Genomic DNA, 72089 nt, shown 5'->3' on the forward strand with positions numbered 1-72089 from the left:
TTGTGTAAGCAGCAGTTAATAATAAGATCCACATTATGGCTTCCTCACTTGTTTGACCTCGTCTGCCCACATTCCGTTCCTAATCCACTACACTTCTATTCGTATTTCTCGCAGATTTGCACCTATGGGTAAAACTGGAATTAATGCCTTTCCGTTGTAAACCGGCTCCGCATTAACGCATTGGAATATCTATCAAATTCCACCGCCATATGACAATTACAGCCCACACTGGACGTCTGTGAGCAGCTGCACTTTAATTATACCCAAACAGTACTTGACAAGTTTGGTGCATTGATCTCAACAGTTCCTTATGTCCAATCCTTATCTGTCAAGAAAGTGGAGTACCGCGTCAGCCAGATCCTCGCCACCATGTCGTGAATCGGCTATCAATTCAGCTATACGTTCTACTGCTAACCATAGTTATTTGATATAGCACCACAGCTTAACTAATCATTGTGCGCAATATGAAGACTGGGGTCAACAATAACAATGTAATATTTAGCTGCAAAAATTACTGTCACTATTTGTTCAACTACTCTTCCCCATGATCCTTATTAAATCCTCTTATGTAGTGAAAGTCAAGTATGGCGTTTTTTCCTTCCCAGAATCTTTCTTTTGTGACAGATGCCTGGCAAGAAATAATCCAAATTCAGCAATACGTTCCACGCCCATTAAGAAGCTTCCCTTCTGAACGCTTTCACGTTCATCATCATCATCATCATCATCATCATCATCATCATCACGACGGAAAGGCAGAATTCGAGTACAAAGTTTGTTAACAACAGTAGTAACTCCTTGTAACATACGTTTTTATTTTAACGAATCAGTCTCTTTATTTTGTTTTATCCCGTTCATAGCAATGTAGTTCCATATTTTTCAGATTTAAAAAACAAAAAAAAAACAAAAAAGAAAGAACGAAAAGTATCAACACCGTGAAACGTTCCTCGACAATGCTGGGCGGTCCATTTTCCAATTACGTATGGTGAAAATGTAGTGTGTTCATCTTTAGTGTGTTTCCTCCTGGTCTTCTACAATTTCACTTGGAGAGTGCGTTTATTGTCTACCTGAATTCTTTGAGGATTTTATAAAAACGTCGAGAAAATATCTTCAATGCTTACTTTCTTTTCCTTTTGCTGGAGATCAATACTGAGCCCCATTTAATCGTTTCTTCAGTGATTACCAAAATATTGTAAAGCAGCACCCAGTAACCCTGCCACCCTGGGCAGTTGCCTAGTTTGCACCACCCACCTCATCCCCTAAACACGACCGTGACCATGTGCATTCGCAGGTTGACGGTTGCCAGGTGCATTAGAAGAAAGAGAGTGGTAACCTGAAAATGCGACATCATTCTGGAGCAGCAGCTCACGACCGGTGGATATTTTCTTTCAGTGATTAGCCCTCAATTCTTCAACGCACGACATATTCAGCAAGTTTTAAGCTTCACTGTTATCAGCAGGACAGTCATTCGTCTTCTAAGGAAAGCAGAACTGAGAGCAAGAAACACTGTTCTCAAAGAGACATTGTCTACTTGCTACAGAGAAGCCTGCCCAGCCTTTGCTCCTGTTAATAGCGACACAACCCTCCACTTTTGGAGACGAGTGGTTTTCACTGGCGAAAACTTTCCTTTATGGCATCGACGGGAAAAGTACTTCCTTACCAGCCAAAATAGTGCTAATTATGATTCAAAATATGTAGTATAAGACAGAAAAAGACGCATCACGAAGTGGTCATCGGAATAGGACAGAAATCGGCAGATGTGTCGTACAAGTACAGACAAACAAATGAGCACTGTTTCAGAAAACTTGGATAATATAATCCAGAGAAAGAGTTTCACGAACTGAGGAAGTCAGTAATGCGGTTGTCTACGTCTGGCCCTTATGCAAGCAGTTATTCGGCTTGCCACTGATTGACAGACTTTCTAGATGTCATCCTGAAGGACATCGTGTCAAATTCTGTCACACTGGCACGTTAGATCGTCAAAATCCCGAGCTGGTAGGAGGGCCCTGCGTGTGATGCTGTGAACGTTCTCAGCTGACGAGACATCTGACGACCTTGCTGGCCAATGTACGGTTCGGAAGGCGCGAAGACAGGCCGTAGAAACTCTCGCCCTATGAGAGCGGGCATTATCTTGCTGAAATGTAAACCCAGAGTGGCATGCCAGGAAGGGGAACAAAACAGAGCACACAGTGTGGTCGGCGCACCGCTGTGCCGTAAGGGTGTCACGGTTGACAACCGAAGGGGTTCTGCTATGAAGTGAAATGAAATGCCACCCAGACCACCACTTCTGGTAGGTAGGCTGTGTGGCTGGCGGCAGTCAAGTTGGTATCCCATCACTGTCCAGGGCGTCGCCAGACACGTCTTCGCTGTTCATTCGGGCCTGGAATCTCATTGACCGGAGTAGAATTGTCTTCAGTGAGGAGTCCCAATTCGAACTAAGTCCCGTTGGCCAGCGAGTACACATCTTGAGACACCCTGGAGTGTAGTGGTATATCGACCTGTCTTCCACACTCCGTACAGTCTGACACAGTGATAGCCTGGGATGACATTTACTTTCGTAGCAGGAGCCCTTTCGTTGTCACCTGTGACACTCTTACAGCACAATGGCACGTCGACTATACAGGGCTATTACAAATGATTGAAGCGATTTGATAAATTCACAGTAGCTCCATTCATTGACATATGGTCACGACACACTACAGATACGTAGAAAAACTCAAAGTTTTGTTCGGCTGAAACCGCACTTCAAGTTTCTGCCGCCAGAGCGCTCGAGAGCGCATTGAGACAAAATGGCGACAGGAGCCGAGAAAGCGTATGTCGTGCTTGAAATGCACTCACATCAGTCAGTCATAACAGTGCAACGACACTTCAGGACGAAGTTCAACAAAGATCCACCAACTGCTAACTCCATTCGGCGATGGTATGCGCAGTTTAAAGCATCTGGATGCCTCTGTAAGGGGAAATCAACGGGTCGGCCTGCAGTGAGCGAAGAAACGGTTGAACGCGTAGCCCGCGGAAGTCGACGAATAAAGCAAGCAGGGAGCTAAACGTACCACAGCCGACGGTTCGGAAAATCTTACGGACAAGGCTAAAGCAGAAGCCTTACCGTTTACAATTGCTACAAGCCCTGACACCCGATGACAAAATCAAACGCTTTGAATTTTCGGCGCGGATGCAACAGCTCATGGAAGAGGATGCGTTCAGTGCAAAACTTGTTTTCAGTGATGAAGCAACATTTTTTCTTAATGGTGAAGTGAACAGACAATGTGCGAATCTGGGAGGTAGAGAATGCTCACGCATTCGTGCAGCAAATTCGCAATTCACCAAAAGTTAACGTGTTTTGTGCAATCTCACGGTTTAAAGTTTGCGGCCCCTTTTTCTTCTGCGAAAAAAACGTTACAGGAGACGTGTATCTGGACATGCTGGAAAATTGGCTCATGCCACAACTGGAGACCGACAGCGCCGACTTCATCTTTCAACAGGATGGTGCTCCACCGCACTTCCATCATGATGTTCGGCATTTCTTAAACAGGAGATTGGAAAACCGATGGATCGGTCGTGGTGGAGATCATGATCAGCAATTCATGTCATGGCCTCCACGCTCTCCCGACTTAACCCCATGCGATTTCTTTCTGTGGGGTTATGTGAAAGATTCAGTGTTTAAACCTCCTCTACCAAGAAACGTGCCAGAACTGCGAGCTCGCATCAACGATGCTTTCGAACTCATTGATGGGGACATGCTGCGCCGAGTGTGGGAGGAACTTGATTATCGGCTTGATGTCTGCCGAATCACTAAAGGGGCACATATCGAACCTTTGTGAATGCCTAAAAAACTGAGTTTTTGTATGTGTGTGCAAAGTATTGTGAAAATCTCAAATAATAAAGTTATTGTAGAGCTGTGAAATCGCTTCAATCATTTGTAATAACCCTGTATTCTATTCCCCTTTCTTCTGACCTTCAAGGCAAGCTATTCTGTACTTGCATTTCAGCAAAATGACCTGCATGCAGGTAGAGTGTTACTTGTATCGTGTTTTCCAAACCCTACCTGGGTCAGCAATGTCACCACATCTCTCCCCAGTGGAGAAAGTTTGGAGTGTTATGGGCAGCGCCTTCCTAGCAGCTCGGTATTTTGACGATCTAACGCATAATTGGAAAGAATTTGGCTCGATATTCCTCAGGAGGACTATCGTTCCATGCCACGCTGAATAACTTCGCATAACGGCCAGAGGTGTACTAACGCGTTACTGACTTGTTCAGTTTGCGAAACCCTTTCTCTCCAATAAATTACGGAATTTTTCTGAATTTGTAATTATTAGCTTGTCTGTAGACGACGTAACTCTATAGTCATCACGTGAAAAAAATGGCAGGGACCCCCTCTCAGCCAATGGGAGCCCCAATCGACCAATGCGGATCAAGCACCTTTCCCCATTATCATCTGTCATAACTAGCTCAACTGCCCATAGCCCTTTTCATTCGAGGTCTGAGCATAACGTGATAGAGGTGCAGATTTGTTATAAGCAATATCAGATTATCAATAGTAATTCTTTCTCCATAGGTACAGCTGAAGTGGATGAGCCCAGTCAGTTGTACTCTGTAGTGAAAGGGTTTCTAATTAATAACATTCTTCCGCAATTTTTCTTAATTTCCCATATTTTGGTATCTTCCCCAATTTTACGCATTTTTCGCCAATTTTCGAAATTTTTTTCGGGCTTCCCAAAATTATAATTATTGTGTCGAATCACACAAGATCCACCCCACTGTTCCGACGTCGGGTCAATGTCTTCATGCCCTCAGGCGATCACAACGAAGCATAGGTCTTATTTATTTATCATTGCTAAGTCACCACTCCATCACTAGCGTGTGTGTGCGCGCGTGCGCGTTTTTGGGATGTCATGGTGTATGTGTTAGAAACTAATGTATTGGTAGAAATTATGTCATAGCAATTTCTATAAGTGATACAGATGTCTAACCAAATATGTAACATAAGAAATACCACACTCCAATAAAGAAACCCCTTCCAAACCACCACTACATTACTATATTGTGTGACGACATAATAAAATACCGACGCCACCAACGGAAGATACTGTTTCAGACGCTGTACAGCGCTATCAAATACGCACCTAGAGATACAACCGTCCAATAACTGAAAACACCTCAGCGAACATCAGTTCGCTGACGGTAACCCACTCCTTTGACTGCAAACTGTGGATGGATAGCCGCGGAAACTGCTGCTTGGAATATGACCGCGGACATGCGGAGCAACTGCTGAGAACGTTGGGGTGTAGTCATCCCCAGCCTGGTGGCTCACACTGCTGTCGTATCAGTTTTGGTCGAAAAGTCTCCTGCCCGCTGTAATATAAAAGCAAACAGATCCCAACATGTCGGTGTAAATTCAAAGAACGCTACAAATACACACCTGGATGACGAGGATCTCCTCCCCTGTGTTCACTGGATAATGCCAGCAGGGTACCGAACTCCATGTGCGGTCACGGCCACAGAGTCGCGAATGGGAGAGTACTGCATGTCTGCCTAACAGTACACCAGACGGTGTATGCATGTCTGCCTAACAGTACGGTGGAGAAATTTTCGTTATTTAAACAATACGTATCTGTGCACACGCAAGAGACCTAGTGGCTGCCACAAATAGCACTCAGTCACTGGGGGAGAGGACAGTCTGCCACAGCAAACCTGTCGTAATGTACCGACGCCCTTGCAGATAAATGTTGCTAACAAATTTAGCGCCGAGTACTCCCTTTCCCAACCCCTTTTCTCTAGACCAATCAGAAACAGGCTTGCTCTGCTACCGCCTACCATCATTCTTTTAAAACCTCTGTGGGCTACTGCCATTGTTGTGTCCATTTTCCATTTTATATGGCTTTATGACAGATGGATTACATATACAGGTTCTTTTACACAATCTGGTGATGCTACAAAAGGGTGAAATGCATCGTCGATGTTAAATAATTTCGCATTCCAGTTTGTTGTTATGCTGAAATTGCATGGGTGACTCCATTTTCAGCCAGGTGGACCCCCATGTTGAGTGAAGATATTTGATTACGGTGTCTAAACAAAGTAAACCCTGCAATATTGTTTGTATATGCGGCGGAAAACCAGAGTTTGATCATTGCTACTAACATTATTTGACTGATCCATAGAAATACAAAGACACACGCTGGACAGCTAGTACATTGTGGTATTTAAACATTTCTACAAAAATTTATCTGTGCATCAATATAATGAGTTGTATTCTCCAACAGTTTATTGAACGTAACTTCTTCTACAATACAATAGCTGGCTGTACAATAGATGTACATCGATCGAGTCAGATGTGGTTCCTCTCAGTCGACTGGTACTTCGATCGGCGGTGCAGTACAGCGACTTCGGTGATACCTTCTCGGAGACTGCTACAGCGGTTGCCATTATCAGTGGACGAAGACTGGTCTTCCTTCGACTGGCCGGGCCTATATAGTGAGCTGGAGCCAATAGAAACCCTGTGCAGGAATCCGTGGCTGGCTATCTCGCGGTGACCTCTGCAAGGAAAGGTTCCTATTAATCGACTGTAATCTTTGGCGTGTTTACCTGATGTCTTCGGCTGTTGGTTTGTTTCCCTCATAGCGTGGCTGTTATGCGGTGCTGCCTGCCATTTAGAGGAACCCGATGGCAGACAGTACACACCACTCTTCCTGGGGTTGGGGGGGGGGGGGGGGGGAGAGGAGGGCGACATCGTCCTGCTCGGCCATGGCGGCTTCGTGGAGGAGGCGGTGAAAACTCGCCCCAGCAGAGTAGGGCGCGGCGCGGTGGGCCAGACGTGCGGAGCTGCGTTGCGGAAGATACGAGGTGCCGGCCGCGACGGTGCCACGGGCATAGGTTCGTCGACGTCCGCGGGATGCTTCCCGGAAAATGGACTGCGCGGGTGTCGCTGGCTAGGCTGCGACACCGGCGGCGGCGGTGCCAAGGGCACGGGGGCATCGTCAACGATGGTGGATGGCGCAGCCGGTCGGGCCGGTGGAGGAGCCGGTGGAGCCAGCAGCCGCTGTGGAGACGACGGCTGTTGCTGCTGGACGGGGTCTGGCGGCCCTGCACGCCGACCACGGGTGGAAGGGAGCGCATCCGGGCGGCTGGAAAAAGGCGGCGGAGCTGTTTGCTGGAAAGAAGAGGCGGTCGGGAAACCCTGATACCAGCGCCTGAGTTGGTTGCGGTGGCGGCGGACCACTTTGTCAGCGATGCAGACATCAAAGAGCTGATGGCCTTGCGGCCAGACGATCACCCCCTGAATCCATCCAGCTCTCAGGCCGAAACCTCGCGCCCAGATAAGGGATCCAGGAACAAAGGGAGCCTGTGCAGTCGGAACCTGTCGTTTGGGTCCAGGCCGGAGGAGGTGCCAAAGGGTATGAGGTTGCCGGCCGTGCAAAAGTTCCGCTGGACTACGGAGGCCGATGGGCGTCGACCGATAGGAACTGAGGAACAACGTGCGCGACTCGTCCAAAGTGTGGGCGGAGGCATAATTTGTCACTTGGGTCTTAAATGTCCGGACGAGGCGTTCGGCCTCGCCGTTCGATTGCGGGTGAAAGGGCGCAGTGAGGACCTGTTGGATGCCATTGGCAGAACAAAATGTCGCGAATTCCTGGCTCCGGAATTTAGGGCCGTTATCGGTAACAATAGTTAGTGGCAACTCATCCGAGGAAAAACTTTCTGGAGAGCAGCGAGGGTCGCTTCCGAAGTGGGAATTGGATAGAAAAGCCACAGGACGTTCTGTCCCATTCAGAAGCTTGTGGGAGAGGACAGCCCTGAGCCCGTAATCAGACGTGTCCGTGGCCAGGAGCAATGGCAGAGACGGATCATATGGCATCAGGTGGGATTTTTTTTTTTTTTTTTGTGGTTTTAGGGCGCACAACTTCAATGGTCATTAGCGCCCTGACTACTCTAAGAATGCACCGCGAGGCACAAGTTGACCACAACAACTAAAAGGGAAAACACGATAAAACGATAAAAGACAGACTGACAGGCATAGGATTAAAAAACAGCATCATCAAATGTCCTTAGCGAGGTTTGTCAAATTGATAAAACGAAGAACACGAGCAGCTGCTCGTGGGTCATCCGCTAAAATGGCATCGAAAGTATTTGGCAGGTTAAGATCGAGGCGCAGTGTGTTAAGATCTGGACAGGACATTAAAATGTGTCTAACCGTCAGCAAGTGCCCACATGGGCAGAACGGCGCCGGCGCAGCCGTCAGCAGATGGCGATGGCTGAACCGGCAGTGTCCAATTCTTAACCGGGCTAAAACGACCTCCTCCCGCCGAGAAGGGCGTGAGGAGGACGTCCAAGCCACGGGAAGAGGTTTTAAGGCCCGAAGCTTGTTGTCGGTAAGTGCAGCCCAATCGGCATGCCACAGCGATAAGATGCGCCGACAAATGACCCTGCTAAAATCGGACGAAGGGACACAACAAGAAGCTGTCCGAGGCTGGAGGACCGCAGCCTTGGCCGCGGCATCTGCAGCTTCGTTCCCAGGGATACCGACATGGCCAGGAACCCACATAAAGCTAACTGGAGAACCGACGTCCACAAGCTGCTGAAGAGAGCGTTGGATCCGGTGTACGAAAGGGTGAACTGGGTACGGATCACTGAGGCTCTGGATGGCGCTCAGGGAATCTGAGCAGATGACATAAGCAGAATGTCGGTGGCGGCAGATGTAAAGAACAGCCTGGTAGAGGGCAAAGAGCTCAGCTGTGAAGACCGAACAATGGCCATGGAGCCGGTATTTGAAACTTTGTGCCTCGACAATAAAGGAACACCCGACCCCGTCATTGGTCTTAGAGCCATCTGTATAAATGAAAGTCATGTCGATGAACTTCGAACGAAGTTCCAAAAAACGGGAGTGGTAGACCAAACCGGGGGTGACCTCTTTTGGGAGCGAGCTGAGGTCAAGGTGAACGCGGACCTGAGCCTGGAGCCAAGGTGGCGTGCGGCTCTCGCCCACTCGAAAGGTTGCAGGGAGTGAAAAATTAAGGCGTTGAAGGAGGCGACGAAAGCGAACTCCAGGGGGTAGCAGGGCAGTGACATACAACCCGTATTGACGGTCAAGAGAGTCGTCAAAAAAGGAACGATAAGACGGATGGTCGGGAATTGACAGTAGCCGACAGGCATACCGACAAAGCAGTATATCGCGCCGGTAGGTGAGTGGCAATTCGCCAGCGTCAGCATGAAGACTCTCTATGGGACTGGTATAAAATGCTCCGATCGCAAGTCGTAAACCCCGATGTTGTATGGAGTTGAGGCGGCGTAAGATGGATGGCCGTGCAGAGGAGTATACGAAGCTCCCATAATCCAGCTTGGAGCGGACGATCGACCGATATAGACGAAGTAGGACGGTTCGATCCGCTCCCCACGACATACCACTGAGAACACGGAGGACATTTAAAGAACGGGTACAACGGGCGGCCAAATATGACACATGTGGAGACCAGCTAAGTTTCTTGTCAAATGTAAGGCCTAAAAATTTGGTTGTCTCCACGATTGGGAGAGCAACGGGACCGAGTCGTAAGGACGGTGGGAGAAACTCTTTGTAGCGCCAGAAGTTAATACAGACCGTCTTCTAGGCAGAAAAACGGAAGCCATTGGCGACACTCCAGGAGTAAAGACGGTCAAGAGAACGCTGAAGACAGCGCTCCAGGACACGTGTACACTGCGCGCTGCAATAGATGGTAAAATCGTCCACGAACAGGGAGCCTGATACATCAGCTGGGAGGCAATCCATTATTGGATTGATCGCGATGGCGAAGAGAGCGACGCTCAAAACTGAGCCCTGTGGCACCCCATTCTCCTGGCGAAAGGTGTCGGACAGGACAGAACCCACACGTACCCTGAACTGTCGATCCATTAAAAAGGAACGAATAAAAAGAGGGAGGCGACCGCGAAGGCCCCATGTACGCATGGTGCGGAGAATGCCCGCCCTCGAACAGGTGTCGTAAGCCTTCTCCAAATCAAAGAACACAGCCGCGGTCGGGCGCTTCCGCAAGAAGTTATTCATAATGAAGGTCGACAAGGTAACCAGATGGTCAACAGCAGAGCGGCGCCTACGAAATCCACATTGTACATTGGTAAGTAGGCGTCGAGACTCGAGCAGCCAAACCAATCGAGAGTTAACCATTCGCTCCATCACTTTACAGACACAGCTGGTAAGCGAGATAGGTCGATAACTGGAAGGCAAGTGCTTGTCCTTCCCCGGCTTAGGAATCGGGACAACAATAGACTCGCGCCAGCATGCGGGAACATGTCCCTCAATCCAGATGCGATTGTATGTACGAAGAAGAAAACCTTTACCCGCAGGAGAAAGGTTCTTCAGCATCTGAATATGAATAGAATCTGGCCCTGGAGCGGAGGACCGTGATCGGCCAAGTGCGTTTTCGAGTTCCCGCATGGTGAATGGGCCATTATAACTTTCACAATTCGAGGAGCGGAAGTTAGGTGGCCTAGCCTCCTCTGCCTGTTTGCGGGGCAGGAAGGCAGGGTGGTAATGAGCGGAGCTCGAAACCTCTGCGAAAAAGCGGCCGAAGGCATTGGAGACAGCCTCAGGGGCCACAAGGACGTCATTCGCGACCTTCAAGCCAGAAACTGGTGAGTGGACCTTAGTGCCAGATAGCCGGCGCAGGCTACCCCAGACAACAGAAGAAGGAGTAAAACTGTTGAAGGTGCTTGTGAAATCAGCCCAGCTGGCTTTCTTGCTTTCTTTGATAATACGACGACACTGAGCACGTAATCGTTTATAATTGATACAATTCGCCACTGTAGGGTGGCGTTTAGCATCAGGTGGGAGGCTGATTGCAACTGGCGTTTGAGGGTGGAATAGGCCGTCTCACAAGCAGGGGTCCAACTCAAGGAGACATTTTTGCGGCATAAGTGATATAAGGGGGCCGCCACCTGAGCGGCCGATGGAAGGAACTTCCGGTAATACGATATTTTTCCAAGGAAGGATTTCAGCTGATGGATGTCCCGTGGGGGAGGCAGGCGGTGTATGGCGTCCACATAGGAAAATGACGGAGCGATGCCTTTATGTGAAATAACCTGTCCTAAATAGGAAATAGAAGGTTGAAAGAAGGAACACTTCACCTTACTGCATTTTAGCCCAGCCTGGCAGAGGCAAAGAAACAGCTGAAGCAAATTGGTAAAATGGGCTGCAGCAGTAGGGCCCGTAACGACAATGTTGTCGAGGTAATTAATGCAACTGGGAATGTCCTGCAGAAGTTGTTCCAAGAAGCATTGGAAAATGGCCGGGGCGCTAGCCAGGCCGAACGTGAGGCCAGCGGGCATATTCAGAACAGTGAGGGTTTGAGAAGCTTTATCCAAATGAACCTGGAGGTACGCCTCAGCCAGTCAATTTTGGTAAAGTAACGACCACCAGCCAATCGATGGAAGAGATGATCAGACCGAGGGAGTGGAACATCGTCCACCTGGAGCTGGGTGTTGAGGGTCGCCGAAAAGTCCCCAAAGAGACGGAGGCACCTGCCTGGCTTTTGGACGATGACGAGAGGTGTTGCCCAGGGGCTGAACTGAACAGGCTGTAGCACCCTTTCCTTTTGCAGACGGTCCAATTCGTCGTGCAGTGGCTGCTGGAGAGCTACGGGGACCTGCCTAACCTGGAAGTATCGAGGGCAGGCTGACTGCCAGAGGTGGAGCGTTGCTGCAAACCCCTTGGTGCACCCAATGCCGGGGGAGAAGCTATCCTGGAATTCGGTGCAGAGGGAGTCAACTTTGGGAAACGGCAGCTCTGAAGAAACCAGATGTACATGATCATCGATCCTGAACCCGAACATTTGGAAAGCATCCAACCCAAACAGATCGGTAGCATTGGAACTGTTGACTGCCAGAAAAGAAATCGTATGACTGACAGATTTGCAAGAAACCACCGTCGTGAACTGCCCCAACAAGGCGATTTCCTGTCTGTTGTATGTAAGTAGGCGTCGAGGGGCCGGATGAAGGCTTGGCGCTCCTAAAACGGTCTAGGTAGTGTAATTGAGCAGGGATACCGCAGCCCCTGTATCCACCTGCAGTCGAACTGGCTTACCCAATAGGGTGACATCAATATACAGTTTTGGGGACGCCAAAGACACAACTTGGTTGATGTCCACGGACGCCTTGGTGTCAGAGTGCCTGGAGATTGGCGCCGTGGCAGAGCGACAGACAGAGGCAAGGTGCCCGTCCCGACTGCAACGGCGACACGTCGCCCAGCGGTCAGGACAATCCTCCTGTTCATGCTGGGAATAGCATCCTGGACATGATGGAAGGCATAGGGGTTCTCTGCGGCGGCGTTGCTGGCCCCGTGAGAGCTGCTGGTTGTCTTCCTTGAACGACCGTCTTTTTTTGTTTTCCGTACGCCGAGAAGATGCCGGTGCGGTGCGCTGGGGAGTGCGGTGTGAAGGTGCGTATACGGCCGCAATGTCCTCCTGGACGTCGGAAGTCTCTTCTCGGACGACTGCGACGTCGCTCCACGTTTCCAATCTGTGGTCAGCTGCAGTGGGAACTTCAAACTTGAATGCAAGGTCTATGATTTGATCTAGCGAAGGGTCCTCCAACTTTAAAGCGTCGTGGCAGAAAGCCGCGTCTGGGGCAGCTTGGATCAGGTGATCCCAGACCACGTCATCTGCGTAAGATTCCCGGTGTATGCGGGCGTCAAAGTTGCACTTCCGAGAGATACCTTTGAGTTCAGCAGTCCATTGTCGGTACGTCTGATCGGGTTCCTTTCGACTCTGGTAAAATTCCACTCTTGCTGCCATGACGTGATATCTGCGGCGATAATAGGAGGTGAGACACTCACATATGGCTGTGAAGGTAAGACTGTCAGGATCACATGGCTTGAGTTTCGTCAGGAGCTCGTACATACGGGAGACCTTCCAAGAAAGAAAATAGGCTCTCTGATCATTTTCCTGGGATACCTGATGAATCCAGAAATGTTGACGAATCCTCTTTTCATATGTTTCCCTATCTTCAGCGTCTTCATCGAATGCTGGGAACGCTGGCGGTGTCGGTGGTGAAGACTTTGAATTTCAGCAATCAGTTGCTGCTGCAGTATTGCGAAATGTTGAAAAAGTTGATTCAGTACCTGCTGCACTGATAGATTCTGCTGCTGCAGTTGTGATTGTGCTTGTTGTTGTTGTGGTTCCATCTTCTTTGGGTTGTCGAATCCTTACTCATCGCTACTTTTGTATTCTCCAACAGTTTATTGAACGTAACTTCTTCTACAATACAATAACTGGCTGTACAATAGATGTAGACTTCCGTCGATCTAGCCGGAGCTGTGGTTCCTCTCGGTCGACTGGTACTTCGATCGGCAGTACAGTACCGCGGCTTCAGTGATATCTTCTCGGAGACTCTGCTACAACGGTTGCCATTAGCTTTGACCGGTCGGGCCTATATAGAGAGCTGGAGCCAATAGAAACGCGGCGTAGGTATCCGTGGCCGGATATGTCGCGGTGACCTCTGCAAGGAAAGGTTCCTATTAATCAACTGGAATCTTCGGCGTGTTTACCTGATGTCTTCAGCTGTTGGTTTGTTTCCCTCATAGCGTGGCTGTTATGCGGTGCTGCCTGCCATTTAGGGGAACCCAATGGCAGACAGTACGTGAGTGTCCTTCAGTTGTGAGCAGGACCAGTGCAGCTGACGTATTACCCCACTACACGTCAATCATACCGGGTATATCGGGAGAAAATTTAGCGACAAAACATAGTCCTGGAATTACGTTGACGGTGGGCTGTATCTTCCCGTGTTCCCAGACAGAATGTAAAAACATGTAGCTCTCACAATATTACATCGCTATGTCACAGTAAGACTCATGAACAGATGCGGAACTACTCCGAAGTAAACGCGTCCTCACCACACACAAACGAAACTGAGTAAAGACCACAGTGTAGGAAAAAGAAACTATTTACGTACGCGAAGTCATATACTCACAGAGTCACAGTACAATAAATCGCGAGCTTAGAGAGTTGCAGAGATTGAGGACCGTTTGTCGATAACACTATTCTCCAAAGACTGTGTGGATTCAAACAGCGCACAACACACTCACAATGAGCTCTGTAGAAACAGGCTGCACATACCCGATAACACTGCAATCGGCACCATATTTGTGATGAAATGCTGTTCCTCTCTGCAGGTGCTACTGCTGCAGCAGTGAACCATGAGGTTTCACGTTGCCATTGCGAGCCTGTGGTCAGCCGTGGGAATACTGAAGGCGGCAGCCATTCGTCACATCTCCGAATGTGTTGCCGCTACCTCTAAGCTGGTTGAGAGAAAGTATTGGAAGCGGCCTACGCAAAACTGGAAAATTGGGGGGACTCAGCGACCTGTGTGCGCCATTAGGAGTAACGGACAAGAAATTTCTTTCATATCCACCTGTGTGTCAGAAGACTATGGCTCCAAGGCGGCCGATAAGGAGCCATATCTGAACAACACCCACACACTAGCGACGCGCTCCAATCGCAGGAGGATGTTTCGATAAGGCTAACAACGTGGCACCTGCCGAAAGTACAGAGAATTCTTTATCAATAAAAACGCACTGAAATTAATGATGCATTAAAACTACACCCTTTTACAACATCTACACATCCATCTCAACGTATCAGATGTATTCCAGTCTCATGAATCAGAACAATAAAAAGACGTCACGGTCAACAACATCTAATCGAGTATTACTGCCCCAGTAGACAAAGTGCAAGAAGATCTTTGGGCTACATGTGTCTATATGAAAGCTTTAATAGGTTACGGCCTAAGTCTCCTCGACAAACAATTCCAACGTAACCTATCAGGAAGGTATAATTTGGTCTATATAGTAACCAGTAATGCAGCCACGAATTATCGTTGCGTTATCAGAATTATTTTCTAAATTTTTTTGCCATATTCATCCACATCTACAGGATTACTCTGCTATTCATAATAAAGGGCCTGGCAGAGGGTTCAATGAACCTCCTTCAAGCTGTCTCTTTACCGGTCCACTCTCGAACGGCGAGCGGGAAAAACGAGCACAATTTTTTCTGTGCGAGCCCTGATTTCTCTTATTATATCATGATGATCATGTCTCCCCATGTAGGTGGGTGCCAACAGAATCTTTTCGCAATTGGAGGAGAAAACTGTGGTGTCACCGCCAGACACCACACTTGCTAGGTGTTAGCCATTAAATCGGCCGCGGTCCGTTAGTATACGTCGGACCCGCGTGTCGCCACTATCAGTGATTGCAGACCGGGCGCCGCCACACGACAGGTCTAGAGAGACTTCCTAGCACTCGCCCCAGTTGTACAACCGACTTTGCTAGCGATGGTTCACTGACAAAATACGCTCTTATTTGCCGAGACGATAGTTAGCATAGCCTTCAGCCGCGTCATTTGCTACGACCTAGGAAAGCGCCATTACCAGTTACTATTGATACTGAATCATGTACAGTCAAGAGCGCCGCTCCTCATTAATGGATTAAAGTTAAGTATTCCACCAGCAACGTCCGTTTTTCTGAAGTCTAATTTCCTTGGCCTGTTCCAGACCTCACGCCAGCCTGCGTGAGCTAAAACGCGTGCCTTTCGGCTTCCACTAATAATACGGTGTTGGCTCTCCTGCCAACCCACAACAAAAACTTGTGATTAAAATTTCATGAGAAGATCCCGCGCAACGAAAAACGCCTATGTTTTAATGATTGCCACTCCAATGTCTGTGGTACTATCTTCTCTATTTCGCGATAATACAAAATGAGCTGCCCTTCTTTGAACTTTTTCGATGTCATCCGTCGGTTCCACCTGATGCGGATACCACACCGCATAGCAGTACTCCAGGATAGGGCGGAGAAGTAGACCTGCTACACCTTCTAAGTGTTCTGCCAATAAATCGCAGCCTGCCGGAGTGGCCGAGCGGTTCTTGGCGCTAGAGTCTGGAACCGTGCGACCGCTACGGTCGCTGGTTCGAATCCTGCCTCGGGCATGGATGTGTGTGATGTCCTTCGGTTAGTTAGGTTTAATTAGTTCTAAGTACTAGGGGACTGATGACCTCAGAATTTAAGCCCCACAGTGCTCAGAACCATTTGAGCCAATAAATCGCAGTCTTTGATTGCCTCTATTCACATTTTCTATGTGATCGTTCCAATGTATTTTATTTGAAATAGCAATCTCTAAGTATTTAGTTGAAGTTACAGCCTTCAGATTTGTTCGACTTTTGGGGCAATCGAAATTCAGCGGATTTTGAGAGCTCGTTTCTCTGGATGGGGCAGGATAAGGTTACGATTGTGGATGGGGCCGTAATCAGTTACTCTCGGTTGCGCAACAAATACGTGAACTTTATTTAAAGAAATTATAATTTTAAAACAATCTCTTAAAGTCACAATTGACTATGATAGCACAGAAAAAAAATTCAACAATTTTAGCCCCGAAGGCCAGCAACAATAACCTCAAACAACAAACGGCTGAAGGCCTGAAATAAAAGTCTGAAGAACAATTCTAAATAGCACTTTTAAAATAAATAGCTTGCTTTTAAAATAAATAGCTTGCTTTTAAAATAAATAGCTTGCTTTTAAAATAAATAGCTTGCTTTTAAAATAAATAGCTTGCTTTTAAAATAAATAGCTTGCTTTTAAAACAGATTTGCTTAAAAACCTTACTGTAACATGTCTGAAGGCCTTATCACCAAAGAAGTGAAATTATTGCTCGGCTGAAGGTCATATCAATAATAAGAGATTTACAAATATCTTTAAAACAAACATCACAATCTAAGGAATCAAGACAAGCGGTTCTCAGCAAGTGTTCCAAGGGCCTTGGAAGGTAAATCAAACGTAAGGTACGGTGAGACAGGCAGCCAAGAGTTGTATTCACGTAACAGGATGACAACTAAAACTACTGAAACTAGGGGCACAAACGCTCCGACCGAAAGACTAACCAGTCTGCCTAACGTCCAATCACCGGTACAACGATGGAATATTTTTAGGCAAGGGCGAAGAGACAGACAGCACTACGTCTTCAGAAAACACCCAAGGCCGAAGGAAACACCAGGACCGACGTAGTAGATCTCTGCCCCCCCCCCCCCCCCACACACACACACACACACACACACACAAAAATATGCACAGTACAATACAAGAAGTTGTCAAACTACACGCCGTGTCGGACAGCATCAACACGACGAGGAAAGGCACACCACCTCCAGGGCAGGTAACTGGGGCGTTAGCGGCCACAAGGCAGAAAATACCACTGGTTGTACTTCACTAACAAGAATAATACTAAATTCAGTGATGAATAACAAATAGAGAAAGACGGCTGCAATGTTTCACCGCCTCTGAACACTTCACTTGTTGGCGCCAGGGTCAGCGGCCCTGGAAGCAACAACCCGCCTGCAAAAGTCGAGATCTCAGTATAGTCAAGGTTGCATTAGCAGTTAACTCTTCACTCAAACGTCCAGGGTTCGGTGTGCAACGAAGTCGTCGCTCTCGCAGCTACCCCTCATCGATCCGGCAGTGGCAGCACGCCGCCAGCAACCCCGGCTTGCCCCTCGCGCTGCATGGACCTGCTCGCTGCTGCGCCCCCAAACGACCTCATGTCCGTTCACCCTCCCACTCACACCAAATCCAGTACGCAGACAGCATTAAAATAACTGCTCATTCAAAACCACGAGATACACACGGAGCCCGGAAAACAATTACGACAACAATTCACAATACTAAAACGAGTCACTATGAAACAACATGGACGAATTAGAAGTCGGCACGAACACAGAGAAGCCAGAAGCGGTCGGAAGACCAAATGTACGTCGTCCGCTGCGACGACCGACCGAACGACCAACCAACAGTCGTCTCCACTCAAGTCAGGCACAGGAAAGATTCCAGTATAAATCTTCGACTGACAACTTATTTCCATGAGATCACTTCGACGGCCACCCCCCCCCCCCCCCCACGCACACACACACACACACACACACACACACACACACACACACACACACACACGTGAAAGTTGCACTACTCAAATATCACGACCCATTCAACTAAAACTCGCTGAATCCGGTCCTTGACGTGGTCGTGCACTCTCGCGACCACACCCTTCCGCCGGACAGTGGATGTGTGTCGCCAGCGGTCGGGCGAGCACTGGCTGTCCGGACCTCACTGCTGCTCTCTCCCAAATCCTCTTGTTCAACACACGACGGCCCGGAAATACTACAGGCTGCTCCAAAGACGGTACCACAGTAAGCGCTATCGACAAGCGCTGCTGCTGCTGCTGCTGCTGCTGCCACTCACGGACAGACAACGCGAGCAAACGTAGCGGCGCCAGTGAACACAATAAGAAAACGAGGCGCCACTATCGCTATTACAAGATGCCAGGCTATGATCCTGATCAGTTACCGCTTAGCAGCCAGCTATTGTTGCTCGAGCATCACATTAGCGAAGCTGTTACTTCACGTCATCAAGAGAAACAAGAATATTCATATCTTCAGTATCATTGTCGTCCAATTGTTTTGATTGTGATTATTGCGTCTGCTGACTCATCAAGTAAATATAATAGTCGTAGTGATGGGTGTGCAATAAAAATTAAGGTAATTGCGGGTAATGCTGTTCAGATAGTTTCAATTAATGTCCATGATGTATATTTCGGTTTGTATAGCTCTCTGTGGATCGGAGTATGGAAACAGATCCCTTCATCTGGCAGGTAGGTTAGAAAATTTAAAAAAGGAAATGGACAGGTTGAAGATATAGCAGAAATTAGAGAGGTTTGGTGGCAGGAGGATGAGGGCTTCTGGTCCGGCGAATAAAGGGTTATAAATACAAAGTCAAATATGGGTAATGCAGGAATGGTTTAGTAACGAATAAGATGGGTGGTTGTTTGAGGTTTAAGGGACCAAACAGCAAGGTCATCAGTCCCTTGTTTCAAATATGCTCCATTCCGCTAATGCGACATCTCAGGAAAGTCAGAACAATAAAACGGAAAAAGGTAAATACGTAAAAGGGCAGACATGTTGTCATTGGTAAAAACAAAATGAGGGAAGTCGGCAAGAGAACGAACCCAACGCTATGCTGAAGCAGCATAGGCAAGACCACCTGTGACTTAAAACGTGCAACCGCTAGAATGTAGAAATACGTATGGGAAAAGGAGACTAACCAATCCTTAAAAAACAAAGAGGTAAAAACAGAGTAAAAGGGGAAGAAAAGAGGATCTCGGTCAGGGAGGTGAATCGGGAATCTCCCAACATGGCTTACAGTGGGAGACACCCAAACACTCACCGCCCTGCCCCAACACCAGAGAGAGATTAAAAACCTTAAAACTGAGAATAAGAACCACTTTCCCAGAGGAAACCGAGAACCAGAGAGACCATCCGGGAATCGTCAGCCAACATCAAAGGTAAAGTGCAGGGGAGTCTGTACTTAGCACGCAGAGCCAAAAGAAGGGGGCATTCAACCAAAATGTGGGCTACTGACTGGAGGGCTCCACAACCACAAAGTGGGGGTGGCTCATCACGCAAAAGAAAACCATGGATCAGCCTGGTATGGCCAATGCGGAGACGACACAGTATGGTTGAGTCCTTTCGGGAGAGGCGAAAGGAAGAACGCCACGGGCCTGGTGTCACCTTAATCGCACAAAGTTTATTAGACAGGGGAGTAGCCTCCCAAGAATTGGCCCATGACTGTGCGAAGTGGGATTTTACGTGAAGCCGTAAATCCGCTGCAGGAGGGGCTACAGAAAACGGGGGTAAGTAACTGCTCCCCCAGCCAAACGATCAGCGAGCTCATTACCCGGGATACCCACATGGCCAGGGACCCAAAGGAAGTCAATAGAACAAGCAGCATGGTGAATATCAGCAAGATGTTCATGGATGGCAGAGACCAAGGGATGGCGCGAAAAACACCGGTCAATAGCAAGAAGGCCACTCATCGAGTCCATACATAACAAAACGCGGTTGTGTTGGGACTGTTAAACAAAGCTAAGGGCCTGGTAAATTGCCATCAATTCCGCAGTAAACACCCCACATGTGGGTGGCAGCAGATGATTTTCCGTTCCAACAGAGGACTTGAAGGCATACCCAACATGATCAGCAGACTTAGAGCCATCAGTGTAAAGAACAACAGGATCACGAAACTCCCATAAAATTTGGCGGAAAAAGGAACGCAACACCACCAGGGGGATGGAATCCTTCGCACCTCCATGGAGATCCATCCGAATTCGAGGCCGAGGAACTAACCAAGGAGGGGCGGAGGGGAGGGAGCGAGGAAGACAGGAAAAAGAAGGAAGCTGAAAATCACGGCAAAGAGACGCAAGGCGGAGCCCAACCGGTAAACCCGCCCAAGGGCGGGAGTCGGGTGTGCGACGTCCATGGTCTTGGAACAGGATAGAATAGGAAGGATGATTGGAGAGGAACGGATAGTGAGTGCATAAGACACCAAAAGCTGGGACCGCCGAACAGAAAGGTGGGAGGGGGGGATCCCAGCTTCAACCAGGAGACTATCAACAGGGCTAGTAGGGAAGGCACCGGTGGCCAAACGGATACCACGATGGTGGACTGGATCCAGCACGTGCAGTGTGGAAGGAGCAGCTGAACCATAAACTTGACAACCACAGTCCAAGCGAGACAGAAATAGAGCATGATAAAGACGGAGAAGGAGGGAACAGTCCGCACCCCAAGAGGAGTGGGCAAGGGAGCGAAGGACAGTGAGTTTACGGAAACATCCTACCTTCAGGAGTCTCATAAGGGGCAGCCAAGTGAGCTTGTTGTCGAAAAAAAGACCCAGGAAACGAAACTGTGGGACCACAGGCAATCGCTGTGCAGCGACATAGAGCTCTGGATCATGGTGGACCGTAGTACGGCGACAGAAGTGGCCCACCCGCGATTTTAAAGGAGAGAATTGAAACCCGTGTGCGAGGGTCCATGCAGGGGCACGCCGTATAGCCACCTGGAGCTGCCGTTCTGCAGATGCCATCGAGGAGGAACTAACCCAAACGCAGAAATCATCCACATTCAGGGCATGGGCGACCAAGGGACCGACAGAGGCCCCAAGTCCATCGATAGCAATGAGGAAAAGAAGGACACTCAAGACAGAACCCTGTGGGATGCCCGTCTCCTGGGTCTGTGGAGAACTGAAGCAGTACCAACTGGAACTGGCGGATAAAAATCGGTAGTGGGCCCCAAAGACCCCACTGATGAAGGGAAGTAAGATGTGATGGCGTCAAGCCGTGTCATAGGCCTTGCGAAGGTCAAAAAACACTGCAACCAAATGGCGGCGCTGGAAAAAGCCTGCCGAACTACGGATTCCAAGCGAAGTAAATTATGGATTGGAGGCCATCCCTCTCGAAAGCCACACTGGTAATTGTACAAGAGATTCCGAGATTCGAGGACCCAATTGAGCCGACATGCTACCATCCGTTCAAGTAACTTACAAACAACATTGGTCAAACTAATTGGCCGATAGCTGTCAACAGATAGGGGGTTCTTACCAGGCTTAAGAACAGGAACCACAATGCTATCCCCCCACTGAGAAGGAAGTCATCCTGGAGCCAGATATGGTTAAACACCTGAAGAAGATGTTGCCGTTGTGGAGCACTGAGATGTTGAAGCAGTTGGTTATAAATGGAATCTGGGCCAGTGGCCCTATCATTAGAAGAAGATAGAGCAGAAAGAAATTCCCATTCAGCAAAAGGTTCGTTGTAAGATTCTGACTCACAAGGGATGAAACATAAGGTGGAAGCTTCAGCTCGCTGTTTTTGGTGAAGGAAAGCAGCTGGATAGGAGGCTGACGCTGATGCCACAGCAAAATGGGTCGCAAGATGTTCTGCAAGAACTAATGGGTCCGTACAAATGCCATCTGGGAGGTGAAGGCCTGGGAGGGTGGACGGCCGATGGCAACCTTGGAGACAGCGAAGTGTAGCCCATACCCATGACAGAGGAACAGTAGAACCAAGGGAAGAAACGAATCGTTCCCAACATATGCGCTTGCTCTGTTTGATTAAATGACGGGCTTTACCGCGGAGGCGTTTAAAGTTAGTAAGGCTGGATATGGATGGGTGCCTCGTAAGGTGTTGCAAAGCTCGACGGCTATCATGGATGGCAATGGCAATGGCCGTACTCCACCATGGGACTTGCCAGCGACGAAATGGTCCAGAAGAGCGCGGGACAGCAAGGCTAGCAACGCCAAAAATCGCCTCAGACACGTCAGGTAGGACGTCATCAATACGACACGAAAGAGAGGGAGAAAACACGTTCTTTGCAGTGTATAGAGGCCAATCGGCGCGTCGGAAAGACCAACGAGGTAACCTGTCCATCGGGGAGCGGGAAGGGATAATCAACGGGAAATGGTCACTATCCAAAGGTCGTCGTGTGGCGACCAGTGTAATGAAGGGAGGAGAGAGTGAGAAGAAAGACAAAGTTCAATGGCAGAAAATGTACCATGACCGGCACTGAAGTGAGTAGGGGAGCCATCATTAAGAAGGCACAGGTCGTGGTCTGCAATAAATTGGTCTATAAGATGACCTCGTCTAGATGGAAAGGCACTGCCCCACAAGGGATGATGAGCATTAAAATCCCCAAGGAGGAGGAAGGGAGGAGGAAGTTGCTGAAGAAGGGCAGTTAAGGCAGCAGGTGTAAGAGTGCTGTCAGGAGGGAGATAAAGATTGCAAACTGTGACCGCAGAGTCTAAGTGGACCCTAACAGCAACTGCTTCCAATATAGTTTGAAGAGGAATCCACGTGCTAGCAATGTCTGTACAGACCAACGTACAAACGCCACCAGAAGCCCACAGAGGTCCAACCCGATTTCGACAGAAAACACAGAACCCACGGAGGGTCGGTGAGTGAGCATCAGTAAAATGAGATTCCTGGAGAACCACACAAGCTGCAGAGTAGGACGAAAGAAGGGATTTCAATTCCAGAAGGTGACGATAGTATCCATTACAATTCCATTGGAGAACCACAGAACGATGGTTTAAATGGGGGCTGAACACGCTAAATCTAGTCATACCGCCGGGTCCCCACCCGTCACCGACAAGGAGGGGGCGACATCCATGAACGACAGGTCAGAATCCGGTTGTGAAGTCGGGGAAGGGACCTCCGGTGACACCAGAGGCTCTTTGTCCCGGGACTTATGTTTCTTCTTCTTTTCAGGCTGAAATCGAGGAGGGCTGTGTGGCATAAAGGAGCCAGCTGCAGCAAGATCAGGAACAGAAAGAGACCGGGCGACCTGGGGGCCGACAGACCGCGGCTCTCGCGGTCGTCGCGCGGCAGCAGACCTTTGGCTTGGAAGGTGCCGGGAAGGGGCATCCCGGGAGAGGCGCCCTTGACCGGCAGACGCCGAAGGAGTGGGACACTTCTCCGGCTGGGGAGGGGGAGCAGCGCCCATAGGAGGAGGTGTGGGAGCCGCAGGGGAGGGGGGGAGGAGAGGGGTCCGCGATGGGGGTAAGGAAGGGGGAGGAAGGGTTGTAGGTGTAACCAAGGCATAACTAGATGTCATGGACACAAGGTGAAGTCGTGTATATTTCTTACAGACCTCTGTGTAGGTTAAACGATCGAGGGACTTATACTCCTGTATCTTCTTTTCCTTCTTATATACTGGGCAATCTGGTGAACGTGGAGAATGACTACCATGACAATTTACACACACAGGAGGGGGAACACAGGGACTCACCTCATCGAGTGGACGTCCACAGTCACCACAGAGAGGGGCCTGTGAACAGCGGGAAGACATGTGGCCAAAACGCAAGCACTTAAAACACCTCATAGGAGGTGGGATGTACAGCTTCACATCACAGCGATAGACCATAATCTTAACTTTCTCCCCTTCAAAAGCCAGGATAAAGGCACCAGTATCAATACGATTGTCTTTAGGACCCTTCTGAACACGCCAAACAAAGTGAACACCACGCCGTCCGAGATTGTCCCGAAGTTCATCAGTTTGAAGGATGAGGTCCCTGTGAAAAAACACACCTTGTACCATATTTTGAGACTGTTGGGGGGTAATGGACACAGGAATTGTGCCAAGATGGGTACAGGCACGAACGGCCGCAGATTCGGCAGCTGAAGCAGTTTTTTTCGGCAACGAACCCGACCGCATTTTGCTCAGGGAGTCCACTTCGCCAAGCTTGTCTTCAATGTGTTCCACAAAGACTAAAGGTTTGACACTGGTGAAAGTATCTCGATCAGTCCTGGTGCAAACTAGATAACAGGGGAAAGGTTTTGCCCCTAGCCGATGGGACTGACCCTCTTCCCAGGGGGTAGCCATGGAAGGGAAGGCCAAAGGGGCAAGAGAAGCAGCACTTGAGGAATCAGTTCCATGCAGAGAGATGGCCGCAGAATAACAGCCTGAGTTCTGGACCCGTACGCATTTCATTTGCATAGCGTCCGCCCACTCTGATCAGGGGCTCTCCTCACGGGGAGCAACCAGCCACAGCAAGGGCCGTCTGGCACGCCGGCCATTGCTGGGGGTTCCGATGCTCCAGGATGACGAGCAACCACTCCAAGGCATGCATGAGGAGGTCACAGCTCAGGTATCAGAAGTGTGATCCCTGTGTGTTCAGGGGGCTCAACCAAAAGGGTACATAGCGACCCCACCACACGGGCTGGCTACCGTGCTGGCTATGCACCCTAGTATCAGACAACGACGTGAAAGAAAAGGTGGAATGTACTAGGAGGGCGCACGTCGGAGACACTAGGTAAGATGCTCTTCCCAAATGGCTCACACTATGGAGGAGGCATTTTGTAGTGGATGTCAAACCCCAGAGGAGACCAAGGAATGCCAAAAGGAGGAGACGATTATGCAACGAAGCCGAATTGGAAAACCAAAAGAACCAGGAGGATAGCGGGGGCCAACATAAGCAAGGACACCAATAGAGGGAGAGGAGAGGGCGAGGGGAAGGGAGAGAGAGGGGGGGAAGGGGGAGAGAGAGGGGGGGAAGGGGGAGAGAGAGGGGGGGAAGGGAGGGAGAGAGAGGGGGGGAAGGGAGGGAGAGAGAGGGGGGGAAGGGAGGGAGAGAGAGGGGGGGAAGGTAGGGAGAGAGAGGGGGGGAAGGTAGGGAGAGAGGGGGGGAAGGGAGGGGGAGAGGGGGGGGAAGGGAGGGGGAGAGGGGGGGGAAGGGAGGGGGAGAGGGGGGGGAAGGGAGGGGGAGAGGGGTGGGAAGGGAGGGGGAGAGGGGGGGGAAGGGAGAGGGAGAGGGGGGGGGAAGGGAGAGGGAGAGGGGGGGGAAGGGAGAGGGAGAGGGGGGGGAAGGGAGAGGGAGAGGTGGGGGGAAGGGAGAGGGAGAGGTGGGGGGAAGGGAGAGGGAGAGGTGGGGGGAAGGGAGAGGGAGAGGTGGGGGGAAGGGAGAGGGAGAGGTGGGGGGAAGGGAGAGGGAGAGGTGGGGGGAAGGGAGAGGGAGAGGGGGGGGGAAGGGAGAGGGAGAGGGGGGGGAAGGGAGAGGGAGAGGGGGGGGGAAGGGAGAGGGAGAGGGGGGGGAAGGGAGAGGGAGAGGGGGGGGAAGGGAGAGGGAGAGGGGGGGGAAGGGAGAGGGAGAGGGGGGGAAGGGAGAGGGAGAGGGGGGGGAAGGGAGAGGGAGGGGGGGGAAGGGAGAGGGGGAGGGGGGGAGGGGGAGGGAGAGGGGGAGGGGGGGAAGGGAGAGGGAGAGGGGGGGGAGGGAGAGGGGGAGGGGGGAAGGGAGAGGGAGAGGGGGGGAAGGGAGAGGGAGAGGGGGGAAGGGAGAGGGAGAGGGGGGAAGGGAGAGGGAGAGGGGGGAGAAGGGAGAGGGGGGAGAAGGGAGAGGGGGGAGAAGGGAGAGGGGGGAGAAGGGAGAGGGGGGAGAAGGGAGAGGGGGGAGAAGGGAGAGGGGGGAGAAGGGAGAGGGGGGAGAAGGGAGAGGGGGGAGAAGGGAGAGGGGGGAGAAGGGAGAGGGGGGAGAAGGGAGAGGGGGGAGAAGGGAGAGGGGGGAGAAGGGAGAGGGGGGAGAAGGGAGAGGGGGGAGAAGGGAGAGGAGAAGGGAGAGGGGGAGAAGGGTGAGGAGAAGGGAGAGGAGAAGGGAGAGGAGAAGGGAGAGGAGAAGGGAGAGGAGAAGGGAGAGGAGAAGGGAGAGGAGAAGGGAGAGGAGAAGGGAGAGGAGAAGGGAGAGGAGAAGGGAGAGGAGAAGGGAGAGGAGAAGGGAGAGGAGAAGGGAGAGGAGAAGGGAGAGGAGAAGGGAGAGGAGAAGGGAGAGGAGAAGGGAGAGGAGAAGGGAGAGGAGAAGGGAGAGGAGAAGGGAGAGGAGAAGGGAGAGGAGAAGGGAGAGGAGAAGGGAGAGGAGAAGGGAGAGGAGAAGGGAGAGGAGAAGGGAGAGGAGAAGGGAGAGGAGAAGGGAGAGGAGATGCATCCCTGGAGATAAAGAAGGCTGCACTGGCTCGGGGCCCCGTGCTCGCCACGTACGTATCCACAACATCGCCTGCAGCGCCTCTCCTGGACTAGTGACCATTTGAGTTGGATTCTAAATGACTGGACAACTGTGTCGTGGTCGTATGAGTCCCAATTTCAGTTGATAAGAGCCGATGGTAGGATTCGACTTGGGCCCCACAGACCCAAGTTGTCAACAAGGCGTTGTGCAAGCTGGTGTAACGGTGCAGGCTATGTTTACATGGGACGGACTGGGTCCTCAGGACCAATTGAACCTATCAGTGGCTGTAAATGGACATGTTTGGCTACTTGCATATCATCAGCAGCCACTGACGGACTTCGAGGTCCCAAATAACGGTCAAATTTCTATGGATTACAATGCGCCACGTTATTGGGCCACAACTATCTGTGACTCGTTTGAAGAACATTCTGGACAATTCGATCGAATGATTCGATTGCCCAGATCGCCTGACACGAATCCCATTTAGGGGACATACAGACAGATCACTTCGTGCACGAAATCCTGCAATGGCAACACTCCCGCAATTATGGGCGTCTATAGAGGCAGCATGGCTAATTATTTCTGCAGGGGACTTCGAACATCGTGTTCAGTCCATGTCACATCCAATAGCTGCATTACGTCAGGCGGAAGGAGATCCGACAATTTTAGGAGGTATCCCTTGACTTTTGCGACCTCCGAGTAGTGACGAAGCCCACACCTCTCTCTGAATTTTTAGTGAATGAGAATATCCTGGGAGAAAACTGGTAAGCATAGTTTTCCCAGTATGTCACGGTAAGAAACTTATTGGCTGTTGTACCCGTCCGCGTCGGGCGCGAGGAAACCATAGACGACAAACGTAAGCAAAAAATATGAGAAAATGAAATTAATTACAGTACTGGCCATTAAAATTGCTACACCACAAAAATGACGTGCTACAGACGCGAAATTTAACCGACAGATGCTGTGATATGCAAATGATTAGCTTTTCAGAGCATTCACACAAAGCTGGCGCCGGTGGCGACACCTACAACGTGCTGACATGAGGAAAGTTTCCAACCGATTTCTCATACACAAACAACAGTCAACCAGCGTTGCCTGGTGAGACGTTGTTGTGATGCCTCGTCTCAGGATGAGAAATGCGTACCATCACATTTCCGACTTTGATAAAGATCAGACTGTAGCCTGTAGCGATTGCGGTTTATCGTATCGCGACATTGCTGCTCGCGTTGGTCGAGATTCAATGGCTGTTAGCAGAATATGGAATCGGTGGGTTCAGGAGGGTAATATAGAACGCCGTGCTGGATCCCTACGGCCTCGTATCACTAGCAGTCGAGATGACAGGCAGCTTACCCGCATGACTGTAACGGATGGTGCAGCCACGTCTCGATCCCTGAGTCAATAGATGGGGACGTTTGCAAGACAACAACCATCTGCACGAACAGTTCGACGACGTTTGCAGCCGCATGGACTATCAGCTCGGAGACCATGGCTGCCGTTATCCCTGACGCTGCATCATCACAGACAGGAGCGCCTGCGATGGTGTGCTCAACGACGAACCTGGGTGCACGAATGGCAAAAAGTCATTTTTTCGGGTGGATCCAGGTTCTGTTTACAGCATCATGATGGCCGCATCCGTGTTTGGCGACATCGCAGTGAACGCACATTGCAAGCGTGTATTCATCGTCGCCATACTGGCGTATCACCCGGCATGATGGTATGGGGTGCCATTGGTTACACGCCTCGGTCACCTATTGTTCGCATTGATGGCACTTTGAACAGTGGACGTTAGATTTCAGATGTGTTACCACCCGTGGCTCTACCCTTCATTCGATCCCTACGAAACCCTACATTTCAGCATTATAATGCACGACAGCTTGTTGCAGGTCCTGTACGGGCGTTTCTGGGTACAGAAAATGTTCGACTGCTGCCTGGCCAGAACATTCTCCAGATCTCTCACCGATTGAAAACGTCTGGTCAATGGTGGCCGAGCAACAGGCTCCCCACAATACGCCAGTCACTGCTCTTGATGAACTGTGGTATCGTGTTGACGCTACATGGGCAGCTGTACCTGTACACGCCATCCAAGCTCTGTTTGAGTCAATGCCCAGGCGTATCAAGGCCGTTGTTACGGGCAGAGGTGGTTGTTCTGGGTACTGATTTCTCAGGATCTATGCACCCAAATTGCGTGAAAATGTAATCACATGTCAGATCTAGTATAATATATTTGTCCAATGAATACCCGTTTATCATCTGCATTTCTTCTTGGTGTAGCAATTTTAATGGCCAGTAGTGTATTTCTGATAACCGATGCAAATTGAGCATCTGTTTACATCACCGTCGAATAACATCGTGAAGCAGAACACCACCAGTCCACTGAAACGACAACCTGTGTCATTGTCTCACGTTAATGGACCGATCAGCTTAATACTATTCTTATGTAAAGATATACGCAACAAATGAAAAGAAATGATCGGCAATTTGATCTCTGAGTGGTTCGACCTGGAGATATTCAAGTAAGTAACGAAAGACACGTAATATATCCGGTGGTTCTACCCTCGAACAATTCTTCAGTTATGTTTTATTTACTGGCTGTGAATAGTGACAGAAATATTCGTACATAATCCTAGTTGTTATCACAGGACTCAAGAGGTGTGCTTTTTCTAAATAAACGCGATTCATACATTTCCCTTAATATCGTATGTTTAACTAAATACGAAGGACCACAGGAGCAGATGCTTACCCTCTGTAGAATCCGACAGAGAAAACGCCACCATCAGGCGAGGATAGATGAAGTACGTAACGATCGCTTATTTCTTCACCGTCACTATGTATTTTGCATTTGCCGCTTCGCTCACTTACCAAGTGTCTATCCAAACGATTTTAATTACAAAACATTTCTTTGTATAAAAAAAAAACAGAAGACATTTTTCGGTACTATAAATTACAGTATTAATAGACTTCTATAAATACGTTTTTGAAATCACTTTGGGGGCAAGGCATAAACGTCTTTCACAGATGATGAGGATATATTATGTGTTGTAAGCCCAATGAATGAATGAATGAATGAAGTTATATGATGAACAGAACATACTTTATGCAATCAGTTACCAGCTAGTACTTAATTGTTCGTTTAAATATTTTTCAAAATAATTTTACTCTTTTTTTAATGTATTGGTTATGTATGATTTTCTGATGGCAAATTATTTTCAGAAATATTCTCATTTGCTTGAGTTGTATAATAACCAAATAAAGTTTACTTGCGCACTGATCAATAAACTGTCATTATTATAAGGCTTAGTTTTCAGGATTGGATGAGAACTTTTTTTCAATATTTACATTTGACTGAGGCAAAAGTGAATAGTTGTGTTTACGTGGCATTATACTTTGTTTCCATTCCTCCCAACGGGAAAAAACTCAGCGAGGGATAAAATTTCCATCCAGTTTTGTTTAAAATAAAGTTTGCTTCATATTTACAACCGCTACGTAATAGAATTACACACAAAATTGTTTTGCTTTAATTATGTTATCAATATTATTGTACTGATTGTTTTCAAGTCCGAGCTATTTTTGGCTCAACAGTTTACAAACTGCAGTAAAGTTCTTAAACTTTAGTGTGATACAAGTCAGCGTTGAAGCCTTAATTGTAAATTTCATTTGATACGACTCTCTATGTAATTGATACGGAGCTCACATCACACGGTCGGCGGCTCCTATCATCTGTTCTGTTGCGGCTCTGCCGCTACACCAACCGCTTCATAGGAACAAATGCCTGCTGCTGGTACCAAGGTTAGCACGATGTGTCGCGGGCTGCGCTTCTGCTTTTCACCTCAGCATCGTTTATACGAAACAAATTAAGTGCAGCATCACAGAGACAAAACATTTGTTATCCACTATACGGCACTGAAAAGAGTTTTGCTTAGCATATTTGTCTAGTCAGTTGTTTAATGTAGTTTATACGCAGTTACTACTGTTCGTTCATTTCAAAGTAAGAACACGTTTCCTTGTTGGCAACACTGTCAGCGGTCAGAGCGCTGCATGACATCCACTACACAGTACACTACAGAATTACTGTTAGCCTGTTGCACATAGTTCAGCTCTCAGCGAATCATATTATAAAACTGTCTACGACAAACGGTAGTTTAGCGTTCTTGTAGGGCACAGGTTATTTATTCAGTCCTTGAAGTTTTTGTACTTTAAACGCGCACAACCATACGTGACAATTGTGGACTTGTTAAGCACTGTTACTGAATACCACAACGGCAGACAGCAGTTCGCTTTGTTAGTACCACGTTTATCAGACGCGTTTATTTGTGGTTCGGTGCGAGAACACTTATGAAGATACACTTGGTTAAAAGCGTTCGTGCATACTTCATCCGATTACCTCCATAATCCGACGCAGCAGAGGTGAGTACAGATTCACGTACTACTATGGGCTTTCACATGTTGTATTTGCTTATGCTTGCGTAGCCTTTCAGTATGTGCTGAGTTCCACAGTGGGTTTTAAACTGCACTATCTACAGAATCATTGTGTCTCTTTTCTCAGGAGCTTCTGTGTACGTTGACAATCAAATAGTTGCTGTGCAAGTATTTTGTTCTCATGCAAGGTGAAGCTTAATACAACACTTGAATTATTTGTATATTAATATCTCTCTTTTTTTATTTTAGCGGTGGAGCTATGTAACAAGATTTATATGTTCTCATAGTACTCGCTCATGTACTTAGTTACTTGGTTTAGTGGCCTGATGTTTACATGTGAAATATATTTCATAAAAGAAAAACTTTTTTCTTTTCGTACATGGCATCGCTATACGACCTTTACTTCCATAGAAATTACGGTGTCTACGCAATAAGCGAAAATTACCACAGGAAAAAAAATGGGTAAATAAACCGTCCGCCGCGTGCGCGAATCAAACATGGGCATCCAGACACACACACAAAGAGAAATTTTGTGTAACTACGAGATTGACAAGACTCAATAAGCAACTCATTTCCTAGATTTTTGTATTAGTACTATGTGCTTGCTTTATTTATGTAGAAAAATTCACAAGAAAATAATTACTGGCTCCTGCCAAAACTTAGCAACTACGTTTATAAAAATAAGCTAAACATAAGCCATACACAATTACAGATTTGTGCCTTGCTTGCATAGCTAAAGATTTTTATTTCTCTTGCTTGCTGGTATATCCTACCCATACTGGTTGTGCTTACAGTAAAAGTGTGATTTTATGGTGTACATTTTAATATTCATTCCCATACCATGTATCTGTCATAAATTAGTACTTTCCCAAATTATTTTGAATTAACTATTGTACTGTTCAGAACATATTTAAAATTCCTAGCTTTACACGCCACTGTGGTTAAACCATGAAACAAAGCGTACTTCTACTGCTTCAAAGCTTGTGTCCAAATCTTGATCAGTTGTTATACAAATATATTTGCATATATACATTAGTCCATGAGATTAGTACAGCCGATCATCTGTCCGAGACTGTCATGAATTAAACAGAAATATTTATATCTATAATTACAAGAGGTTCACTTAACTTTGAAGGATCATGCTTTAAAATTAGAAAAGTTTTTTTTCATTTTTAGAAGAGAAATTCGCCGGACTGACTACAAAATGCCATCCTAACTATTAATACTATATATGCAATAGAAATTGCACCACCTTTCCTTAGGCCCAGGGAAAGCAATATGTCACATGACAGTACTGTATGTGCAGACGAAGTTGGTAGTCGGCGCATGACTGGTGTGATTGACCTGAAGGCATTTCGCAATTACAGTTGCCACTGCGCGCAGTGTCAACTTAGTTTGCGCCTATGATACATCTCATAAGGGACTACGTGCGCATGATATTCGTACCCCTTGATACCAGGATTATGCGGTAAGACATTTGAATATTTATTCAGCAAATCAGCTAGTTCAGCCTTTTGTTGTTCTGTTAAATGCCCTGATTCGCCTATTTTCGTTTGAATATGGGATAAAATATCCATGGCATCTCCTGTATTCTGACATTCTAGTGCATTATGAACACAGTACTGCCCACTACTAGTGGACAGAGCCTTAGTTTTTATCAGTTTGAGACATTGGCCTTCACTTTTTCGCAATACCTACCATGACATGATGTTTTCCTTAAGAAACTTACAACTTGTTCCGTTCAGATGGTCGATCTTTGCGTCCCCTCTTCGCAGAAATCCCATGCCTACCAGACAGGAAACAGACAAATTCTTGACAGTGAGAAACGTTGAGCCCGCGCCGAATAATGCTGCGCGAACGGCTGGGCACGTTTGGGGAGAGTGGTAGTGGTGGTGGTGGGGGTTATGGGCACGCCCTGTAGAGGAACTCCACAGCGCTGGAGGGGGAGTGCGTTCTAAACTGAAGCGTACGCTCAAAATTTTCGTTTAGTGTTAAGTGGAGCCCTCACTTGTATGGTGACCATTCGAAAAGCTCTGCCACCTCTGCTTTCGTTAATATCAAAAAAGAATTCCGCTGAATTGGTTTTCGCCTGGTTTATTAACCATTTGTAATTTTCAGAGAAGCATCATGAGTGCCGAATTTTAATAATACCTGTACTTTTCACTTGTTGCCCTGTTAAAACCTGCTTCTTTTGCCAGAGCACAGCAGAGTTTACAGTTTCACCTCACAAACATGTTGTGCAGAGAGAATTCCGAAACAGTGGCTCATGAAGTTGAAGTAAGGAACTGAGGAAAAGTAAGATCGGTAGCTTATGAAAAACCACACCCGCGGTATAAATATAAACGTGTACTGTCTAATATTGTTCCGAAACCTATAGCATGTGCTTTCTTCGAGAAAGTCCAGTTCGTGGAATAACACGGTAAATGAAGTTCTGCATAATAAACATAAGGAAAAATAGTCTCTTTGCGTTTTATCATTTGCCAAAATCTCATTTCGATATCTCAAACAGTTGAGGAAATATAAGAGATGATGTTGATATTACACTGTGGCTTCATTGATACGTCAGAGCAGTTTTTTCGAGATCCATGATAGACACCAAGTCCCAAGTCTAAACAAAAATTCAGTATGTTAGCTAAATTTAATACACCGCTATAATATAATGTAGTATGCACCGAAAGTTAACATCATAGCGACTCTTGTTTTTCAATGCAAACTTTTTTGAAATTCGTGCAGCGCCTTACTTCCATGCAAATATTCAACTATGACTATTAAGGAAATTATGTGCACACATTATGTAGATGATACTACTGTTCGGACCTCACGTTCCACAGTCACCTAACTAATTGTCCCTTGGCACCAGTAGCACCGGAGACTACACAGTTTTGGAATGGCATTATCGGTACACTAGATTTACTAGTTACACTTTTGAAAATTTCACGTCACGGACGTTAATACCTGGTCCTCTGTCCAGTACAACTGTCGTGGGTATGCTCTCCACTACAGCATTCACAGCTGCCTGAACTAGTTCTTTAAGTTTCATGCACGATTTAAAATCTCCTCACAGTTCTTCTCGAATATCTGTATCCTCTTTATATCGTAGCATACGAAACTTTTCATCAGGTTTCCTCGTAGGTGTATGTTCGGGGTGGTCACAAATTTTTAAAGTCAGTTAAATACACAAGTGTGAAATTAACAGCATCTACTGTAAAACAGTTATGCTTATCAAGATATTTGTACAACTTCCGCCGCTGTCTATAATAATAATAATTTTCAACTTGTCTGAAAAAATTTATGTATGTGGAATTTTGTTATTTTGTATATTATTTAGTGCAGTTAATGGCAAGAATGAAACAATGTTTAGTCTTTCACTACTCTCCATTTCATATATTTGTGGAAGTGGCAGTTTTCGCGCCTTTTTTAGTTTTTCTGAAAAATGTGCAATTCATGCCTGTGCAATTCATGCATGTACAATTCATGCATGTACAATTCATGCATGTACAATTCATGCATGTACAATTCATGCATGTACAATTCATGCATGTACAATTCATGCATGTACAATTCATGCATGTACAATTCATGCATGTACAATTCATGCATGTACAATTCATGCATGTACAATTCATGCATGTACAATTCATGCATGTACAATTCATGCATGTACAATTCATGCATGTACAATTCATGCATGTACAATTCATGCATGTACAATTCATGCATGTACAATTCATGCATGTACAATTCATGCATGTACAATTCATGCATGTACAATTCATGCATGTACAATTCATGCATGTACAATTCATGCATGTACAATTCATGCATGTACAATTCATGCATGTACAATTCATGCATGTACAATTCATGCATGTACAATTCATGCATGTACAATTCATGCATGTACAATTCATGCATGTACAATTCATGCATGTACAATTCATGCATGTACAATTCATGTATTAGTTAATGAATTGATTTCCAGGCCGATAATCGGGAATTATTACGATGCACGCACACAGCTTATGCATATTATACACTTCTTTGTTGAATGTTCGCTTCTAGTCACGCTTATTTGATTTCCTCACTTTCTCAAACAACGAATGTCGTCTGAGAGGCCCTGCTTCCTTTTCCTGGTGATTCTGTTTTCTGTTAGCGTTTAATACAGGTTCAAGGGGCCCAGGTTGGATTCCCAGCTGGAGCAGAAGATTTTTCTCCATTTGGGGACTGGGTTTTGTGTCACTATCATTTAGCCCAATGTGGGCGTCGAATGCAGTAAGCACTTGCCCTCGGCTGCCGAACTTCCCCAAATGGGGGACTCCCGGCTCACAATGCTGTACGCTCATTACGACAGGTTCAACAAAACTGATGTTGGCACTGCACAAGAAAGCCGATTCCTGCGCAGTAAACAGCCAACTCCAAACACACACTGCCTTTCACAGAAATTATTAAATTCAACTAGTGCCATCTACCAATGAGGTCACTTGACCAGAACACGAATAAGGCGCTGAGAGCCACGAGGGCCAAAAGGACACTGTCCTTGACCCCCAAATTTAAGTGAATATCAGAGAAACCAGTGAGACAGCTTTTCTTGAATGTTCAGATATACATGTAATGTGGGCCTACAGTGCCGATAAACCTGACCCACCGAAAGGTCAACAGATTTCAGAAGCATTGAATAAATGCTCTACACTCACAATTGACGATGATGTGCTTTATGGTTCTGAGTGCCTCAAATGGATTACTGTAGGATAAAATCCAGAACTTAATGTACTGTATCTCATTCAGAATCTCACAAAGTAGGTGTTTTTTGCCAGTATATCTATAAAATACACCAATGTCCGATCTAATGTTACCATATAGCGGGTGAATTGGCGTATCTGTGCAGTGTGCCAACTGCCTAGTGGGATTTATGCCAAGCAAACGACTGCTGCAGTGCGCTGTCACCTGTTGGCATTGATGTAAACTTGTAGATGAGTGCTGTGAACTGTGCACATTGCTTATCAAATCCGTATGTATTCGGCCCGTGAATGTGCGCCCGTTATCGTGATCCAAAGTTTCAGTTTCACTGAGTCAGGGGAACAATGTAGCGTAGCGCGGTAGGTGTCATTTATTTCGGGTTACCCCATCTACATTATGTTTAAAGCGTTCAAAGAAAAATAACCAATAAATCAGCAAGGTGCCAAATGGTACGGTGTTCATGTGCTCTTGTGCTCTTACCCAACAGCTGCCACTGCTCTTCATGCCGTCTATCACTTCCACTCGCCCCCCTTTCTGACGGTCGTAGTGAGTACGATGGGGGCGGTTTTAGTATGACCCACCAGCGTTGCTTGAGGACCATTCCTGGGACACCTCTAAAGTGCTCACGGCATGATTTTGCGGGGGTGGCGTCCAGTTAGGCGCAGGCCTCGTGTTTTGTCCCGATATACTGCGTCCATTATTTCTGTCATTGTTATTCATCGACAGTTTCCTAGAATGTGATTGCAACCTATGAATTGTGTTCCGAGAGCAGTTATACCCTGGAGTAAATCAATGTCCAATATTTTGGTTACTATGTCGGCCGTCTGCATGCGACGGTTAGTGCATATGTTATTATCTATTGTGGCGTTCATTCGCGTGATACGGCACTGCGCCGTTGCCACACACACCCTAACAAACAGTATTTACAATTAGTCCAGTAGAATTAGCATTCCAATCGGAAATAATTGCTACAAAAATTTTATTGTTTTAATTGCTTCGTTTGTGTCCCAGTATGACTATCCTAGGTTTTCCCCCACTGCCGAGTTGTGGAAAAGTGCGGGGGGCCAAAAATGTACCCGAGAAAGTGGTATTTTTCGGTTTCGTGGTTATATCTCGTAAATGACTCACAAATCGAAAACATAGTGCAATTAAAAATTGTAGGGCATGAAACTCTGCATTGAACGAGACCATCCGTATATTTCTTGGACCACCCGTTTCCATACTAGTGTTCTTCAAAATTGGACCAATTTCACATATTCATAAAAATTTTTCGTTTTAACCTCTGTTTTTTGGTATTATCGTAGAAACTAACCCACCTATCAATAGTGTCGTTCACAAAAAAAGATATGGAGAGAGAAATTTGGCATTCGATGAAACCAAAAGTGAATTTATTGAACCACCCATTTGTGTACTGCTCCTCATTAAATTTGGACCATTTCTCATCAATTTCAAATGTAGTTCTTCAGTAATTCTTATGTACAGTCTTTTAAACACAGAACTATAGCAACCAATTGTCTTGTACTTATGTAATATAGTAATAGAATAAAATACTAAAATTTTGTAAAATTTGAAAAATATTAAAGTTTTTCATATGTCGAGGGTTAAGAACTGAGACCTCGTATCTGACAGATGTCAGAGAAAGTTCTGACTCAAAAAAATTGCAAGTGGAAAAATGCATGTTATAACAAAATGATGCAAAAAATACAATGCACAACCTGTGAGTAATAAGCGATTATCTCTAAATAAAAAATCAAAACAATCAAAATTTTTATTAAAGGTTATTTTTTAGCTCCCCTGTGAAATTTGTCTTGTCAGGTACGTGGTATCCGTTCGTAACCCTCAATATAATATAGTGATACCCATTAAACTGATATGAAGGATACAAAAAGAGAGAGACACTCCTTGAAATTAAGTAGTGATTATTATATTTCGTAATTACAGAATTTTACGTGAATGTATGAGATGAGAAGGTAAAAGTAGGTATGTACACAAATTTCACATACGTCAACGTTTGACTGTCTTGTTGAGAGAAGAGACTGTGGAGCTGGTTCTTTAGAGCTGGTTCTTTGGAGGTAGGAATGAGGCCAAGACAAACTCTGAAGCCTGCCATCCCCAGAGGAGCGGATCCATCTGGTGTCCTATCCACATTTGTACTTGTAAGTAGGTCCACAAGCAATGCTGGCGATCTGCTTCCGACGTTGGTGGTAGGGATGCTAGGGTGAATCTGAATTTCATAATCGCTTTGGAAAAAAGGTCGAATCGCAAGTTGTCTTAAGTCTCTCCTGCCATACCTCCGTAAATCGGAGGTCAGCTTCGACAATAGCTTCAGCTTGAGTGTCATGCTCTCAGAAAGGTATGATATCTTCCAGAAGACATTTTTGACCAGTAGATTGACCACCTCCTTCTTGCCCCGACCGAAGGGTGCTGAAGTTGTGTCACATCCACTTATGGGGTAAAGAAATATGAGTGACCTGATCTTTGCCAGTTTGAAATTGTTAGAATCAAATACTTTTGATGAGGTCTTTCCTCTTCCAGGTTTCAAGAAATATATATTTGCTGATGGTGTGGCTAGGGCATTGAGCATGATGAGAAGGTCCGTATCCTCACCAACAACCACAACCTTCTCATGCTCCTGTGAAACCTCAAGCACTGTGGCAACAATTAGGTGGTCTGCGTCTTCAGTAGCTTGCCTTACTGAGAAGCCTTCATCTTCGAGCCTCGAAATAAGCAAGCTAATGAGATGTACTTTATTTCTGGAAAGGAACTGCTCCTGAGTCATAGTCACCATTATTAGCTCGGTAAATATGACCTCAGGAGTAGTGTGTCTTTTGTTTCGGCAGAGGTGCTTAGCATATTTGATTCTCTTGGTGGGCAAGTCTTCTGGGTAGCCATCGACCACCACACTTCTTAAGTATTCAACGTATTTGGTTAGCATTAACTTAAGTGTTTCACCATTCTTCCATACAACGCACTGGAGAAGAAATCCATCGATGACAAGGGTGCCATCTCATATTGGAAGAATTCTTTAATAAAATGAAGAACAAACCGCCTTCAGTCACAAGTTGCGTTTATTTACTGCACTATGCATTTCGAGCACTGGAGGCTCATCTGCAGGTGCTTTTTAGCGATTTACATTAGGTTTTTTAGTTGTTTGCCTGTTGATATTACATTTTTCTGTTACAACATGGTATATTCTAGATGTAAGTTTAACAGCGTTAATAATATGAAAATAACTTACAGTTTAACATTGTATGATGTCTGCTTCTGTTGTGCAGTTGGTATACACAATATACGTCTTTAATTTTGCAGTACATACTGGGATATATACATAGTCACACACTTTCTCGCACATTGTAGTAGCAGAACGTAAACCTGCCACAGATTCTCGTTCATACAGATGTTCTACTTATAAATATAATCGATTTTCTTGTTTCACAGAAGATAACGTGATAGTATTAGTACACAGGTGTTATTAAAATAATTATTTGGCACCATGTTGTAGGTTGTCAGCTGTTCGTACTATTATGGATTTGATTTCTCAGGAAAAAATAAACTTTTGAAGGTGTAAAAAATTGTGGCTGTTAAACTCTGTTTGTTCATTCAACAAGTTTTCGGAACATTTTTCTTTGTGTAGCATTATTTCTAAGTGTTCTAGTAGATTAAATTTTTTACTGTTGGGTTCTGTGTGAAGTACAGTTAGGCTGTTGTGGATGTCGTCAAGTCTGTTTATTAATATACATGTTGTTAGTTATTGTAGATTTTTCAAAATGGTGTAGTCGAAAGGTGTCGGTGTGTTCTTTATACCGTGTGTGGAAGGTTCTTCCAGTTTTTCCTATGTAAAATGCAGGGCAACTGTTACATTGTAATTTATATATTCCACTGTGTTATGTTATTGGCTTGTTTGTGTTCCCTGCGTGAGGTAAGTGGTATCCAAGTTTGCCGTTTATGGAGAAAAATATTTTAATATTTTTTTAATAAGTTAGCTACTTTTTGTGATACTATGCCTAAGTATGGGATGCTTGTGAAGATTTGTTTGTGTTTGTAGCTTTCTATCTGCGCCTAAACTTACTTGCAACCGTGCAGGATGACAGAAAGTGGATGGAATGACCGGTTGAGATGAGTTTGTAACGAAGTATGATCTAATGGTAGATGATTGAATGGTAGATGCATTCTAGAGATAGGAAGATGTTGCGTCAGATCATTTAAAAAATTTTTTCCCTTCTGTTAGGGTGCATCAGTTGTGTGGCATAACCTGTGTTTGACTCGTATTCAACTGTATGTTATGTTTGAGGCTTAGAGCACTATCTACTCGCGATCTTTAACAGCAGATCTGCCATCAGAGGAGTTCCATCTCATGTGTGTGGGTATGACGACGACGACGAAACACGCCCATCTTGTTTCGGCACTTTCCTCTAGATGAACGAAGATATTTGCAAGGTACTCCATTAACCTGCCGCATCTTTGGCATAAAATCGAGTCTTCAGTTTCATAATTACATTGATTCTATGTTAGTGGCAGTTTGTGAGATACTGAATTCCCATGGATACATCTGCTTGACAGATGTTCTGTTTACAGATTTAGTGGCGGCATGTCTTGTAATTTCACATGTCGAACATCGTCGCTATGCGTTGGTCAGTTTCCTTGTGAGAGGTATTCTCCGTTACTAAAGATCATTTTGTATGGGACTGATGCAGGCATAGTATAATTTCTAAACCGTGATCGGATATGAACAGAGGATGCCATACACCTCTGCGAAACTATATTGTGCATGTATCACAGGGAATCGATGTCTTAAGGAAGTAGTTTTTTTCATTTTACAGTTTATCTTGTTACAGTTTTAGGGCGCAAAATTGCTACGGTCATTAGCGCCCACTCTGCGACTTAGGGAAGGGTACAAAAACCAAATGGGAAATCTGCAGCAATGAAAGCTAAACTCAAAAAGAGGGGAAACTAAAAAACCAAAGGGAAACTTAGGAAACCACTGTAGGAGAGGGGGTTGTTTTTCCCAAAAAGAGCTTCAAATGACCGACGTGATCTCATTGACACTGATAAGCTCGAAGGCACGATCAGCTGAGCGCGTGTCATCATCTAAAATGGAAGGCATATCAGGCGACAGCTGTAGATGGGCTTGTAGTGGAGTAAAATAGGGGCACTCAAGAAAAAGGTGTCTCACCATCCACAGTTGAGAGCAGTGGGGATAAAGTGGGGGAGCATCGCCACTTAAAAGATGTCAATGGCGAAAAAGTCAGTCCCCTATCCAGCGTCTAGTTAAAATTACCTCCTCCAGATGACAAGTTCGGGAGAAAGATGTCTGAGCACTGAGAAGAGGTTTCACATCCCGCAATTTATTAGCGGGAAGTGTAGACCAATGAGCGTGCCATAAAAGAGCAACACGACGAAATAAGACACAATGCAGATCGGTGAAGGGCACCACGCGAACAGTGGGCTGAGGAAGGGAGACTGTAGCATTGCCTACTATATCGGCTGCCTCATTTACATGGATACCAACAGTAGGGGGACAAGGTATGTTATATCCGACATGCCATTGTTGCAAATTTATTCAAAATGACGGCGATGACGTCATCCAAGATGGCGGCTCTAGACTTAGCAACAGCGCATGACGTCATCCAAGTTGGCGGAATTTGGTGAGAAGTTTGAATTTTGGCTGGAAGATAGGTCAATTGCGCTACCTCCACTAACCTAACCCTCCAGAAAAAAAATTGGTTGGAAATTCAAATTCCAGCAGGATAATGCATCACACCACGAAAATGGCAGGAAAATAGACCACTTGGGGTACGTCCACTAAACTAACCCCCAACCCCGTAGAAAATGGCGGCAAGCTCAAATTCCAGCACAATAATGGCAGTAAAACTTGACTTGTCTTTATTATTACTTCAACAATATCATGCAGGTGTGTTCGCCACGAGGTCCAACTGGCTAAGTCACATAGCCACCAGCAGAGGGCGTCATTCAAGATGTCGGATTTTGGCGGGAAGTTTGAATTTTGTTGGAAAGAAGGCCAACTGCGTCACGTCCACTCAACTACTGTCATCAAGGACGGCGACTTATTTTGTTTCACCACTCAGATGACCTGATTGGCGGTGCACATTCAGTCTTTGCTGTGTTGTCACCGTCAAAGCATCGTCACATGTTTGATCATCAAGATGAATGTGAAGGATGTAGACATTTGAGGGAGGACTAGCCACATTTCACTACATCATTTATAGAAGAGTATGATAATGCAGATGGCAGTTATAAGAATCGAGGGGCATGAAAGGGAAGCAGTGGTTGGGAAAGGAGTAAGACAGGGTTGTAGCCTATCACTTATGTTATTCAATCTGTATATTGAGCAAGCTGTGAAGGAAACAAAAGAAAATTTCGGAGTAGGTATTAAAATCCATGGACAAGAAAAAAAAACTTTGAGGTTTGCCGATGACATTGTAATTCTGTCAGAGACAGCAAAGGACTTGTAAGGTCAGTTGAACGGAATGGACAGTGTCATGAAAGGAGGGTACAAGATGAACATCAACAAAAGCAAAACGAGGATAACGGAATGTAGTCGAATTAAGTCGGGTGATGCTGAGGGAATTAGATTAGGAAATGAGACATTTAAAGTAGTAAAGGAGTTTTGCTATTTGGGGAGCAAAATAACTGATGATCGTCGAAGTAGAGAGGATATCAAATGTGCTGGGGGTCATAGTATTTTCATGCAGCACTCGACTGTTGATAACTTATTCAATCTAGACATGGCAGTAACTAGTACTAAATAGATGGCGCCCATGAGTTCAAGCTGTATACAGTAACATCATTAACTGGCTTCAGACATGTAGCATTCACATAGAAGATATAGACCATTGTCTTAGCACCTGTATAACGGCAGCGCCGAAGTCTTGTGCTATTCCTCAAATAAGTGTTGTGAATATTGAACTCAAATTTACTGATGGCATACCCAACTATTTCAATGGGTCTATAACATTATGAGATACATTTGCTTAATTTGAGGGATATAAGAAACAACTCTTTTCGAAATACTGTACTTCTGTTGCACCATTTGAAAAAGAATGAACTTATTGTTTTCCATGCTGATCATAATTTTATGTCTCGAGTAAATAAATATATTTATAATATTAACTTTCTCTTTGTCTTTTTTATTTCTCTAGACAAAAATGTCACAATTGTTAATGCACTTTAGTACACCTTAATGTACGTTAATGTATGTGACACACTTCCCTTTAAATACACCATGTGGAATTCATTCTGTCGTGTAGCCGTTTTAGTTCAGTTCGTAAGGTGATTGCACTATAGTGGCTACACACACACACACACACACACACACACACACACACACACACACACACACACACACACACACACTATTTATCATATAAAAGCCTATTGCACGCCAGTACATAGCACAATAGGTATCATGGCAGGCTGGGTGATGCACACTTGCTGCAAGGACTTTATTGTTGGTGACTGGTCCTGTGATGATCAAGACCAGAAGACCAAGTAGTAGTAGTAGTAGTAGTAGTAGTAGTAGAAGAAGAAGAAGAAGAAGAATGGAGCACTCCTTCACAACAGCATACGAGCTATAATTGTAGGTCCTTCCAACTGTGGTTAGACAAATGTCTTGATGGCTGTGTTAACACACACAGACTGAGTCCGCTTCAAGCACCTTTTCGTCTACTCTGAAACACTGCTTAAACCCAAGTACCAGTTACTGCAGAAAATGTTAGATGGGGTAGACGGCTCTTTTTTTGTTTTTTTTTTTTGTGGTTTTAGGGCGCACAACTTCAATGGTCATTAGCGCCCAGACTATGTTAGGAATGCACCGCGAGGCACAAGTTTAAAACAGCAACTAAAATGGAAAACATGATAAAAGACAGATTGACAGGCATAGGATTAAAAACAGCATAATCAAATGTTCTTAGACAGGTTTGTCAAGTTGATAAAATGAAGTACGCGAGCAGCTGCTCCTGGGTCATCCGCTAAAATGGCATCTAGAGTACATGGTAGGCCAAGATCAAGATGCAGTGTATTAAAATCTGGACAGGACGTTAAAATGTGGTGGACCGCCATGGACAGAACGGCGCCGGCGCAGCCGTGAGCAGATGGTGATGGCTGAACCGGCAGTGTCCAATTCGTAACCGGGCCAAAACTACCTCCTCCCGCCGAGAAAGGCGTGAGGAGGACGTCCAAGCCGCGGGAAGAGGTTTCAAGGCCCAAAGCTTGTTGTACGTAAGTGCAGCCCAAACGGCATGCCACAGCGACAAAATGCGCTGACAAATGACCCTGCTACAATCTGATGAAGGGACGCAACAAGAAGCTTTCCGAGGCTGGAGGACCGCACCCTTGGCCGCGGCATCTGCAGCTTCGTTCCCAGGGATACCGACATGGCCAGGAACCCACATAAAGCTAACCGGAGAACCGTCGTCCACCAGCTGCTGAAGAGAGCGTTGGATCTGGTGCACGAAAGGGTGAACTGGATACGGATCACTGAGGCTCTGGATGGCGCTCAGGGGAATCAGAGCAGATGACATAAGCAGAATGTCGGTGGCGGCAGATGTAAATAACAGCCTGGTAGGGGGGCAAAGAGCTCACCTGTGAAGACCGAACAATGGCCATGGAGCCGGTATTTGAAACTTTGTGCCCCAACAATAAAAGAACACCCAGCCCCGTCATTGGTCTTAGAGCCTTCTGTATAAATGACGGTCATATTAATGAACTTCGAACAAAGTTCGACAAAATGGGAGTGGTATACCGAACCGGGGGTAACCTCCTCTGGGAGCGAGCTGAGGTCAAGGTGAACGCGAACCTGAGCCTGGAGCCAAGGTGATGTGCGGCTCTCGCCCACTCTAAAGGTTGCAGGAAGTGAAAAATCAAGGTGTTGAAGGAGGCAACGAAAGCAAACAGCAGGGGGTAGCGGGGCAGAGACATACAACCAGTATTGACGGTCGAGAGAGTCGTCAAAAAAGGAATGATAAGACGGGTGGTCGGGCACTGACAGTAGCCGACAGGCATACCCTCAAAGCAGTATATCGCGCCGGTAGGTGAGTGGCAATTCACCGGCTTCAGCATGAAGACTCTCGATGGGACTAGTGTAAAACGCTCCGATCCCAAGACGTAAACCCCGATGTTGTATGGAGTTGAGGCTGTGTAAGATGGACAGCTGTGCAGAGGAGTATACGAAGCTCCCATAATCCAGCTTGGAGCGGACAATCGACCGAATAGGCGAAGTAGGACTGATCCGCTCCCCACGACATACCATTGAGAACACTGACATTTAGAGAACGGGTACAATGGGCAGCCAAATAAGACATGTGGAGACCAGCTAAGTTTTCTGTCAAATGTAAGACCTAAAATTTTTGTTGTCTCCACGAATGGGAGAGCAACAGGACCGAGTCGTAAAGACGGTGGGAGAAACTAGCGCCAGAAGTTAATACAGACCGTCTTCTCTGCAGAAAAACGGAAGCCATTTGCGACACTCCAGGAGTGAAGATGGTCAAGAGAACGCTGAAGACAGCGCTCCAGGAAACATGTGCGCTGCGCGCTGCAACAGATGGTAAAATCGTCCACGAAAAGGGAGCCTGATACATCAGCTGGGAGGCAATCCATTATTGGATTGATCGCTATGGCGAACAGAGCGACGCTCAAAACTGAGCCCTGTGGCATCCCATTCTCCTAGCGAAAGGTTTCTGACAGGACAGAACCCACACGTACCGTGAACTGTCGATCCATTAAAAAGGAACAAATAAAAAGAGGGAGGCGACCGCAAAGGCCCCATGTATGCATGGTGCGGAGAATACCCGCCCTCCAACAGGTGTAAGCCTTCTCCAAATCAAAGAACACAGCCGCGGTTGGGCGCTTCCGCAAGAAGTTATTCATAGTGAAGGTCGACAAGGTAACCAAATGGTCAACAGCAGACCGGCGCCTACGAACTCCACATTGTACATTGGTAAGTAGGTGTCGAGATTCAAGCAGCCAAACCAAACGAGAGTTAACCATTCGCTCCATCACCTTACAGAGACAGCTGGTAAGCGAGATAGGTCGATAACTGGAAGGCAAGTGCTTGTCCTTCCCCGGCTTAGGAATCGGTACAACAATAGACTCACGCCAGCATGCGGGAACATTTCCCTCAATCCAGATGCGATTATAAGTACGAAGAAGGAAACCCTTACCCGCAGAAGAAAGGTTCTTCAGCATCTGAATATGAATAGAATCAGGCCCTGGAGCGGAGGACCGTGACCGGGCAAGTGCATTTTCGAGTTCCCACATGGTGAATGGGGCATTATAACTTTCACGATTCGAGGAGCGGAAGTTAGGTGGCCTAGCCTCCTCTGCCTGTTTTCGGGGGAGGAAGGCAGGGTGGTAATGAGAGGAGCTCGAAACCTCTGCGAAAAAGCGGCCGAAGGCATTGGAAACATCCTCAGGGGCCGCAAGGACGTCATTCGCGACCGTCAAGCCAGAAACTGGTGAGTGGACCTTAGTGCCAGATAGCCGACGCAGGCTACCCCAGACAACAGAAGGAGTAGAACTGTTGAAGGTGCTTGTGAAAGCAGCTCAGCTGGCTTTCTTGCTTTCTTTAATAATATAACGGCACTGCGCATATAATCGTTTATAATTGATACAATTCGCCACTGTAGGGTGGCGTTTAAAGGTGCATAAAGCACGTCGACGAGCACGTAAAGCATCTCTACATGCTGCAGTCCACCAGGGGACCGGTACGTGACGTGGAGAAGAAGTAGTGTGAGGGATGGAATATTCAGCAGCAGAGAGAATGACTTCCGTGAGGTGTGCGACCTGACTATTGCAGCTTGTGAAGGTCTGATCCTGAAAGGTCGCCCTGGAAGAGAAGAGCCCCCAGTCTGCTTTGGAGATGTTCCAACTAGTTGAGCACGGCGAGGGGGTATGATGCAGGAGATGGATAACACACGGGAAGTGGTCGCTCGAATATGTATCAGAAAGTGCATACCACTCAAACTGGCGCGCAAGTTGGGTGGTACATATAGAGAGGTCTAAATGGGAATATGTGTGAGATGTGTCCGAAAGAAAAGTAGGGGCGCCAGTATTGAGGCAGACAAGATTGAGCTGGTTGAAAAGGTCTGCTAAAAGGGAGCCCCTTGGGCCGGATGCTGGGGAGCCCCAAAGGGGATGGTGGGCATTGAAGTCTCCAGTTAACAAAAATGGTGCAGGTAGCTGAGCAATAATTTGCATCATGTCTGCCCTTGTAACGGCAGATGACGGAGTGTAAACGGTACAAATGGAAAATGTAAAAGTGGGGAGAGTAATTCGAATGGCAACTGCCTGCAGGCCGGTGTGCAATGTGATGGGATCGTAGTAAATGTCATCCCAGACCAGCAACATAACCCCTCCATGAGCCAGAATACCTACCACAGAGGGTAGGTCAAAACGGACAACGGTGTAGTGTGCCAAGGCAATTTGATCGCATGGGCGTAGCTTCGTTTCCTGGAGGGCTACGACGAGCGGATGGTGCAAGCGGAGCTGCAACTTCAAGTCGTCTCGGGTGGAGCGAATGCTGCGAATATTCCAGTGAATAAGTGCCATCGTGAGAAGAAAAGGAAGATGAAGGAAGGGGTCACCTTGGAGGCCGCTGAGGGCCTGGCTTCGAGCGAGCACTGCCGCCGCTATCAGTAGGCGGACAGTCATCGTCAATTGGTTCTATAGGTTCATCGGCCATCTTAACAAGATGGCCGATGGAGGGGGAGCTTCCTCTGCAGGTGAACGGCCAGATATTCGGCTACCAGTGGTGCGGCCAGGCGAAACGGATGACGGCCTGGGGTGGCAAACGCTGGGTGGCGCAGGAGAAGAAATGTGCCATGGCGGAGAAGGAGAACTGTGCTTCCTATGAGCCTTCTTGGAAGGTTGTTTAGTGGAAATACTGGTCGATGGCTGGGAGTTGAAGGTACGTAGGAAGTCTGCACGGGACGGTTCCTTCTTGAAGGCCCGTGCATCTGACTTCTGGGTCTTCGTCTTGGCAGAAGCTGATGAAGGTGCTTGTGTCTGAGGGGTGATGGGAGGAAGAGGAGACATCGACCGAGCGATCTTAGTACTGGCCGAACAGACGACCGTGGTGCTGAAGGTCAGATCGCATGTCTGCGTCGCCACCTTCCTGGTAGTCCATGGAGAGCCGAGGACAGTACTGTATTTGCCGCTGGGAGCAGCGTGGGCTTCCTACTAGCAAATAGCTTGCGAGCAGCCGAGGTGGACACTCTCTCTTTGACCCGAATTTCTTGGATACAGCGTTCTTCCTTGTAGATGGGACAGTCACGGGAGGAGGCTGCATGGTCACCCTGACAGTTCACACAATGAGGAGACGGAGGTGGACGGTCACCCTCATCGTCATCCCTGCCATGAGTGACACATTTAGCCACATTGGAACAAGACTGGCGAGTGTGATTAAAATGCTGACACTGGTAGCAGCGCGTAGGTGTCGGGACATAGGGGCCAACAGAAATAACCTTGTAGCCCGCTTTGATACGTGACAGCAGCTGAACACTATCAAAGGTCAAGGAAAGTGTCTGGGTCGGTACAAGGTCATTGTTGACCTTTTTCATGACCCTATGGACAGCCGTCACGCCCTGCTCAGCGAGGAAAGACTTAGTCTCCTCGTCAGTCAATCCGTCAAGTGATCGAGTATATACCACACCACGAGACGAATTCAAAGTGCGGTGAGCCTCCACCCGAACAGGGAACATGTACAGGAGTGTGGCCCGAAGCAATTTTTTGTGCCGGAAAGGCGCTCTCAGTTTCTAGTAACAAGGCACCATTATGCAACCTGGTACACGACTTGACAGATCAAGCTATGGCATCTACGCCCTTCTGGATAACGAAAGGTTTGACAGAGGAAAAATCCTTGCCATCCTCAGATCGAGAAACTACGAGGAACTGTGGGGCAGGCGGTAGTACTTTTGTTACTGGTGGCTGGTCAAGTTTCCGTTTATGGGCAGAAGGTGCGAGAGAAGAAGAAGTGAAATCCATTGCGGAGGAATCCCCCATGATTGCCAGCATCTCCGATGGCGCCCGCCTTAGGTGAATGTTTACACCTCAGGTCACACCTCCTGAGAAACAGACAGAGGGACCAATCGGCGTGGTCAGAAGGTATCAGCTCAGGCAATCACCCCTCCCTGGGCCTGGCCTTTACCAGGGGGTACGTGCGTGCCTTACTTGTCTACCCAGGGCAGGGAATTACGGGTTACCCCGTCACCGGCTACGTGTGCGAACGCGTGGGTCGGCCTTCAGGCGCGCACAGGGAGGAAGGAAGAAGAGGAAAAAGAAGAGAGAGGGAGAGAGAGGGCAGACTGTCTGAAACGCAGAGGCGGAGACCAGAGAAGCCGAGGAGAGGAAGCCGAGGAGAGGAAGCCGAGGAGAGGAAGCCGAGGAGAGGAAGCCGAGGAGAGGAAGCCGAGGAGAGGAAGCCGAGGAGAGGAAGCCGAGGAGAGGAAGCCGAGGAGAGGAAGCCGAGGAGAGGAAGCCGAGGAGAGGAAGCCGAGGAGAGGAAGCCGAGGAGAGGAAGCCGAGGAGAGGAAGCCGAGGAGAGGAAGCCGAGGAGAGGAAGCCAAGGAGAGGAAGCCAAGGAGAGGAAGCCAAGGAGAGGAAGCCAAGGAGAGGAAGCCAAGGAGAGGAAGCCAAGGAGAGGAAGCCAAGGAGAGGAAGCCAAGGAGAGGAAGCCAAGGAGAGGAAGCCAAGGAGAGGAAGCCAAGGAGAGGAAGCCAAGGAGAGGAAGCCAAGGAGAGGAAGCCAAGGAGAGGAAGCCAAGGAGAGGAAGCCAAGGAGAGGAAGCCAAGGAGAGGAAGCCAAGGAGAGGAAGCCAAGGAGAGGAAGCCAAGGAGAGGAAGCCAAGGAGAGGAAGCCAAGGAGAGGAAGCCAAGGAGAGGAAGCCAAGGAGAGGAAGCCAAGGAGAGGAAGCCAAGGAGAGGAAGCCAAGGAGAGGAAGCCAAGGAGAGGAAGCCAAGGAGAGGAAGCCAAGGAGAGGAAGCCAAGGAGAGGAAGCCAAGGAGAGGAAGCCAAGGAGAGGAAGCCAAGGAGAGGAAGCCAAGGAGAGGAAGCCAAGGAGAGGAAGCCAAGGAGAGGAAGCCAAGGAGAGGAAGCCAAGGAGAGGAAGCCAAGGAGAGGAAGCCAAGGAGAGGAAGCCAAGGAGAGGAAGCCAAGGAGAGGAAGCCAAGGAGAGGAAGCCAAGGAGAGGAAGCCAAGGAGAGGAAGCCAAGGAGAGGAAGCCAAGGAGAGGAAGCCAAGGAGAGGAAGCCAAGGAGAGGAAGCCAAGGAGAGGAAGCCAAGGAGAGGAAGCCAAGGAGAGGAAGCCAAGGAGAGGAAGCCAAGGAGAGGAAGCCAAGGAGAGGAAGCCAAGGAGAGGAAGCCAAGGAGAGGAAGCCAAGGAGAGGAAGCCAAGGAGAGGAAGCCAAGGAGAGGAAGCCAAGGAGAGGAAGCCAAGGAGAGGAAGCCAAGGAGAGGAAGCCAAGGAGAGGAAGCCAAGGAGAGGAAGCCAAGGAGAGGAAGCCAAGGAGAGGAAGCCAAGGAGAGGAAGGCAAGGAGAGGAAGGCAAGGGAAAGAGTAAGTGAGACAGTGAGATGGAGAAGAACAAAGAAGGGAACCAACCAAAGGAAGGAGGAAACGAGAAGAAGCGAAAAACCAAAATGACCGCAAATATAGGTCGTGGAACCGTCCGTCTCCGGACGCAGGCGCTAACTACCCCTTGAAGGGGAGGGACTGCTTTTAGTCGCCTCTTTCGACAGGCAGGCATCAGGAATACCTCGGGCCTATTCTAATCCCCGGACCCACATGTGGGGGGGGGGGGGGTGGGGGGGGGGTAGATGGTGTAATGTAAGAGCATTCAGTGAAAGCGACGACATCCCCCCCTCCCCCCATCTGAAAAGGTAAAGCCTAACACTGTCTTCATAGTTGACTATGTGGCTGTCGAAAAGCAGGATCAAATTCGTAGATATTTCTGCTTTGGTCGTCATATGGGTGTTGACGTATTTTATCTCAGACGTATTCCAGGATCCCAGATCACTTGGTGAGGGATAATGCCAACCTCATTATAGCCTTCAAACAAGACAATCTCAATTTAACATACATTTACCAGGCTCATGTTGGGACTGACATGTCATACAATGAATTTGTAAAGATATGTGCTGATTGTTGGAATCACTCACAATCCGGTTTTCTCGTTGTTGATGAAAGGCGGAAACTGAATGATGGTAGTTATAGCCGGAACTTCCAGCAGTTTCTCCATATATAAATGTACAAAATAGCTGAGTGCGTCAGTAGATACTACACCATGGACAAATTCGCACGCTTGGCGGATGCTCAATCTGAGAGATTAGGTGTGCATATAATGCTCACGTGTATACCGATATGAAATTTAAGAATCTTGAGGCAAGACTCGGTAAGCTTGCAAGGGAATTAATGGACACTCAAACTTCTTGCACTTAACCAAAATTGGCTAGAGAATAGATTTAGCGCAATTGGAGAGAAGATAGAAGCTGAGGTGGTTGTTATTGAAGGAGGAGGTGTAGGGAAGAACAAGAATGACAAAGCATATATAAAACCACGCGATATGAGCAGCTCTGATTAGTATGCTCCGAGATGTCGACAAAGCATAAAGTCATTCAGCCACGCAAAGCAGCTCCAGAGAAATTACGTTAGCTGAGGATGGGGCATATGGGTTGCGAGCAAACATTACGAGAAACTTTTAAACCTGTTACCGAATCTATCAGTAAGATGGCTTAGCGTGATAATGATTCAATCGCAGAATTCACCAACCAGTATTGAGCGGGTAAGACAGAACATTTGGTGTCAGTGGGGAGAGACCGTACATGCTAGGCTCAAACTGTAAGTTTATATGATAGCACGAAACGCATCGGGGATACAGAGTTTAAAAGAACACCTGGCTTAATGAATCTTATCTTCCTAAGGCCCTCAAAAACTTGAAATACTCTACCAATAATCGCAAAGTATATGGTGAAATACTGCAATTGACTGAGCTGTATAAAATTCCTGACAGAAGACTGAGAAACCTGCAAAACTCTAAATACAGAGCCATTATACAACCTTTACTGAATGAGCATCCTAAAAGCATTGGTGAAGGTGTAGACTTTCAGCATAAAGGCGTGAGCAATCAACTCCTGCAGTATATATATTACAATGAGCCGGATGAACTAATAGACTTCGACTGTTGATGGCTTCGGCTGCTGCAGGTAGTACAGCTGATTCGAACGAGGTTCTTTCGATAATCTCTGAGCTTTGAGAGAGAGGTATTATTTAATAAGTATGGAGACGGTAGTTCGAGAATTGCACAAGCCACCACGCGAAACATATCCTCTGAGGCATGTTATGATTAAGCGGCTGGATGACTTGTGGCAGGCCAATCTTGTAGACATAAGTCAATATTCACTTGAGAATAATGGATTCAAATACATTTTAATGGTTATTGATACATACTCTAAATTCGCATGGGCATTACCTGTCAAAACTAAAACCGGTAGAGATGTTGCTGTAGTGTTTGAGCGTTTGCTGCAGACAGGATCAAATCGATGCCCAGACAATCTTGAAACCGATCATGGTGGTGAGTTTTACAATGAATATTTCAAGACTGTGATGGAGCGGTACGGGATACACGACTACTCGACGTTTACCCACCTGAAAGCTAGCTTCGTGGACAGTTTGAACAGAATGGTCAAAGCTCAAATGTGAATACCTTTTAATCTTCGCGGTTCTTACAAGTGGCTAGACATCATCCCACAAATAATTGCGCGGTATAATAGAACCAAACATAGTACAATAAAAATGAGACCGACCGATGTTCGGTATAATTCACTCATGGACAAAGTATATTTCCACATTAAATGCTGGACCCACGCAAAAAGAAGTTCAATGTAGGCGACTTAGTACATATTTCAAAATACAAGACAGCGTTCGAGAAATCGTACTTACCAAACTGGTGAGCGGAGATATTCACAGTATCCAAAGTGCACAGAACGAACCCTAGGACATATCTTAAAGGATGGCAAGGGTGAAGAAATGGCTGGATGCTTTTACACAGAAGAATTGCAGAAGAGTTCTGAAGCAGATGTATTTCTCATCGAACGCGTGATAAGACGTCGCGGGAATAGAGCGCTAGTTAAATGGTTAGTATTTCCATCATCAGAAAACAGTTCGATTGACGCTGACGAGTTAGTGTATAACAGGGAGCGTAGACCTCTGTCTCCTCGGTAGTGTACCATACATGATAGGCAGCACACCATAATATGAGGTGGAGGTGGAATTTTTGAAAAATTGCCTTTTGAATTGCACATTCCGGGGTACAACTTCTGTGGGCCTGAGACAAAGCTTCAGAAACGCCTGGCACGCGGTGGTAGCGGTATTAACCTACTAGACGAAGTCTACCTTGAACACGACCTCGCATTAGCTGCAAATAAAGATCTCCCAGCACGCCACGTTGCCGACCGAATATTAGCCGATAGAGCTAAGCAAATAAAGCGAAGAAAAGATCTCCGAATAGGTCAGCGCGTTGATGCATTCGTAGTTGATAAAACTATGCATGGAAAAATTAAGTTCGACATGCAGATGATGAGTTGCAAACAAAATATGAATGCAGCGCGAACAACTGTTGGGGCGAAGAAGAACGAACCAGGCACTTTGAAAAACTGTATTCTCACTTCGATGTGTGCAGCTAAACGTGTGTTGAAGGGGGGGGTGGGGGGGGGGCGAAGGGGAAAGCGAAGGAGAGGAAGACGACGACTGCAATTAAACCACCTAGAGTCCTACCACTACCAAACACATCAGGTGGAATTATTCCGTTCCTCGTTCCAGACCTTTGCAGCTCTGGCGGCGGTAGGTTCACTTACAGGTGGAGCTGCAGCTGTAGCCAAAACGTCAAAAACACACAGAATGCACAGGCGCATCTAGAGGAAGCCAGAAGACATAATCTGGCCACGGAAGCAGCAGCTATCGGTAAGGATCTCTACTGGAAACCATACAGAAAAGGACTAGGTATCTTCATAAATAAAAAAAAGTTCGTTAGTTATCCTACCTGATCGAACGCTCACGAATAAAGGTATCATTAATATTGTTAAAGAGAAACTTCACATACCTGGATTCCGTTGCGTCTTTATGCGGGATACATTACCGAAGAGTATGTGGCGGACTAATGAGTGCGGAATTGTAAATTTAGATGTTGCTGGGGGTCCAGGGATCCATTGGGAGGCGTATGTCAAGAAAAGTATAAATACAGTACAATATTTCGATTCATTTGGGGATTTACAACCGCCTGAAGATTCACAACGCTACTTCACCAGCAAAAGTTGTGTTTCCTACAATTTACGGCGATGTCAGGACTAACACATACCTGTGCGGGCATCTCCGCATTATGTTCCTCATCACAGCCATGGCAAATTAGCCTTCGCCTGCATCAGCGAACTTCTGGAATGCGCGCTATATTTAGACAGAACGGTGAGAAGTCGAATGCGCGCTTTCTCCTCTCCTTGTCAGAGCCGGTGTGCGAACATCCACACATATGAAAGAGCCATAACTGAACGCACGCCCATCATTTGAGGTTTAGATGCAATGCCATACACACTGACTTTAAAAGAGCGAGTATCAGCATTACGTGCAAATTACTTTCCGCCGATTTAAGTGCAGGGGACTGGAGTATTGCCCTGATTCGTCTGGAGGCGTATAACAGCATTCCAAATATCACGAAGAGCATCTGGAAATTGACGGTTGGAAGGAGATTCTACAAATACAACTTGGTGCCTACGATATTGATGATTTAAACGAAGTCTTAAAACAGTAAGGAAAAGGTATTGACTGCGGGCAAACATTAATATCCTTAAATCAAATACGTGCAGAGAGTGCTACGATCGACTTTAGACCGAGATTCAATAGGTCCACTGCTAGGTTTTGCAAATGATCGTGTTTTGTTGTGGGACGCCAGTAAATTTTATGCATCGGATCAAGCTGTAGATGTACTACCAGTCAGCACAATCCACGTTGAGTGCAATATTGCCACAAACTCATACCTCAACGATAAGTTGATTCATCCCTACAGTCGGTACTGGGTACAAAATAGTTCAAGCCCCCACAAACTATATATCTTCGAGTAACAGTTAAAAACATTGGATTACCTAGAACTGCGTATTGTTGACTAGAGTAATCAGCTTCTTACCTTTCGAGGAGAAGAGATCATTGTACGCTTGCACAATTATTGAAAGTATCACAACACATGGTGCAGAGTTGTGGTAACTAACCCTGAAGCAGAAAGATCGCCTGCTGGCTGTCGAGATGGATTTCTGGAGACGAAGTTGTGGATACTCCAGACTTGACCATATTAGAAATGATACGATCAGAGAGGTTATGAATGTCAAAAGCACAATCCTAGACTACATAGAAAGGAAGCGCCTACTGTGGTATGGTCACTTACAGCGTATTCCAGACAAGATGGCAAAAACGGGTATGGTAATGGACTCCACATCAAAGAAGGCGGCGCGGTAGACCTGCGAGATGTAGGAAAGACGACGTCAACGAAGCAATGGGTGCGAGAGGTCTTAATGAAGGAGACTGGATACACCGTGAACGATGGAGATTGGGATACGAGAGGGGGCGGCAGCCGTAGAAACCTTTTTCATGACTGCAGCGCCCACAGACCGTTCGGCTACTCCCCAGCAACGATTCCAATTTTATATAAAAGTTTCGTACTACTACTACTACCGATCTCATGCTTGGGAAGCTGGAGCGTATGAATGAAATGTGAAACTACTTCCGAACATAAAGCTTTTTGCTTGTAGTAAGCCTGACAAGCATTTGATATTGGTACTTCGTGAATTATATTTTCTCGTGTTATAAAAATGACCATTTGTGCCAAAACTGTCTCGTTTATTTGGTGTTTGTTACAATAGCTACAATATTAGACAGGCCTATTTTGTTTTATCTAGCAGACAGTGACAAAAACACGTAATCAGATTGAGAAATCACACAAGTCTTTGGTACTGTTTGTATTAACGGCTTTTTCAGTATTAGACAAAGAATTTCTTTTTTCATGTAGCAAAACATTTGACGATCTTTAAGTAAGATTCTTTCCCAGAAAGGAAACAAAGTTAGAGAGAAAAAAATGCTACGTTTAAAGACTGAAGAAATGTGTACTGTCTTGCTTGTCTCTTCTACTGGTTTCATGTATCCTATTTTTAATTTTATCTCACAAAAAAAGCGAGTTATTAGCTATAGGCAATAAAGAATGCAAATCTTCTGAAGAGTTCTTGTTCTCCCGGTTACAAAATATCCCATCCAATATTGATTGCGATTTTTTTTTCTGATGCACATAGTCTCAGTTATAGGGGGAAGGATGATAATCTTCACGTGACCGACGTTTACGTTCAGTGATTTTGCTGTTTTCTCTTCGTTTATTGCTCTCACGTCAAGTGAAAACAAAATGGATTTCTGTGGTTGGGAGCTATCAAGTGAATTAAATTAAAATACATTGACATGAGTACGGAAGGCTAAAATATGTTATTAGTTTCAGATTTTATGTTATTTCCACCTTTCTGACAGTCAAGCATCAATAGCCTTACAGAACAATCAAGTTATTTTTGTCGTTTTGCTAAGGAGATTTGGCTTTTATTAATCTTTTCCGCTGAGGCAGTCAATTTATTTGAAACGAACTGTTTAATTCCACACTACTGGCTGGTTTCAACTGTTTGCTGCATTTCAAAAGTGCATGTTTTCACCTTCTAGCACGTATGAAATTATTTTATAATGAAGAACCAAAGATGAAATAATACATTACTGGTACTCCAAGAAAATTTACATTCGAATCTGGACATACGAATGTGCACTTCAAACCGAATTACGCGTTTTAGTGTGGTTCACGAAATTCCGATGCTCTTTGCGTATCCTCTGATTTCTTTCTTTTATGACAATGTAAGATCTTTTAATGTCTTACACCTACGAACATACGAGCTTCCAGAATCCTAGTAGCTGCGCAAGCGCGGTGACGCCTGTTATCTGGCGCCTGTTATCTGGCGCTGGCTACTGAGACTAACCTATTTCTAACAGGTCGCGGGAAAATATTGCGAATGGTTATTTGAAAAGCGTTAGTTTCAAAGTAAATTTTCTTTTATGTAAGATGAACTATGTGCGAGAATTTACGATGAATTCCTTAAATCACAGAGCGTTTGACTCATTTAAAAATCAAGTCTGGTACGAACATTTAGAAAAATTTCGAGCTCAGAAGATCAGTCATGTCCTTGTTAAAAATTTTACTGGCACATTTGTGGGATGTGTCTAAGTGTAACGTGCGCAAAAAAGATCAACATGATACGTGAAAGCTTAGCTTCTCTTGCAGCTTATTAATCTTAGAGACCAAGATTATATGTGAAAACTCTGCTTTTCTTGTAGTAACAATATGTATATTAATTTAAACCATTAACGTTTCCTATCTGTGTGCACGCACTACTTAACGGTGGTATTGCTATCACGTGTCCTATGCTCGAATATTCGATGTCATCGGCTGGCGAGATCACGTGACATGAGCTATGACTGGCTACAAAAGCGCATTGCAAGCTTGATTTCAATGCTTCAGAAAGTGACATGCGGAATTTAAGTTTACACTTCCGTAACACGAAAATATGCAGCATACACGTTTCCAATTTTTTTTTTTTTTACTGAATGTGGTTTTCTAAAGAGCCGAGAAGTACTACACTGATGTATAAAACCATAACCATTCAAGGGATTGATAAATTTTACAGTTTCGAGGAAAAGTACCCTGTCACTTAACAGGGAAAAAGTGTATTTTCACCCGGGAGAAAGTGTAATTTTAACCGAGAAATCCGGGAATTTTTTCTTGTCCTCTTATACACCCTGTATTTACTACTGTCAGCTTAACGTCCGGGAATTCGGTTATTAATAGAACGTTATTCACAAGAGACAAATCTGTGCTTACGTAATGTGCTGTGTCAAATAATGCACTTTTTATACCAGGGCCGGCCAAACGCTGCACAATGTGCAGACGTGCGGAAGTGCTGCACATGTGCGCACATGTGCGACAGTGGCATCTGTTATTAGACATGTGTCCTAAATGAACGGAGGGGGCTCCACTTCCGTGTTTATGTGGTACAAGCAAGAGCGCAACATTCCCAGTCTCGTTTACCCCTGGTAACCGTAACCTTAACCTTAACAGAGAAGTACTGAGAAATGGCAAATACTGTGAAAAATTAAATGACGGGAGATCTATGTTCTCAGTCGTTTAAAAATGACTGGGAACTGCAATTCTTTTTTGTAGCCGTTGGTGAAAACTCAGTGTATGCTGTGCCGCCGAATAATAAGCGGCTAGTGTAAGTTTTCAATTGAAAGACACTACAATACATATCACAAAGACGAGTGTAGTGTACTCAACAGTGAAGAACGGCAAGCAAAATTAAATGTGCTTAAGAAAATGGATGAGACACATCAACTCGGTTATCATTTCTCATGACCAGTGATAAACGTGTTTGGATTTATTCCTTTCATAATTAAAAATTATTGTTTACTAACTGTGCATCATTGCCTCATTCTGTTCCATGTTACATTATTGTCAGGAAAGTTGGTCATTAAAGCGATTCTTCCAATGTATACTTACATTTAGGTTTTTTTTTTTTTTTTTAATGCGTGAAGGGCTACGCTCAGCTGAAGTCGATAAAACATAACATTCATCTAATTGTCGGTTATTATGCAGATTTCAGACGTAACTGATGAAAGATATACCAATAATGGTATTGAAATAACAGGTGATCATCGAGAGGTCTGCTGTTATTCTGTTCAGAGGTCAGTGAGACAAATTATGTGGGTGTAACTGAGGGCACCGAGAATTAGTTATAGGAAACTTTGCATTAGTTTAATGTTATCTTAAATCATGAATAAGGTTCTTGGGAGTCTAAGTACTCTCTTTCTTAAATACTAGATCAAAAGCATTACGCGTATTTACGTGCCGTCAGTCAAGTTGCCTTAATAAAAATCCGCGGTTGTTAACTGTATTACTTGTCTTACTGAGTTAAACTGTTAACATAAAAGTAGACGTCTCAATGAGTAGATTGTGACAGTATTTTAAATGTTTAATACGCTAAACACCTTCCCATGGTTGGCCTGCTAGCTGTGGAAAGAGCACTAGAATGCGCCGGTACAGAGTATCCCAGCAAGTGGATAAAGCGACATCTGTGCGTAGAAACATGCACTACATGAACGCTGACTGCTGCGGCGTGCACGCTGTGACCCGAAAGTTGCACATGTGCAGGAGCACCGCACGCGTGCAGAATTTATGGCCGGCCCTGTTTTATACCAATCAGTCCACGCATATCAACTGTCGTAGACAATTTTTTATTAATAACTTAATAACAGAAGATCTTGTACGGTTTCACACTGCAAGAAGCCTCTTCTTTGACATGCACACTTACAGTAGAAATATTTGACGTAACATCTGAAACGCTGAGTTCTCGATAATTTGCAACTTGATGAATTAATTCTTAGCCTATTTCTTTGGAACTGTCATCAGAAACGCCTCTCACCTCTAAAACGTGTCACCTCTTTAGCACACATTGCAACAAACTTCGTTGTTTTTTTATTACAACCTACATTCCTGAAGGAGATGTCAGTGTGGAGTTTCATACAACTGTATTTCTTTAAATGAGTTGCTCGCGACTGGAAAAACAGAAACGTTGGTCAGCTTACGCGTGACATATGCTGTAGAATTTCTTTAGTTTACAACAAATATTTATTCCTTACTTCTCTTTTTGGACACTCCCGTTTCCTCTACGTTTACGCATTGGTTTCAGTTTTACTTGTTACTGCAAATACTTCCTCACTCTGCATGATTACAAATACACCACGAATGAGAATCCTGTGCTGGATGTAGTTGCGCAGGGATGAAGGTACGTTTAACGTTTTTGGAACTAACATTACGTATGACTTGGCCATGGCCTCTACGCTCGGCCACTGTTGACTGGTTCGGGCAGGCTGTCCAGGCAGTCTGTGCTCGATTACTCCGTCATGCAAAACTAGCCCGCCCGAACATCAACTGCTCTTCTACACAGTTTATTGACCGACCGACAAATTTCGTAACAGTCTACACAACGCACGTCCCGACCGACTTCATTTCAGGGCCGCCCTGCTCCTAGAGCTGGTTATGACGTTCTGTTCTACGCGATACCGCTTAGAAGGGAACCTCCCCATCGCACCCCCCTCAGATCTAGTTATAAGTTGGCACAGTGGATAGGCCTTGAAACACTGAACACAGATCACTCGAGAAACAGGAAGAAGTTGTATGGAACTATGAAAAAAATAAGCAAAATATACAAACTGACTAGTCCATCCGCAAAATAGGCAACATAAATGATAGTGTACGCTCAGGATCGTTGTGTTCCAGTTGTTAGCGTGTGCTGCTGCGGCACAAAAGGTTCTTGGTTCAAGTCTTCCGTTGAAGGAAAATTTTACTTTATTTTCACAAAGTTATGATCTGTCCGTTCGTTCATTGACGTTTCTGTTCACTGCAATAAGTTTAGTGTGCCCCTCCAATGGGAACCGAAAACATTTGATCGCAAGGTCATAGGTCAACCGATTCCTCCACAGGAAAACACGTCTGATATATTCTATACGACACTGGTGACGGCATGTGCGTCACATGACAGGAATATGTTGTCGACCCACCTAACTTTTACACTTGGCGAATGGGTAAAAAGATTCTTCTACCTTGCCCGATTTAGGTTTTCTTGTGGATGTGATAATCACTCCCAAAAAAAGTGATGAAAACATAAGAGTTTGTCACAAACTGCAACAAATGAATGCAACAGTTTCACAGTCGCTAAGTTTTCCCTGTGCTCTGTCAAAACATATGTTTTTAACGTTTTCAAATTTTTCCGTGTGTAGACAGTCAAATCCTGCATATGTCCAAGCAAATCTGAACATGTCCTGGAATTTTGTAGATCGAAGTTGATTTTGTGTGAGTGCCTGAACTGAAAATAAAAAAATTAACATATTCACTCTAGGCAAGTCTTCAACCAAGGCCCTGTCGTTTCGCAGCTGCTCACGCTAACCACGAGACCACGGCGCTCCTGAGCTCACACTATCCGTGATGCTGCCTATGTTACACATGGACTACTCAGTTTGTATATTATGCCTATTTTTTCCTAGTTCCACACAACTTCTTCCTGTTTTCTCCATTGATCTGTGTTCAGTTTTTCAAGGTCTATCCACTGAGCCAACTTATAACTAAATCTGAGGGGGGTGCGATGGGGAGGTTCCCTTGTTAGTATTCCACAGGAAAAGAATTGGGATTTGGCTTGGCTGTTCGAACTAACAAAGCCAGAAAAAGCCGTGATAAAGCTGTAGGTAAAGAAATGGCTATTGCAATGGACCAAATGCACCTACGCTTTGTTACTTACGGAGCAGAGACCCGAAGATTTTCGGAATTATTTAAGAATGGATGAAAAATGCTTTTCGGAGCTCCTGAACGTCGTCAAACGATAGCCACATACGATTTCTAGCCACTGGCAGAATTTACGAGGACCTCAGATTCAGCGCAGTTAATCCACAAAATTATTATCTAAAATGATTCTTGAAATCTGCAGGGTGATTCTTAGTTACTTGAGGAAATATTCGTGATAAAGCAGAAGCGAAACGAAAATTATATTCATGTAAACTTTATGAATTTATGTTCGTATGTAGTAATAATATCCCCTGTAATTTCAAGAAACTCCTTTCAGATTCGGACGACTGCAAATGGCGGCGGCGCATATTATAAATTCAGCAACATATTCATAAGAAGTGAAGCACTTAACAGTTGTTAGAAAAGAAAAGTACTTCACTTTGCTCTTCATAGCAGAACAGGCGACGATAGGTTGGATTTTTGTAACACTTCTAATAATGAACCAAGTGGATTTCATGAATGAAAGTCCGTGTACTGTCTATAATTCGGTTTTTAGTTCCTACTATCGATACGTATCTGAAACGAAATAAAAATCCAATCTGTCTCTATTTAACGTTATCTAACTTCATTTCCGGTGAGTATTGGAAATAAAACCGAGAAACAGACAGACGACTAACCATTATTCACAAAACTGTGTATGTTTTATTTTCTCTGTTTGCCACATGAAACTACTACAGATTTGTTAAAAATGAAAGAAGCACTTCATTGCTTACCCCTCTATTGCTATACTGCTCGCGCGGCACGTCCCACAGACATCTGAAGACTCGAAAACTTTCCAGAAACTCTGTCATAAAAATTTCGTCTGCCTCGCACACTACCGTGTTAGCCACATTCGGAGTGCGCTGAACCCCGCGCGTGGTGACTGAAAAGGAACTGTTGTGGGGCGGCTTGCAGGACAGACTACACAATTTGTACGGTGAATGGGGCCGCGGGGAGGCGGGTGCGGCTGTCTGCTAGTCTTACCTAACAAACCAACCGCAAAGAAAAATCGCTCTTTAGACCAACAAGCCTACAGGCGTACAGTTGGTCGGTCGGTCAACAAGCTACACACGCACAATTTATCGGTCGGTCGGTCGGTGAACTGGGCATGTGTAGGATAGGGTCCTTTACTGACAGTGGGACACTGATAGTAACTGAATAAGAGAAAGAGCTCGAAAATCTAGATTTCGCAGTAGCAGATTCCGATGTCTCCTAACAGGCTTCTGACTTCAGTGTTGAAGGGTTTCAATACTATATCTTACCAGGTATGTAGTATACCGAAGCAACATTACGACAGATCACTGGCAACACACTATGGGGAGTTACTGGCAATGCTTGAGGAAAGTTCGGTTGGGTGGCTGACCACGGTTTCTCTCGGAGGTTTGCTTGTAACCTCAGAATCGTTCCTTCAAACTACTATGAAATTATCGAGTGGGGTAACGCAGTGGTTAGCACACTGGACTCACATTCGGCAGGTTGACAGTGCAAACCTGCGTCCGGCCATTTAGGTATAGGATTTCCGTGATTTCCCTAAATTTCGTACTGAAAATGTCGGGATGGTTCCTGTGAAAGGGGACGGCCGGCTTCCTAGTCCACCCTTACATAGTCCGAGCTTGTGCTCGGTCTCTAATATCCGCATCTCGTGGTCGTGCGGTAGCGTTCTCGCTTCTCACGCCCGGGTTCCCGGGTTCGATTCCCGGCGGGGTCAGGGTTTTTCTCTGCCTCGTGATGACTGGGTGTTGTGTGATGTCCTTAGGTTAGTTAGGTTTAAGCAGTTCTAAGTTCTAGGGGACTGATGACCATAGATATTAAGTCCCATAGAGCTCAGAGCCATTTTTCGGTCTCTAATGGCCTCGCTGTCGACAGCACGTTAAACTCTAACCTACACCCCCCACCCCCCCCCCCCCTACGAAATTGGAATTAATTTGGTCCAGATATAGGGAACCACAATTTGTCCACGAAATTGGTGTCACTAAGAACCTGTGCTCCGTACTTTGGGAACAATTGTCCACTTTTCAACCGGAAGTAATTAAAATTAGCACCAGAACGAAAAGATTTATGCAGCTGCGCTGGCTATCATCAAAGACCAGGCAAAGGAAACAGAGACAGCTCAGCGTCGGAAAGCAGGAAATACGGATTTGTCATCGGTTTAGGGTCTAAATGAACAATATTTGAGTATACAAGGCTCCTGCACTTACACACTAATTTATCGGATGACAGAATGACCAAATTGATCGCAGCCTACACACGTCCGAACCGACTGTACTCGGCGATTATAGTGCCGCCCTGTTGTTTGTTTTATCTTCAGTTCACTGCGTTTTTGTTCTAAGAGATCCGGCCTGGTTTTTCATAAAAAATAATAACGGGGTTTGCATTGGCTGTTTTAAAGGTAAGAAGGGAAAAATGCAGAAAGAAAGCTGTGGGCGAAGAAGTGGCCAATGCAAGGGAAGAAATACACCCATGTTCAGGCTGGGAGCTTATAATTTTCCTGATTATTTTAGAAGGGTGAATAATGCATTTCGAAGCTGCTGGACATCATAAAACGTTTGTTAAAGGAAAAATAATGCAGTCCTGAGAGAGGTGCTAAACTTCGAGGAGAGACTGTTAGCTGTATTACGATTTCTCGCCACTGGCGGCAGACCTAAGATTCAGTACTCTCATACCGCTACAATTATTAACTAAAATTATTCGGGAAACGTACAACGAGATTTATAGCTGACAGAGGTAATAAATCATGATAAATTAAAATAAATAAAACAAAAGACGATCACGAAAACGTTATTAATTTACTTACGGATGTAGTACAAAAGATGACCTGCAAATTTCAGAATCTCATTTCATATTTGAACAAGAAGGACTACACATGAGGGCGGCGCGCATCATCTAGTAAATACATCTGCTACATCTACATCCGTACAGATACATAAGAAATAAAACATTTTGTGACTGTTAAAATTGTTTGGTTGGGTTGGGTTGTTTGGGGGAAGAGACCAAACAGCGAAGTCATCGGTCTCATCGGATTAGCGAAGGACGGGGAAGGAAGTCGGCCGTGCCCTTTCAAAGGAACCATCCCGGAATTTGCCTGGAGCGATTTAGTGAAATCACGGAAAACCTAAATCAGGATGGCCGGACGTGGGATTGAACCGTCGTCCTCCCGAATGCGAGTCCAGTGTGCTAACCCCTGCGCTTGGCGTTAGAATTGTAATAAATAAATAAATAAAAATGAAAGATCCCACACTTTGGACTTCAGGGAAATTAAAATGTAAAAACAGAAATAAAGAAGATAGACAGGCTTAATCACGTGTTGCACATAGAGAAACCACTATGGATTCGTTAGAAAATGAAAAAAGTGCATCATTTCTTGCATCTCTATTGTTATACTCCTCGCACGATGTGTCGCGAAAACATATGCAGTCTTTGAATTTCACTAAAAACTTTGTCCTTAAAGTTTCGTCCGCCTCGGACGTCGAAATGTATATTACAACAGTATTTAATTCCGAGAGCTTTGTCAGAACAGGAGTTTTACTCATGCGATTGGCACGATCGTGCTACACACGACACAATTTCTTGGTTCGGTTGTCGACTGGTCGGTCGCGCCCGACATCCCGACAATAAAAGTTCGTCGGTCGGTCAGTCAAAACACCGACACACTGCCAATTTGTCAGACGGTCAGTTGGTGGGGCGCCACAAGAGGCGCTGTTATCGAGTCACGTGATCTGCCTGACGGCTGCAACGGATGACACGAACAGCTGAGGGTTATTCGTCTTACTTGATTAGAGAAGTAGAGATCGAAGTATTACGGCGTTGTTTTGTTGTTGAGAGGAGTTTTGTTGTTGAGAGGAGTTTTGTTGTTGAGAGGAGTTTTGTTGTTGAGAGGAGTTTTGTTGTTGGGAGGAGTTTTGTTGTTGTTGCTGCGGTTGTTTTGAGTTTTGTTGCTGTTGTCTTGAGTTTTGTTGTTACTGTTTTGAGTTTTGTTACTGCTGTTGTTTGGGGGAGAGTTTTTGTTGTTTGACAGGAAGGAGAGTTTTTATTGTTTGGAAGGGAGGAGAGTTGTTGCTGTTTGCGAGAGGAGGAGAGGTTTTGCTGTTTGCGTGCGAGAGGTGGAGAGTTTTGGCTATTTGCGTGCGAGAGGTGGAGAGTTTTGGCTATTTGCGTGCGAGAGGAGGAGAGTGTTTGGTGTTTGCGTGCGAGAGGAGGAGAGTGTTTGGTGTTTGCGTGCGAGAGGAGGAGAGTGTTTGGTGTTTGCGTGCGAGAGGAGGAGAGTGTTTGGTGTTTGCGTGCGAGAGGAGGAGAGTGTTTGGTGTTTGCGTGCGAGAGGAGGAGAGTGTTTGGTGTTTGCGTGCGAGAGGAGGAGAGTGTTTGGTGTTTGCGTGCGAGAGGAGGAGAGTGTTTGGTGTTTGCGTGCGAGAGGAGGAGAGTTTTTGGTGTTTGCGTGCGAGAGGAGGAGAGTTTTTGGTGTTTGCGTGCGAGAGGAGGAGAGTTTTTGGTGTTTGCGTGCGAGAGGAGGAGAGTTTTTGGTGTTTGCGTGCGAGAGGAGGAGAGTTTTTGGTGTTTGCGTGCGAGAGGAGGAGAGTTTTTGGTGTTTGCGTGCGAGAGGAGGAGAGTTTTTGGTGTTTGCGTGCGAGAGGAGGAGAGTTTTTGGTGTTTGCGTGCGAGAGGAGGAGAGTTTTTGGTGTTTGCGTGCGAGAGGAGGAGAGTTTTTGGTGTTTGCGAGAGGGGACGACTTTTGGATCAAGTTAACAGCCATGGTAAGTGAACTCTGATATTTCTTGTAAATTGTATTTTGCAGGGACGTTAAGTTTTAAGAAAATGACAGTGTTCCTGTTTTAGTTGATGTTCTTGTAAACATGTTATGCAGGTAAAAATAAAAATGGCCGAAATTAAGGTATCTTTCACTCATTGAACCGGCCCTCTGATACAACTTGTCTAATAGCTTGCTCATTGTGAATATTTTTTTTACAGTAAACATCAGACATATTACATTATTATATTGCCTGTTTCGACTCAATAGATGGTTGATTTTTGTCAGCAGTGGCTGCGCTGTTTATTTTTGCATTACAGGTTTTCCTTCCATCATATGACTTCAGATTTCGTATCCATCCAACTCGAAAAGCTCTGGGTGAAGGGTGTTCGACCAATAACGGACGATTCTTTCCATTAATTTAGGAAGTTTTCTTGTTGGTATTTGGCAGTTGTTAGTGGTTGGTAGGTGTCGACATCAGTTTACCATTATTGGTTGGTCATATTTTTTGTACTATGTCTGGAGAGTTTTCGTTTGTTGTACTGTGGACTTCGTGTTAGATATGGTATGTGAAGGTTTACGTAATGGGTTTTTACGATTTCAATGTGTTTGTTTTCGTCACTATGGGCTTTCTTTTTTCTGCTATAATGACCAAGTGAAATGTGCGGTATCAGTTTTCAGAGATGTGTGTGAGTATCTGGTATGGAGGGTTTCGTTCAAGCAATACAGGTCAAGCGAAGTTACAATGCCACGGGTTTTGGTTTTGCGTATTTGGATTGTTCTTACTGTGCAGAACTTCGTGTGCTAAATTTTTTGGTTAATATTGGTCTGGAAAGGTGTTATTATTCTCAGTCAGAGAGAGAGAGAGAGAGAGAGATAGAGAGAGAGAGAGAGAGAGAGAGAGAGAGAGTGAGAAGGGGGGGGGGGGGGGGAGCGGCAATACCACGCTTTACCTAGACGAAACACCAAAGTTACAGGGCCTCCGTGTAATACGAGATCTTCAATATTTTCTAGCTGTATTCGCGCAGACTAAAACAAAATGAATAGAGCATTTTTGTAGCGTATGTAATGCAGTTCAATGTTTTAACGGTACGCATTTGTAATAGTAGTCTGTTCTCGAGTTGTTACAGAAACGCGTACAAAAGTGGTCTCCAACTACACTAACTTCCTCACACTCTATCCTCCCCCACCGCTTTTCCTCCTATCAGAATTCTTAGTATGTTGCTCACGGCGCTCCCTTTTACCACTGCTTGAAAATTTGAGACTAAACGAATTATTTCCATTTTCGACCGGCTCCGTGGACTATTTAATCATAATTATTAAGTTATGTACTTGATGTAAGCACTTCCATTAAATTTACGAAGGTTTATAGAATTTCTTGGTGTTGTTCTGCAATACAATTGTTCAGTAATAATTAAATATGGCGATTAATAACACAGTGGTTGTGCAAGGAGTGTTAAAATTTGTTACGTAAAGGGTGCTTTAATCTGTCTGGTCGATATTTCTTCGTTCTCTCGGATGTTTTCTTTCTTTTTACGAGACGACTCTTCCTGTAGTTCTTCCCCTGATCTTCGTTTGGGGTCTCGTTTGCCTGTCTTCCAGTATTTTGATTTTTTAATTATCCTCTATAATTTGCAGTTTTTATGTCTTCCTAAATTTGTGTGACGCATTTAATGTTGCTCTTACTATTCCACAGCTTTTCTATTACTCCTGTACTAATTCTTTTCTGTGGTGTTCTCATAAGATGTCCAAAGAACGATACGCGATACTTCGTGATGGTGTTAGTTATTAGTTCTGTTTTCTTGTGTATTGTTAACTTCGGAGTTACTATCCAATGATTTTATGTATGTCTATGTATATTCTCCGATGCCCATTTACTGAAATATTGTTGGTCTCCTAATTCTTCTTTCTGTCTTTGGTCCATTTCTGCTGTAGTAATTTTGAAGATTTTTCAGCTGCATATAACATTTCTGGTCGTGTAACTGTTTAATAGTTCAATTTAGCATCTATAGACACGCTTTTTTGTTGTTTAGTAATGTATTTTTCTTTCTTCAATTGCTGTATTTTGCCATTTTTAGTTCTCATTTAGATTGTTACGATTTCACCTAAATATTCAAATTTATTAACAGTTTTGGGTAAAAGCTGCGTATTGGACCCCCCCCCCCCCCCCAACCGTTTTTCAATATGGCACAGATGTAGATATTAGTCTTCGCTACTAGGTAATTTGTTACCTCGACCATACATTCTACTGTCACATTAGTTGGCTTTGCCACCTTGTAACATAAACTAGACAAAGGAATGTTCCACGAATATTTGACGCCACGGCCACAAATTCAAGGGGGAGGGGAGGTGTCCAATACGTAACTCAGTTTCGATTCCCTGTTATATTGTAATTTAATTTGCAAGTCGGATAAGACAACGTAATCTTGTTTTCCGAATGATATTTTAAGGTCAATTTCCTGTGCTGTTTCTTGTAGCGATTTAACTTGTATTATTTCCTGAGTATTGTTGGCTAGGTGAGCAAGAGCATCAGCAAATCCCAAGAAGTTGAAACTTCATTTGTCGCACACACAATTATTTTCTTTCGGTTATCTTCTTACCATTCGCTCATTACATATTCCAGTGCACAGTTGAAGAGTAGTAGTGTTAGCCTGTCACTTTGTCTGAAGCCAGTTTTTATATGGAATGCTTCAGAAGTCGCCCCTGTGAACTACTTTCGATGTGGTGTTGGGTAGAGTAAGTACTGTTACCATCATTAAGCTGGTCCCTTTTCCAAACGTCATTCGTTAGTTGAGTGATCAGTTGATATAAACAATACATACAGTAGTGATACACAATACATTCATCTTTACATATTACATATTGCAATCGAGGGCCTTCAGCTTGGAATTCATTTAGTGCAAACAGGTATTTACTAGGAAAGCTAACCCCCTGTTCCACAGATTTTTAAAGTATGTGGCAGCTTGTTGAACCATACATACCATATTAAAATATGGACTATTCTTATATTTTTGTCCTCTGAATGATCTTGTTATCCCACTTCTAGTGTCGTAGTTGCGTGTATCACATTTGCTTGCTTTGTTTTTACTGTTCACAAAAACTATAGTAAGTTAATACAAATATAAGGAATATATTGTTAAATATTTGTCAGACAAGGATTTCACACGAGGACTCTCCGGACCTTAGTCTGTGCATTAACCTCATTGCCTTTATCTACAATACCAACAGTGTATTCACGTGTTGTCCTGCCACGCGGCCGCACACTTCAGTATCGTGATTAACAAATTATCCCATGTTTAGGGATTGAGCTGGAACTGTTTTTGCCACTTCGCGTATCAGGTGGAACCCACCGCTTATTTTCTCGCACACAGAATAGATGTGGTTTACGTGACGAAAATTTTTGTCCAGAAGGACACACAGAAATTTGTTACCTATTTCTTCCTATTTAATATCACATATATTATTTAATCCTCATTAGAGCAAATTGTTTTAATGTTAGTAACAGATTTACTGACTTGAGGATTTAGGCCTCAATGTAGGAAAATACGTGGTTACTTCTGTCACTCCTTCAGTTTCAAATGCCTCTAATCCCTCAGCTTTGCTGGTAAAATAGAAGGGTGGTGGTGTCTTCAGCATAGCTTACCAGATGAAGGTGGAAGAACTGTCGTAGTAGTAGTAGTAGTAGTAGTAGTAGTAGTAGTAGTAGTAATTCGGTGCACTGCTTGCTATAGTAAGTTAACAGTGACTGAATGTTGTATGCCTTAAATTTCATGAGCGACCCACGGCTGACTGTCAGAGGCTTTGGAAAGATGTAATATTATACCTCTTCTCTTCATTCCTTCATCCATTCTTTCCTAAAGCCATGCTGCATTTATTTATTTAAAATAACCATTTCAAAAACTATATTAAATCTAGGGGACAATGATACTGAGCTCTAGTTTGAAGCCTTTATTGTAGGTTACTTCGCTTCTTAGCACTGGTTTAACAGTGTTTTTTTTTTTTTAGACTACTAAGTTTTTCTCCTTAATACTGCAGATTGAGGCAAGTTGTGGTTCCTTCTATGCACTTTCTTCAGGGCTCGACGTCACAGCTGAGTATTTGTTCTTTAATGTTAGGATTACCTTGCTTGTTTCATTTCCCATAACCTTCTCAGGTTGAAACTTCACGATTTTGAGTGGTATGGTTTGGTATCTCATGGTAGATGCCCATAACATTTTCTGCTGGTGATAAGAAATTCTTATCAAAAAGAATACATACTGCTTTTGATATTTTTACGATATTAGCGTACTGCACTTTGCACTAAGCTTATCCCGTTTATCTGACGCTTCTGCGTGGGATAGTGTATCCAATCCCTCCTAGCTACCTTATTTTTAATGAAATTTGATCTTGCTGTTATTCAAAGCTCGTTTCTTTTCAACACTTTTTGTTGTTTTGTAAGAACTGTTATTTATTCTGTGTGTTGTGGAAGGTAGTTTGAGTAATGGGAAGTCCACGTTACTTAACCAGTGTCACCAGCAATTTTGAGAATTGTTGCGTGATGTATCCAGGTAGATCTAGAAGCTGTGAGACCCTGGTGTCAAAGGAAAGTATATTTTTACGGTTGTATGATCTTAATATAGCTGAGTTTCATGACAGCTAATTTGCTGAAGCTGACATCAATGTTTGTCTCAAAGTACATTGTCATTGGAACCAGTCTGCTTAATTTCGTCACTGAAACTGTAGAATCTTCACAAGGTCGGTCTTGCCACAGAATCGGGGGTTTCATGCCAAAGGGACAGGTACTAAAAAACAATTCGTAAAGCGCTGGTTTCAGGTTGAAATGACTGGTCTTTGTCGCTATGCCAGCCAAAAGCACATTAAAATCCGTTAGCTCGCATTTCAAATAAAATTGCACATGACACTGTCAACGTTTTAAAATTAAATGACTAATTTCAGCGAATTCAACTGCACGAGTGTTTCGTCAGAGATATAAAAAGCTTAAACAAAAGAAATAAACCCTTGGCCAAAGGCTCATTACTACGTATGCCTGAACTAAGTTAGGCAGAAAATCTAATGATTAAAATGTTTGAGAGATATGCGAAGCTTCTAGACAAAATACTGCCTTGAACTACGGATGGAGGTACGACTACGTTGTAAAGAAAAAAATTCTCACGTCTGCTAATCATATACTGCATGTGGTAGAAACATTAGTAAAGTTGCGTCTTATTGTTTGGACGATCTGTTTGAAGTACGAACCAACGGATTTTAATGCGTTTTATGGTGGAACAGCGACAAAGACCCTTACAAGGGTTGCAATTAATCACTTGACATAAAGAATTGGCATCTGTGAAACCTGTAACGTCATTTAACGGTGATACCAAATTTAATTCATAATTTTACATTTTATGTGGAGTGTGCTGTCTAGTGATACGTCTGTAGGTTGTGCCAGTTACCACCGCTTTCCCAAGTGACTTCTTAAATATGCGATTAGACGGAGCTGCCCTCACACAAATATGTGGAAGATATGTGACAACAGTTTCTCGCAGTCATGGCGGTTTGTAGAAGGTTTTACGTAGATTTCTGACTCTTATCTGTTCTTGAAGCTGCTGCAACTTTCGTCATGTGACAACCAGGTAGCTTGAAAATGAACAATGTGACAAAATTAGCTAATAGCGAAAAATCATGAAATAAGTGTTCGTTTCAAAATGAAAAATCGCATACGCAGGGCAATGACTTCCCTCAAGAAACTTGAACATGTTTGGAAATACTGAGGACAAACATTCAGCAGATTGCCTAAGAATCACGTAAAAATTTTATTGCGCTATACAGTACGTGGGTAAGTCCATAATTGTTTTGCGTTAGTTTGCGGTTCTGTTATTGATTCTGCAGGAGGAGGGAAATGAAGCTCAGGAGGTAGTTAAAGATGAATTTTTGTTTTCCGCAGGGTATTTCAGAGGCAGCTGCACAGTAAACTACACTGAAAGCAGGCACGGGATTGGTAGTAAATACGCTCACCCTCATTTTGCTCTCATTATGAGATTGACGAAGAACTAGGTAGTATGAGAAACCGAGCAAGTAGGTACAGACAAAACGAAAATCACAGTAGTATTTGGCCTTATTTCAGTCTCCCGAAAGCCTTTATTCCCAGAAACCTTGCAGTTCTTGGCTCGCTGAGATCTCCGTTCACTTTCAATAGCTGTAGTCCCTAAACCCGTCCCTCGCATATTTTCGCGATATAGGCGCGTTTTTTAGTTTCCCTCGTTGCAGTGGAAAAGCAATTTCCGTTATTGCATCCATCACGCTTGAGATTTGGCACGAGATCTCTGTTTATGGAATCCACAGTCACGCATCCCATTACCCATACAAGAGGACACGTTTTGAACCAGTAAGAAGTTATGGACTGAACACTTAGTCAGGACTGTTTGATACTGTGTTTGGGTTAAAGT

General features: G+C 45.4%; 1 protein-coding gene across 1 annotated transcript; it reads left to right on the forward strand.

Moving 5' to 3' along the window:
- Window positions 1-6886: 6886 nt before the first annotated feature.
- Window positions 6887-50055, forward strand: LOC126440173 (uncharacterized). The gene is made up of 2 exons (XM_050090613.1): window positions 6887-7388; window positions 48854-50055. Exons 1-2 carry the CDS (start codon window positions 6887-6889, stop codon window positions 50053-50055), a joined length of 1704 nt encoding a protein of 567 aa, XP_049946570.1.
- The last annotated feature ends 22034 nt before the right edge of the window (window positions 50056-72089 follow it).

The sequence above is a fragment of the Schistocerca serialis genome, unplaced genomic scaffold (genome assembly GCF_023864345.2).
Source record: "Schistocerca serialis cubense isolate TAMUIC-IGC-003099 unplaced genomic scaffold, iqSchSeri2.2 HiC_scaffold_1353, whole genome shotgun sequence".
Taxonomy (NCBI): Eukaryota; Metazoa; Arthropoda; class Insecta; order Orthoptera; family Acrididae; genus Schistocerca; species Schistocerca serialis.

Coding starts and splice junctions, on each gene's coding strand:
- LOC126440173 (XM_050090613.1), top strand. CDS start 6,887: ATGCTTCCCGGAAAATGGACTGCGCGGGTGTCGCTGGCTAGGCTGCGA. Junction 7,389..48,853: donor GCCGGAGGAGGTGCCAAAGG/GTATGAGGTTGC, acceptor GAAGCCGAGGAG/AGGAAGCCGAGGAGAGGAAG.